Below are 72,089 nucleotides of genomic sequence, written 5' to 3'. Positions count from 1 at the left end.
CATTAAAAATAATAGTGGAGGATGGATTGGTTGACATGATGGGAGATGTTCACTTCCAAAACAATTCTTAGAATATTAATATAGATTTCTCCTATTTGTTTCATGGCAATATGCCTTCTTTTAATGAGATTCAACCTAGGAGAGCTATGACGACCTCTGAAGGTCAATATTTGTTTGATGAGCCAAACTAAGAGTAGGAGACCATAAGTAGTACTTGGATTCTATTTGATGTGTTTGGCATTATATTTTTATTATGTAATGTTTTTGTATTTACTATGTAGTATTGTGTTATGTATGTTTCGATAATGAATTAAAGGAAGTTGAATTTATCATTTGGCTATCTATTTTTGGAGTATAAACTGTGTAATTTGGAGATTAATAGTTTCTTGAGAAATTGTCTATGGGGTATAAATTGAAGAAAAATAATCCAATTTGAAGAAAATTTTAAGTTGGGTAGGAATAATCGTATTGCTCGGTTGAGACCAAACTACAAGTGTAGTTTGGTTTGATTGGGCTATCTAACTAAGCTACATGTTTAGCTTGGTTTGATCAAGGTAATGTTTAACTTAGTCTGACCTGAGCTACTATATATAGCAGTCTGTCTTTCCCAATTTAGAGAATATTTTAATTTGTAGAATAATTATCCCTGGGAAAAATAGTTAGGAGAGATAAACTTTGAATAAAATTACATGGAGATATGAAGATTAATCATAGAGTAAATAATCAAATATTAACTTAGAGGACTTCACTAAGAGAATAAAACCTTAGAGATAGCATGGAGAAAATAATCAAATATTAACTTGGAGAACTTAACCAGGAGAATAAAACCTTGGAGATTGCATGGAGATATGAAGATTAATATGGAGAATTAAAACTTCATTGAAAAATTTTTAGTTTCAAAACCAAGGCAATGAAACATATTTATAGTAATCATATTGGAGATACACAGGAGATATAAAACTCGTTGGAGATACATGGCTAATTAGAGATGTGAGAGATTGAGCAAAAATACATCTTTAAATGGTTTGGCCGTCATGCATAGAAAAGTACTTTTCCTTATTCATCTTATAGATGATACTTATTAGACTTAATGAGTCTACCTTTAAGAGTTATCGATTCGTCCAATTTCCTTAATATCATGTCTCCTACTTTAAATCTTTTGTATTTTACTTTTTCATTATGGTATTGAGAGACTAGGTATCAAAATGCCTCTTTTTTAATTGCTATACTAAGTCTAACTTCCTCAATCAAGTCCAAGTTCACCCTCATCTCTTTATCATTATTGTTGATGAAGAAAAATAATACTATATGATTGAGGCATCCCATCTTAGTAGGGATTACGACCTTTGTGCCATATGTTAGCAAGAATGGTGTTTTCCCCGTGGAAGTCTTTTTCATAGTCTTGCAGGCCTATAAAATCTCATCTAGTGGTTTAGCTCATTCTCCCTTAGCCCATTATATCTTCTTTTTCAATCCATTCAATATTATTTTGTAAGTGAGCTTAACTTGTTCATTTGTCAATGGAAGTGAGGTCGAGGAGAATCAATGCTCAATCTTAAGCCTTTGACATTGACATTGATTCCTCATATTTTTGTTATCAAATTAGGATTTGTTATTAGTGATCAATGTTCAGGGTAACCCAAACAAAAAAGTAATATTCAACTATTACCAAAATGAGTTGGCTTCTTTCAAGGGCTTTTAGGAATGGTCCTAATATATCTATTCCCCACTAGAAAAATAGCCATAAAGAAGCAATGGTGGTTACCTTTGCAAAAGGTTAGTGAGGAACTGAAGCAAACCTTTGGCATTTGTCACATTTATTTACCATATATGTAGCATCTTTTAAAACACTAGGCTAATTAAAGCATGCACAAGTTATTTTGAAAGCTAAGGCTCTCGTCCCTGTGTGGATCCCATATATCGTACATGTACGATGTCGTGGCGATCATCTTTTTGGATCGGGTTTGGGAGTGAAAAGAATAAGGAATTCTTATCCTTTTATAGTTTAAAGGTTTGGAGTCTCAATCTGATGTTTTGGTCACTAGAAACCCTAACTGGTCTACAAAATCTAGATAAAATAACTGGTTATGTATATAGAAAATAATACTACCCTCAATACATCCAACCTAAAGTAAGTTGCATTGTTCATTTGCCTTATTATTACTAAGGCTATGTTGTGTTTTTTTAACCATTATTTCATCTATTGTTTAAAACCGATTCACCTTACTAAGGTTGATCATGACTTTATGGGTCAAACCTAACCATTTTAAATCCAAAATATATTTTATATTTTTTTCTTTAATACTAAGAATAGATCTTACGTATAAGTTTGTAATTCCTTAAATATTAAAATGTAAATAAAAGAAGAAAGAAAATGAGGGTTATTTTATTTATTATGGGTTGAATTTGCATTTTTTTTAATATTAGAAATATGTCTTATATATAAGTTCATAAATCCTGATATTAAAAAAAATATAGTTTTTTGTGTTTATGAAATTTAGGTCAAGTTCTATAAACTTTATCAACTTGTTATAAAGTACAAATATGCAAGAAAATATTTTTATATATTTTTTTATCTTTTGTATAATGCTATGATAGAAAAAGCTAAAATATGGAAAGGTATATTTTTTTTGGCTTTTTTTTCTTTTTATATGGAACAAAAGACATGTTTTATTTTTTCAATGCCAAGATATGCAAAAACCATCTTTTGAAAGAGCTTGGTCATACAAAGGTTAAAAGAGAATGATTGAGATTTTTTTAAAAGTGTATATTTTAAAGTATTTTTTCAAATCCCATGCAATACATTCATATTCCATATTACATGATCACAATGTTAAACGTGAAACCGCTCTAGCAAGCATGTGGTAAAAAAAAAAAAACTAAAGGCTAGTCTATAAACGTCACACCTAACTTAGAGCAAAAACAACAATTACCATGATTTTCATACATGATGCAAGCTAAACATCCACTACCAAATTTTTTCAATTTCCAAACATAATATTCCATTGATATTTATACACTCAATCTATTGGCATGACTTTTACCGATAAGCTCACAGACATAAATACTTCGTTAGAAAACTTATCGTTGGTGATTTATGATTTATCAATGAGTTTGTAAGTAATGAAATTACCAATGGATTTATAAATGGCAAAAGCATGCCAAACAAAAAAAAATATCTGATTTAATCCGTTGGTATTTCCATCGATGAATATGACATATCACCGACAAAAACACTATATGTAATTCCACCAGTGATGTTTTTCATTCCATCGATGAATATGACATGTTACCGATAAAAAAACCGTATGTAATTTCATCGGTGATTTTATTTACTATTACCGACAGAATAAAACTGTTGGTGATTAAACATTGGCATTGTAGTATTTGCAATAATTCTTTTCTAATTTTATAGAATATACCGATGGACTTAATTCATCGATAAAACCATCAGTAATAGTTTAAAAATAATTTTTTTTAAAAAAAATCTATTAAACAGAAGTAGAAAATAATCAAAAGAAATTAACTTAGTATAAAAATAAAATATTTATTACAAATTTAAAATTTTATACGTTGAAATACAAATAATCTAGAATAAAGGGTTTTGGAGGAAGAGGAGGAGACAAGTCTCACCGGGACCGTGGGGCCAATGACTTTACTTGACTTTACGAAAGCATTTGAAATAGAATATAATGCATCTAGAATATGAATAAGTGTTCTTTTGATGCAAGATCGGAGACCTATTGCATATTTTAGTGAAAAGTTAAGTGGAACAACCTTGAATTATACCACTTATGACAAATTATTATATGCACTAGTAAGAACACTTGAGATATGACAACATTACTTGTGTCCAAAAAAGTTCATAATCCATTCAAATTATGGGTCCTTAAAGCATCTGAAAGGACAAGGTAAGTTGAATAGGAGACATGAAAACTGAGTTGAATTCATTGAAACTTTTCCTTACGTAAAGTAAGTTCAATTTCCTTCCATGATGCATGTTCTCAGGTTTGAGGGAAAGGGTGTTAGGCTAGAGAGCTAATTCGCATCTATTGGTGGTTAAGCCTTTGTGGCTAGCTCTAGTTCATTTGATCGAAGAGAAGAAAAAGACTGAAATGGGACCAGGAAGGTGGTTAAGCCTTTGTGGCTAGCTCTGGTTCATTTGACTGAAGAGAAGAAAAAGACTGAAATAGGACCAAGAAAACACCCCACCACTAGAGCTTGCTTTACTCTCGCTCTACTCGCTTCCACCTGTCTTCTTCCCACTAAAGTGAAAGATCTTTCACTTCACCATAACAAAAACCTTGCTAACCATCAACTCCAGCTTTGCCTCCCATCGTAAACGATTACTAAAAAAAGAGTTTTTATGCTTTTCTTTCAACCGGCCCAAAAGCTTGATCATAGAGCGCAAGGCCTCTTTTAGAATTTAATAGTAGTGCAAAAAACTCTTGTTCTCAAGTATAAGCAAGGCAAAGAGAACATAGTGGCTAAATCACTTTCGCGCATGTTTTTCTAAATACCATGAATACTGGATTGCTAGGCTTTGAATATGCGAAGGAATTGTATGTTAATGATTTTGACTTTGCCAAGATTTATAATGCATATGGACATTCAACTTTTGGTGAGTTTTATTTGATAGATGGTTACTTGTTCAAAGAGAATAGATTATATGTTCCTACTAGTTCTTTGTATGAATTGCTAGTTCATGAAGCATATGAAGGTGGTTTAATGAGTCACTTTGGGATTACAAAAACTTTTTTTTTTTTTTATCAAATGTAAGAATATTATAGATCAAAAATACGCTGGAGACCAGCAATACAAGAAAAAGGAAACAAAGTCCCTTGAACAAAACATAAGCAAGACAAGCTTGCTGAACAGAAAGCAGATGGAACATGCTCCCTTGAACAAACCATAAGCAAGACAAGCTTGTTGAAATAGAACAATCAAAGGGAACAAGCTCCCTTGAACAAGTGTCAAAACCTGATGGGAATAAGCATACACATCCATACAGCATCTCCAACAGACTAAACAGTCTGGACATTAGGGAGAGAACCTCACCCTATCAGACAAAGCCCTAACAAAATAGCAGACAGCAAGAGGCAACCTTCATAGTCAACCCATAGCAGCAGCTTCTGCAAGCCCAGAAGGCACAAGTCCTAGAGTAGCACAAAACCAACACAAAGATGCTAGAATACACAATCCATTCCAGCATACCAACAAGCAAACCAAGAGGGAAGGAACCAAACACCCCAGACCAGGTCAGCTAACTAAGGGTGAGATAACAAAAAAAAAAAAAACAACAACAACTGCAAGCAGCACCAAATCCCCAGCGAGAAAAGCTAGGAACAAAACATCCTGCATTGCATGAGCATTTTTATTGGCCAAAGATGAAAATGCTTGTGCAATAAATCTATGAACAGTGCATTGCTTGTAGAAATGAAAAATCTAGAGAGCAACCACATGGACTGTATACGCCATTACCTGTGCCTATATATGCCTATAAAAACCAACAAGGACTATATACACCATTACCTGTTTAACATAAGTTTTTATTCGAGGTCAAATCCTTTTAATAAGAGAGATGATGATGTGGATCAACCAATAAACACCAGCAAGGACCCATTATGTATTTCAAATAGGTCAATGACTCGGTTCAAGAAAAGGCATTGAATGCATCGGTTTTAAAGGTTTCAACTAGTTAGATTTGAAGGTTCCATTAGAGTATCAAGAGGATACCTTAATACCTCTTATCTATGTGTAAGAGAGGTCCAATCCAATATTATTTAGGCCATGAGGTTTCGATACAAGGTTGCCACTTTTCCAAATTTTCAGCTAGCCTTATGTTTATGATGTTTCTATGTGTTTTATGGATTCCTAATTAGTTTTGGACTTCCTATTATGTATGGAAATATTAATTATTTCCTTTAAGTATTATGATTGATTATTTTGTATATTTCCTTTTTAGGTGTGGAGAAAACACAACAAAGAAAACTATAGAATCCAAGCTGACTTAAGAAACAAAGTGGCGACAAACCTTTCTAATTATGCAAGGAGATTATTCCAACAACTTCAATTATGTTTTATAGTTTTAGAGGGATCCTAAAAGACAACAAAAGAAGTGAATTACTACCAATAATTTCTTTCCTTTTAAAAGAAAAAAAAACATAAGTATGAGATCAGAATCCTACTATAACTTGGAAACAACATGGACGACTACCTTTCCTTTAGTTTCTAAGATTAATAGGCTGCATGAAAAGCTATCAATAAGCCTTGAATCAATTTTATAATATTTTCTTTCCTTCACTTCTTCTCACGGCAGAACATGGATTTAATATTATGTGTTTTATTTTATTTTATTAACTACATCTCAAGGTTTATTTGGGCTTAATTAATACTTTATTTTTAGTTACGATCTAAAACTTGTTTGGATCAGGTTATGGGCTTTTTAGTTTAAAGTTTTTGGGTTAATTTTATAAATGAGTCAAATCAGTTCATTAAGGTAAATCCTTTATGGTTAATGTTTTTCAAGAACTATTTAAACACATGTAACCTAAATTTCAGCAGTCATTGATAAATAATACTTCTGAATTTTTCAGTTTTAACAAGTCAGAGTGATTCTTGCATTCTTCAATTCTTGAACAAATTGAATCTGACTTATCAAAGATTAATCATCATCGTGGCGTCATTCAACCACGTGATCATAAGGTTCACATCACCTTTTTTATACATCATATTATCCAAAATTTATTTACTTGCAAATACACATCAATTTAAATTTGATTGCCATAAATAAGTTGATTTTATTCAATTTCTTGAAGTGCTGAATTTGAAGAATATGAAAAATAGAAGATACTATTACAATACATGCATGAATTTTTGGATTATTTTTTTAATTAATATATATATAGTTATTATAGAGTAGACTTAATTACTAAATCTTTATTTTTTAACTAGAATTTTACTATATAAATAGCAAAGCTTATTTTCTTTAATTTTTTTAATATATACAATTATTTTCATAATAACATTCTATTGTATATCCTATAAAAACCAATCTAAATTTATAAATTTAACTTGTAATTGAAATTGAACTTATAATTATAAATATATGATAATTAATTATTATTAACTAAAAATATTTAAAATTTATTCATGTTTAATAGAATATTATTAACTAATAATATTTAAAATCAATCTTATTCCTTATACTCTTCCAACAACAATGTCTTATCCAATTTGCCATTTTTTTTCTTCTTGGTGGATGACACGATCAAAGAGTTAATGTCTTCTCCCAAGTGCAGGAGTGTCGAAGTACTAAATAAGCTGGCAACACCGGGGTCGAACCACAGAGAGGTTAACTATATAATAATAATAATAATAATAATGGTGGTGGTGGCGGCGGCGGCGATGGTGAGTTAAAGAGGACTTTGAGATGTAAGATTAATATGAAGATTAAATAATGATAAAAACAGTTGTCAAGGTTAGAGGATTCATTAATGGTATTTGAAATAAGTATAATATAAACTTTTTTTATTACTTAACTGGAAACCACATAAAAAGAAGATTCCAATAAGATGATTTGTCATTAATAGCTTATTATAAATTATTAACATGATCATATTAATTATCTTATTTAAGTAATACCAAACTTTTAAATATTATCAGGAATTCATGATGCTAACTTATGTTAACAACAAATCAAGTTTCTTTCATAGCACAGGTACAGGTTATGCCATACACATGTGCCAAGCATTTGTTGTACCAAGTGTTATACAACACAAATCTAGATTAACCATTTAACAAGCAAGGTATTACAAATTAGTAAGATAAAAAGATAAGACATGTTAATAACAAACTTTCTTGGATATAAACATTGAAGTCCATGTCGAGTTTATATTATACCTATTCTAACACCATTAGTGAAACCTTTTCACCTTGACATAATAAACTTAGCTAAACATTGTGAAGAAGATAAATATAAATAAACTAGATAAGAACATAAGTATATTAAAGGAAATGAAAAGCATAAACAAGAGATTAAGGAAAATATAACATGAAATAAAACTTGAACATTACAAAATATAAAGAAAGAGAGCAAGAGCATGATCTTGATCTGAATAACCAAGATGCCTAAATGCATGACAAATGCCTAATTTTATAGGTAAAATTCAGAACTATTGATTTGATGACTAATTGTTAAGTGGGTGGCCACCTCTTGACTTGGTAACAATCCTTATTTTCTTGTCTGTAGAAAATGTCATTGCTAATATCAGAATTTGAATAGATAGTCTTCATGAAAATTCTAGGAAATTGTCTCAGCTTTGCAACTAAATAAGAATAAGGTCATTTGGACTTCTAGAACTCGATATATGAGCTGAACACTAAATAGTGTCTGGGCTACAGGACAGATTCAGCCTTATCTTTTAATGCTAAAATTTGGACTTACAAATGGCAGAATTGAGTCTTAGACTCTCATGAATGTTTTAAGCCTACGTCTTAGCTTACTAGCCATATAAACCAAACTAAAATCCAAAATCTATAGCTCCAGATATTACTCAATGATTGAACAGTGTTCAGTTTGAATTGAATAAGCATCTATTTTTCTAAGCTTAGCCCTCTCTTTGTCTTCTTAATTCCAGTAGTTAAACTCATCAATAAATCCTTTGATTTATGTGATAGACCTGCATTTAAAATAAATATTTATCATAAATTAAAGGTATTTTATATTATCAGACTTGTTATTATAAAACATGCTCTAGTTAAAGAGTTATCGATATTTCAAGTGCAAAATGATGATATAAAACCTTGATAAAAATGCACTTTTAAGTACTAATCAGTGGACTCTGAAACTTTAATGGGTAATACTTAATAATAGCATAAATAAAGTAAGAGATTACCTTAGCCCTAGAATCAAAGTTGTAGACCACGTATCACTATAGTAGATAAAAGAGAAAACTTCAAGCTTGTTTTCCTCTTGAGTTCTCAAATCTATCATTAATGGCAAAAGCAATGAAAAAGTGTTCTTTCATTACATTCATAACCCTAATAATAGTTGATGTTTCTTGGTGACAATTTTTTATTTTTTAGTTATGCAGTGGTTACAGGAATAAACAAAGGTTTTCGGTTTGAAATTTATAAGTAGTTGGCTTCTAAATGGATTGTGGTGGTCTTGACCTCTAAAGATGAGTAGAGAAGTCTTGAAGCTATTAAAAAACTCTGATTATGTAGTTTTTCATAAACTATAATCATGATAAACTTTTAAGCAACACCTAAAATTGTTCTACTATGAAAAAAAAAAAAACACTCCAATAACAACATTCGGATAATTATTAAGAACATAAAAATTTTAAAAAAATATATAATGCAAAAAACATTAAAAGAGAGAGAGAGAGAGAAGAGAAAAGAAAAATCTTACTTTAATTTCATTGTGGGTGAAGTTGAGAAGTGAAAAGAAGAAGAGAAGAGAAGGACATACCTGGAACGCATGTAGGAGGATAGATAAAAGGAAAGAAAGAGGAGAAAGAGAGATAGAGACATTTTTGTTTTTTGCAGCAGAAAAAGAAAAATTGCACGTCTATTATGAAATTAGAGATTCTGGTTTTTAATTTAGGGCTTTTTTACAAATAATTTTATAAACGGATAATTATATATTAGTATTTTTAACATTTTTGTTGGTATTTCCATTTGTAATATTTAATTGAAATTTTCAATTTAATCAAGAATTTTCAGAAAACCCCAATATACACCGATGACTTTTCAGTACGTTGGTGATTCTATCTATAATGAACAATATTTAATAGTGCCATTGAGAAATGAATAATTACAAAGCTCTTGGAAAAATACCAACAGACTTAATCCATTGGTGTTGTCGTATGTAATGAACATAGTGAACAATGCCATAAAAAGGTGAATAGTTCCAATGCTCTCGTGAAAATACTGATGGACAATAACCATCAATGATGTTGTGTGTAATGAACACAATGAACAATTCAAATGAGAAGTGAACAGTTTCAAACCTCTCAGGAAAATACCGACGGACATTAACCATTAATGTACTGTATATAATAAATATAGCGAACAGTTCCAATGAAAAGTGAACAATTTCAAACATCTCTATAATATATCGACAAACTTAATCCATCGATGTATATGTAGGCATTTTATATTCCATCGGTAATTAAATTAGTATAAAATAGTTTTCATGACCAGATTGTATCTGTATTTCTTATATATCCATCTTGCAAATACTTAAAATCATAGCAGCACATACAACACAATAACACCAGTTTTGTGTATAATAATAAAATCACAAAAAATAAATATTTCTGTAATGTAATAATAAATTCACATCATTGTCATTAAATTCAAGTTCATTTTCATATAGAAATATTACATTATAGTTAATTTCATTATACATTTGTGTTGTGTACATTAATTAAAATGTCTTCTTCTTCTTCATCTCCATCACAATCTTCTACATTGATTTCATCGCTATCATTATTTTCATCAAATTTTGTATGTCTATTAGTTCTCTAAACATCATTTAACTCTTCAATGTCAACATCAATAAAAGTATTCTTAGCGATGCCAAAATTTGATTTTTCTTCTAAGTCAATAGACAGAGCAATTTGATGTGAATCAATTAACTCATCAAGTTAAAAGGCATCATCTCTCGTAGTTACTTCATCGTTGCCATCCTGGACAACTTAGACATCACCCATGGGTTTGGTTTCACTATGAATAACCAATCAACTCTTGAACGATCATTTCTAAATGAAGGATTGTATGTGTAACAAACTTGCTGGCATTGTTTGGCAAAAGTAAAGACATCATCGATGTTGCATAGTCTAGTCTTTATATTAATTTTAACCAAACCATGATGGGGATCTACTGTGATTCCTCTGTTAATGGTATCATAGTAATATCATTTGAATAGAAAGACTCTATTATGATGGTTATGATATTGTAATTCAATGACCTCTTTTAACTTCTCATAGTGGTCAACTTCAAACTCATTAGAAATCAATCCCTTAACACAAACCCCACTGTTATATGTTTTTCTATCCTGACCATACTCTTCAATATGAAAAACATATCCATTTATGAAATACCTGTTATAACACTTCACCTTTCTTTCAGGATCCAGACGTAGTAAATTCAAAGTAACATAAGCATTCCCACCTAATTGATAAACCTAATACATGAATTCTAACCATTAATAGTTAACAAGAAATGTCTAATGAAATTAAGTATCTTGAGAGATAATAATAATTAGATAGTCCCTACATGTGGTCTGAACCACGTGAAAAATTGTTCATATTGTAATCAAAAGATTTGAGACTTAATTAGTTATGAGTCATGAAACAATAAAAATTAACGATGTTGCCTATGATAAATTTAACAATCTATTAGTTTATGATAATATAATAGACAAATTGTTTGAAAGTAATGACATATTAATTATTATACATATTAATTTCATCCCTCTTAAGTACTTAATTATTTATTTTATTTTATTTTGGCCAGGTTAGATTATAACTGGCTTTTTACAATAATCATCCTCAAAAGTCCATACATACCATTTACTTAAAATATATTCATTCATTCAGTTAAGATATATTCATTCATTCACCTAATAATGCATAGCCAAACATTTAAACACATTGGTCAAGAGTCCGATACCCAAGTTTGACCAATTCCCCACACTTAACATACCTTTTTTTCTTTAGTTACATTTGCCCATTTACCAAACCCTTCTTATACATGTTATATACTATATACTGATGATCATCAACATGATTTGGCATAGTATGGCAACTCATTTCCTTCATTTTCTTTTTATCATGTTGAAAGCCAACATTTATATTCTATGATATTTATTTCAATTTTCTTAACCTTAGACTCATTTAAACAAATTTGAAATCAACTTTCAACAACAATGTGACACAACAGTCCCTTCAATAACTCATTTTCTCATCATTTTCTAATATGGCTGAAAATAGTCAAGCCTTTACCCTTGGATTTTTTTTCATTTTTCTTTCAAACTTCCAACATCAATCAATTAAAACACACCATTATAAATTTTTTTTTAAAAAAAAAAAACAAACTCAAACCCTCTTCAATACCCCTTTAATTGAAACCCGATTTAAGAGGGCCATGGGTTTCCCTTTTTAGTTTCTTTTTTTTGAACTTCATCTAACATGTTCAATTAAGTAATTTATGATCCATTTCAAATAAGCATGCGTCCCTAAATCAATGTCCTCTCTTAATTTCTACTTATGGTTGAAAAATTTCTTTGATTAATCAAGGTTTCCTCTTAAATTTTCTTGTAATTTTAACTAAATACATTCATAAAATACCCTCAACAACACAATCCATAACAAACTCAACATTAACAACACACTAATCATTAAAACCCCAAGCTCAAACAATTCATAAACATATATATATATATATCAAAATCCATCAAGAACTTGACAAAACTTGAAAAGAGGTTATCTTACCTCTTAATCACCAAAAATCATTAAAGATTTGTCAAGGTTTTTAAGTCTTTCTTTTTTCCCTTTAGGATTTCCTACTTTATCTCTCCTTCCATCACTTTCTCTCTCATGTCTCTCACAAACCCTAGCTCACAAAACCTTTATTGCCTTCCTTTCTTCCATTATTTCCCTACATCTCCATTTTAGGGGTATTCCTGAAGAAATTTAGAGAATAAATGAAAAAGAGAAGCTTTTAACCATTTTACATTGTTGTTTCTTGTCAGTCAAACTACTATATAAGGGGAAGAATTTTTCTTCGTAACCATTTTGCCCCTTATAATGATTTTTTGTATTTGTTTTTAAAACATACCTAGCTCCTGACCTAATCTTAAGGCCTTAATGAATTCTGATTAACCTTAAATTTCAATTCAATATAGAAAAAAGTGTTAGGAGACTCTTTATAAAATTTAATACTGATCTAATGGTTGGATTTAAAGTTACGTGCGATAGCAGAAAACTGGTTGGTAGATGATTTTACATCAAAATCCAAAATTTTTTGTTTAATCCCTGTTAGAATCATATCAGTTATTTCACTAAGTTCTCAAGATCATTTTCTAATTCTAAAATATATTTATTTTATCTTTTTATCATTTATTTTATTTATGGACTTAGTACAGTTTTATGATAACGTTACCTGTTTTTAACTAATGCTTAGACTATCGCTTTTTTTTTCTTTGCTTTTGTATCATATTTTCTTATCGTTTATTTCTTATTACCATATTAATTTCTTGAGATCATTTTTCTCATTTTTTCAATATTTTTATCTATTGAAACCCATTACCGGTTTGCCAATGTTACAAATTTTAACTTAAGATTCGTAATCCTTATTTCAAATTCAAAAACACCTTTTTAAATTTATTTGAGGTTATCCTCTCCATTACAGGTTATATTTATATTTATTATTATTATTATTATTATTATTTATGTCATTTATTCATTTCTTTTCATTTTAAGTTTTCATTACTAGTCGAGAACTTTTTATTTTCGGTCCTATATTTATATAGGATTTTACATACACACTCTCTTCCTCGTTTTTATTTTTTAGTGTTTTTTTTTTTAGGCTTTGTATTTTCTTCTAAATCTAGAGTTTAGATTCACTCTATTGAAAAAAAAATTGAGTTATTTTACTTTAGTTCAATGACTTTGTTTAGAAATGAATCTAAACTAAATTAGTATTGTTGAATCTTGGAAGATATTATAAATATCCTAGTTGTAAACTGAGTAGCAATAAAATTTTAAGAATAAATAATTCATTATTGATAATAACAAAAGTTTAATTACTTTAAAATGTTTTGATAAATAAACATTATTTTTTGTTTTAATTTAAATATATATTTTTATTATTAGTATGCATGATAAGGATTTAATTTAATATTAATTGTAAATTTAAATATATATATATTATATATATATATATATATATATGTTGTAATTTTATTATTATATTTGTGTTGAAAAGATGTTAAATGAATTTTTGTTTTATTATGTTTATAAATTTAAATTAGTATTAACTTAAGACTTTCGCTGAATATATTTTATGTTTTGAATACTATTTTCTTGATAAAATAAAATAATACATTTCTTCCGAGAATTAAAATCCATCCATCCCAGAAAAAGGGAGAGAAAAAAGCGATTGCTTCTTATTAGGCTTTTGTCTGTCTCTTCTGGACTCACGAAATCAATTTCTAAAATTTTGTGATTCTCCAAATTAGGGTTAGGGTTTTGACGATGTATGCTGATCGCGTAGACTCCGCAGCGAAGACTTCAATAAAGGATCGTCTTAATGGCAATTCCGTTGCCGACTCCTCTCGCCGCCGTCAAATTACCGGCAAAAGGTTTTGTTTTCTTTTTAATCTAGTAGAAATCAATTCCATTTTATCGTTTTCTCTCTCTCTCTCTCTCTCTCTACTGCTTTACTTTTCTTCCATTTTACTTTATGTTAGGTTCTCATTGTTAATCTTTTTTTCAAAGGGAATTCTATTAATTAAACAAGGAGAATTTGGGGTGGGTCGTCCAATTTAATATTTCTAGTGAGAATCTACATTTCACTATTGGAAAAAAGAAATAGTTGAGCTAAGGATTTAGTATCTTCCACGTTGTAAGAAACGAGGATTGGCGCTTTGCTATGCAAGTATATTAGGAATTGCATTGCAAACTCAAGTTTATGTTTAGAAGCTTGTAGAGATTAGAGAGTAAGGAGTTTGATGTCCCGTTCTCACCCCGTGATTTGATCATCTTATTTAACCGTTTAATTTGGTTTTTCTATTTCCTTATGAAAAGACTGAATGTTTGAGAATGCTGCCACACCTGGTTCTTTTGATGCTCAGATTATGAATAAGCTTCTTGGGATTTTCATTTTTATTCAGGGAAAGTGTGGGAGGTTTTGGACATGAAGTTTCATTTGCCTTAGCGTGTGTGAGAGATCGAGATCCTTTAGCACAGAGTAGATCAGCAGTTGGTTATATCAACTATAGGCTCTGTATAGGTGAAAAGGTTTTGCAGTTGTTGCTTGAAACTTGCTTACTTGAGGTGCTTGAAGTTGCATATCTTCTTGTACTTATACCGAAAACTGCAACAAAAGGACCTGTGAGAATCTGCTTTCTATATTTGGGTTCTGTTTGGTTTGAATTTTGCAAATTGATTTAAGTTGTTTTGTAGGTTCTGACTCAATGTATAGTCATAAACATGTTTGGTTAGAAATAACTTCTGACTTAAATAAAAAAAAAAAAAAATTGTTACAAAATTCAGTCAAAACATTGCTTTATTGGCAAGTTAAATTTTTTTACTTTTAACTTATTGATTCCACTTGTATTAACTGGTTCTCAAAAAAACGTTGCTTCATGTCATTTTTGCCAAGTATACTTTTAACTGAACTCTTTTTGGCTGTATGTTATTTCTTGAAATGATGACTCAAAGTCAAAAGTTACATTTCATTAGCCATGCCCAACAAACTTTTGGTCATAGAAAAATTTTTAGTTTCAAGTGAAGGCATTGGCTGTTTGTGCTGTGACTTACAAGAGTACAGGTTTTTTTGTTCATCTAATGAAAATGGATTGAATCTCTTCCATAATAATGCTCTTGTATAATTGTTATCCTGGTTGGTTTTTTGCTGTTCTTGAGTGACCTAATATCCCGAAAAGTATCACTGAGCTCATATCACATCTTTTGCAGGCAGAGGCTAGATGATAAATGGGAACATGATCTCTATGAGGACAATGGACCACGTGTTTCAAGTATGGATTGAGTATGACAGAATTACTGGCATCAAAAAATTGCTGATATTGTTGGATGCAACTAAATCAACTATGTTTCTTTTTGACTTTTTGTTAATGACTTGTGAAGATCGCAAAATCGATGCTCAAGATCTTCGATTAAAGCTCCAAAGGAGAAGCCTCCTGCAAGCATCTCCAGGTTCAGGTGTGCGGGATCTGCGTGAAAAACTATATGGGACAATGAATTCACAGCCAGTGAATGCTGATCTGCCCAAAATAGCTGTAGCTAAACCATCCAGGAAAAGTGTTGCTGTTGAAGCTCCTGAACCAGAGATTAAAAAAATCACCAGTGTGGCTTCTAGAAAAAGATCTCATCAGAAGGCATAAATCCTATCTTCTTCTTGTCAAGTGTTTATCTTGTTTCTGTTTTCTTGAAGTTTTCCATTAATGCTGAGGCATAAATCTTCTGATTTATTGATGTTTGGAAATAACTGTTTCAGGTTGTCTGCCTTGTTTGAGTTTATGTCATGTGGTCATATGCATGCTTCACTGTCACTTGTTTCAAAGAATTTTCTCAATTTTGGATGAAGTTTTGTAGAGTTGTGTACTTGTAATATTGTGCCTGAATAATTATGAACCTGAAGTATTAAGCTTGCTGTGAATTTGAAAAGACACAAACGGAAAAAGTTTGCACTGGCCTTAAAGTTTATTAGTTTCATCAGTCACCATATCACTTTAAAGACAAAATTTAAGAAGCTCTGCTATGTGTAGTTAGAGGTTTTGACATTGCTTAGGTGCCTTGATGCACTTTGGTAGAGGCAACTTTTTTTATTTATTTCAATTTATCTCTGACCTTTTGTGTTTTGTCAATTAATTGAAAACTTGACCAGTTGATGCCATGGTGAAAATTAGAGACTCCTGCAACACGACAAATGATTTTAACTAACAGGATGTTGCTGCTTGAAGTCTAATTTGTGCTAAGTTTCAGCATTAGTTAATGGTTTTAGGTATGTATTCCATGACAAATTGACAAGAGGAAGTTCTCATAGACATGCAATTATAGGATCACTTGGTGTGCATTCATGTGAGCATGTGTTTCCATTTCTTTTGTGTGTGTGTGTGTGTGTGTGTGTGTTCTGCAATGTGTATTTACTTCAAAACAGTTCATTAATTGGCAGTTAATCATGATGCTTTCTATTGTTTATTGATCCTTTAGGTTGATAAGGTTTTGCCTAAAATTCCAACTCAAGTTATAACATGTCAACTGAAGTTGTGAAACCGTTTTTTCCATGTAAAATCATTACCGCAGACTCTTTTTGTGTATCTCTAACTATTGGATCTTTGTTGCAGTTGGATTCGTCAGTTGATGTTTTTTTGCAGTCTTTGGGTCTTGAGAAATACCTCATTACTTTTCAAGCTGAGGAAGTATGAAAATTTCTTTCTTTTTTTTGTTTTTATACTATAGATATTTGTACTTGCATATCATCTTCGGGAGTTTTCATTTGATTATTAACATGCTCCTATCTGTACAGGTTGATATGACAGCTCTTGTGCACATGACTGATGAAGACCTGAAGGCTCTAGGGATACCAATGGTAAACTCAAGCTGATCTCTTGGCCAAGATATGCATATATTTTGTGGTTGATTTTTTCTATTGAAATCTCTTGTAGTTCTTGATCATTAAGAGATCAATAATTTGGGCAGCTGTCTGAACCCTCATTCTTGACAACTTATTTTAAGAATTACCCCCCCCCCCAATACACAAAAAAAAAACAGGTAAAAGAATACTGGTACCTGTGCTGTTCTCAACTATTGGAATGGTGTCCTTGTTTTTTAAACTATTTGCATAATACACTGTGCCATTAGACTAGGACTCTTTGTGTTTTTTAGGGTTGACAACATAATATATTGTGATGTTTTTTCATTAATTCATTTAAAAATACATGGAAAACTGATTTCTGATCTCAACTCGAAGGTGTTCGCATCTGGGATGAGGCATTTGCTTGTCATAACATTTTGATTTTCCTTCTCCCGGTTTTGCTCTTTAAAAATCGTACAGGTCTAATATATATTTGATGGTCAGCTGTTTAACAGTCAATTGTCATTTCATGTGAAGATGTTGTGCTAAGTTTTGTTCCCCCTCACATTGTTACTTGTTAGTGCTACCTTTCCATTTCTACATGCACATTTACAAATTGATAAAAAGTAAAAATTGTTTTATAAGGTCAACTGGGTATGAACTCTATGTGATTGTTCTGGGTATGTCTGTCTTGAATGATAAAAACATGAACGCTCACAATTCGAAGGCACTCATGTTCATCATGATAGTTCACACCGACTGGGTACTACCTAGCCTTTTAGTTTTTATTTCCCCCTTACCCTGTATGTAATTTAGATATCAAAATTCATGGCTGAGATTCTTGGTTTTCATGGTCTCCTTCCACTTTTCTATATTCCTGATCAGATATTTGGTTCAATCTTGTGGTTTCAGGGGCCAAGGAAGAAAATAATTTTAGCGTTAGAATCCAGGGGCTGAGATTCAGGAGACGAGTATTATTGGTCTGACACCCTGGTTGGTATAAAAGCCTTCGTGTACATCTTCGTTTTGTTTTCCTTTGTATTGCCACTGTGGCTTTACCTTTAGCTGGTTAATTATTGTGAAGCCGGTACGAGTTGCTACCTGTCAACAAAGGTGGAAACTTTTTTTCGTCTTTGTGGTTCCTATGGATTTTATGGGGTATTGGATGGTGGGTCGAAACCTTAAATAGATGTAATTTTTGTTTTTATCTTATTTATTTTTGCTGTTTTTGGTTATGTTCTAGTATGGCTTCTATTGTTTTTACATTTTAAAAATTAACGTTGTAAATGTAAAGCTTGAGGTTCAAGATTCTACGTTATATTTTACTGTGTTATGAATTGCTAGTTGCTTGTCAGAGTATAATTGCAGTTATTTTTTAAAATACTTTTAATGTTATAATGTATAAAAATTATATTTTTTTTATTTTTTAAAAATTATTTTTGAGATCAACACATAAAAAAATTCAATATATATAAAAAAATAATAAAAAATAAATAAATAAATTTTTTATACTTGTATTTCCACAAATAACATGGGGAAATTTTTTCTGTATCCTTGGTATAATAATGATTATTATATTATTTTATTTATTGTTAAGGGTTTTAGTTTTCATGGAGTTTAAAAAAAGTTTAATATATAGTTTGGTAAACTAAGTATAATTTTTAATTTGACTATTAAAATAAACTGAAATTTTAATGGAGGAAGGTGTTTAAATAAGGCTTCGAAGTTAATGTGTAAGATTTTTTATTTTTTTTATATCTTGTTCTATTTGGATTGTTTTATCCTATTTAGCTTTGAAATTGAATTTAATCAGTATTTTATTATTTAAGATTCCTAATGCTAGATGAATTCTATTTGTTAGGTAAGTTTTGATTAGGAATATTTTTCTAAAAATATTTTAGTTTTAATTAAGAGTTTTTTTTTTTTAAAGAAGATTTAAGATTTAAAATCAATATAAATAAAAATGATTAGTTTATTTTAAGATGCAAGGTCCTTATCGGTAGGTAGTTGTAATGTGAAAACAACTAATCTGGCATGCATACAAAATTTAACCGTAGGACCGTGCAAGACGACGTGGATTTATGAAGTACCAAATTCTAATGAAAAAAGAACGCTCCTTCCCTAAATAAGCTTGTATTGAACACAGCTCCAAGAAATCTTTCATGCGATTCCTCCATTTTGGCAGAAATAGAAGATCGGTCCCAGATTGTTCTCACGAACACTCCCATGGTGGCAATAAATGGATAGAGAATTTACTTACCGCCATTGCCATAGTTTCTCTATTCATGGTGGTAGCTTTTGCCGTAATGAACAGCTCTGCTTCCCCGTTTTCTCCCCGCAGTGTCTTTCTGGTATCTGGGATGGATGGGTTAAAAAACCTGCATGGCCTTTGGACCGAGTTTGGATGCACACAAAAGGAAAGAGGAAATGACGTATACAAGCTACCAAACTGAAAAGAATTGTCTCTGTAGTGTCATCTGGTGCAGCAAATGGAAGTTGTGAAGACTCAAAAGTTCAACTAGCATGGGAATAGGGCTCCCGAGTTAGATAATCGGTTAATCAATTGATCTAAAAATCTCTTTTATTTTTTTTAGTCAAGGTAGTTGATAGCTTATATTTGATTGTTAGTAGGTCAAAGCTGCTCATGGCTAGTACCTGCAAAAAGTCATCTTCATTAGAGGTAGGAACTCTCTAATACTTAAATAAATATCTTTTTAGATAGAGAAAATACAAAAATATTTTAAAGAGAGATGCTCTTAATATATATATATATATATATATATATATGCAGTCAAGAATGAAGATTGTCAACTTTTTCCCTAAAAATCTTATGGTTTATTTATAGCTCATTAGTCTTGTTCTTTTGTGAAAATAAGGGTCTATAATATAATTACCCTGATAGCATTTAATAATGGATAAATATCTCTTACATTTGTATTAATGTTAAATAGGTATATGATGGGTCTTTAGAGGACTTTTATATATCTAAAAAGGTGTAGGGAGATTATAGTTCAAGACGTCAAATGTAGCCAAGTTATAGAGGTTAAGTTTTTCCTCGAGGTTAGACCTAAGAGAGGTTGGTCATTTCCCTGGACATGCCAAGAGAGGATGGTCGTTACATTGAACTTGGCTAACAATGAAGTCCAAGCGTCTTGGGTCTAACATGTTTACCAGACCCTTGTGACCTTGGATTTGATGGATTTCCAAGTCTAAGCACCTTGGATCTGGCACACATGCCAGAACCATATTATGTTGGACTTGGTTGAAGTCCAACTATCTTGGGTCTGGCATGTTTGCGAGACCCACGTTACCTTGAACTGGGTAGATTGCCAAGTCCAAGTACTTTGAATTCGGCTAACTGCCAAGTCTAAGCATCTTGGGTATGGCTAGCACCAAACCCAACATGCTCGGGGCTTGGCACTTTACTAAGCACTTGCATGGCGGAGCTCAACACACTAACAAGCCCTTACTTAAGCCATGTTCATTTCCTTAAGCGTATCTAAAGGGAGAAGGGTCATAAGGGTTTTTTAAGACCAATAAAAATAGGTTTATCAATAGCTTCTCAAGTTTTTATGATATTGATACGTGAAGACTTGTAAAAGTACTCTTCTATTGAGTTCGTTAAATTTTCATCATGTGAAAAAAGGGTGGAAATATTAGATAATATACTGGGTGTCCCATGTGGAGGGGCTGGAAATCATACTTCAAAAATTTCCTTGAAGGGTAAGAGAAAAACATAGGGAAAGAGCCTATACTTAGAAATATTTCTAAGTGGCCAGGGGAACCCATCGGAGGAAATCAACTCGCTTTGGAGGAATTCCTATCTCCAAACAATTTAAGCTCATACTTAGAGAATTTCTAAGTGGCTAGTGGGAACCCAAAAGGAGTGAATCTAGGCTTAGAAATTTCTAAGTGATTATAGGTTCTTTAGAGAGCAGGAACTAGGAGCTTTCCCATCATTGTCATGGGGCTTAAGAGCCTCATCCCTTGGAGAGTAGTGTATATAGCACTGAAAAGATCACATTTATTCCTTGGAGAGTGGTGTATATAACACTAGGGAGATCACATCTATCTATTAAAGAGTGGTGCATATATCATTGGGGAGATCACATGCATCCCTTGGAGATTGATACATATATCCACTAACGAGATCATATGGTGCTTAATTATGCGTCTATATAATGAAAAATAAGAAAAAGGCTATTTTTTATTCCTTCACTCTCTAAGAATATATCCATTGTGATCCTTTTTTAAGTCTTAATAAGTTTTTCTTCATAAAAACCCTAATTAGGATCACACTCCACACTAGAGGGCAAAGAATAAAAAGAAAATATGAGCAAACTATTGAAATGCACACGTGGATCTATGAAAATCAGAACCCAACACTAGGGGGCATCGTCATAAAAAAAGGGAAGGACAAGAAATAGAAAACAAAAAATAAAAAGAAGAAAAGGAAGAAGTAAAAGAAAGGAAAAGAAAAGGAAAATTATAGTTTGATGACGCTTTAAGACTGAGGCATTAAGACTGAGGCAAATATCCCGAAGCAAGACTCTTTATTAAAAAAGAGAGTCTATCCGAACAAAGATCATGAGATGACTTCACAAGATAAAAAGAGGTAGAAGAAAAGTAATCCTAAGTCTTTAAACTCTCAAACATTTTTTAAGCCTTATAAGTATCCATTTATTTTCATAGTCTATAGTCATAGCCTGCATGTCTTTAAAAATCCTTTATAATCAAGCGCACACAACATGAGTTGATAAACAACGATCTTACTATTCTTACGACATGATAAATGAGCAGCCACACACATTTATCCATGCAAGAAAAATGTCAATTCTAACATTAGGCAAAAAATTTATACAGTTTTTTTTTTCAACTAAATACTTAAAATCTTTTTGAAAAATTGAAACAGAAAGTCACCTCCAGTAAAAGCTTGACCTAAAGATGACCTACATTTTAAAATCCGATAAAACCCCTGAGGGGATTGCTTAAAGAATTGTTTTGATGCATATAGTAAAAGTTCCAGTTTTCATAAGCAAAACCAAGTCTTTTAAAGTTTTTTTCTTTTTGAAAAATATTTATGTGCTAAAATAAAACCGATAAAAAGCCTTTAAAATGAAAAGGACAATTAAAGCATTGATAAGAGCATGATACAAAGCAATGTCAAATCATCAGGAAATACCAAGAAATTCAACTACAATCAAGAAGCATTAAGTTTTCAAACCACGAAATCAAGAGGTATCATAGATCAAGGTTCTGGTTAAAGGGAATCGTCACATTGAGATTTCAGGTCAACCGAGTTGTAAACAGTTTGATCATAGTTCTGGTTAAAAGGGACTGCTGTAAAGACAAAGTTTCAGGTCACCCGAACAGAGACCAGGGGTAGGTTACTTGATCACAAATCATGAGCAAGTTACTCGATCACGAACCACATGCAGATCACTCGAACAGTGATCACGGACAAGCCACCCAATCACGAACCATGAGAGGTCACCCAAACAAAAACCATAAGTGGGTTACTCAAATAAAGACCACTCATAAAAAAAACTTGAACCACGGGTAGGTTACCTGATCATGAACCACGGGCAAGTCACTCGAACAATGACCACGGGCAAGTCACCCAATCACAAACCACAGAACAAAATCCATAGGCAAGTTACCTGAATAGAGACCTCTAAAAAAATCTTAGATGTTTTCCACACAACGAGCAAAAGTCCTAGATATTGTTTTTCAAAATGACAGCGTTCCTCTACCCAAAACCTTTTTTTCCTTTTTGTAAACTTACTTTCTAAAGTCTTTCAAAAGATTTTATATTGTAAGTATTGTAAAGAGAAAGAAAACTGTCATAATTCAATTTTGGACCCTCAAAATTGTTATATATATAAAGCATCGTCGTGTTGGACAAAACTGTTGATTATCTTCCACCTCCCAAAATAGATATCTCTGCAACTAAAGCCACAAACCATGGCCCCTTTTTTTTCAAGGAAAAAAAATTGACTTCCTTTGCTTTTAAGATTTCAAAAAATGTAAAAAAAAGAAAAAAAATACAGCTTTCATTGTATACTCCAAGAATCACGCTGAAGTAATACTAGATTTTGTTGCAACAGGTTCTGATCAGTAACAAGTTTGAGTTTTTTGTCCTCTCCCCTACCACTCTACAAGACAAAAAGGTAATGTTTTTAGTGAAGATCAAGAGTGGAGAGAAGATGGAGAAATTTCAATTATTGAGATTCTTTTAAGGACCATTGAAGACTCTCTCATATTTTATAAAAAAATGAGAATGATAAAAGGAAAAAAGGGTGACCATTGAAGATTCTTTGGCCAACAAATACTAAGCTGGGCTGGGCTGGGCTGGGCTTAGGTCTCATGCCCAACCAGCTCAACCCTTAGACTAAGAGCGTATTTGCCAAACACATCCTAATGTTTTTCCCTTAATTATTAACTTGTCTTTATTTTAATACCTAGCCAAACAAAGCTTAAAAAATAAATAAAAATCTAAAAATTTCAAGGATCATTTTGAAATTATTTTTGGGTTCCTTGCATATTTTCTTGACATTTTAGCTTAATATGAGGCTGTAGACTTATACTGTAAAATATAGATTTGATATTAAAAATACTTGGTTTTCTCCAAATTTTCAAAAAAAATTAAAAAAATTCCTCATTTTTAAAATAAAATATTTTTTTTTTTTGCATTTCATATAACCAAGTATATCAAAAAATAAAAATAAAAATCATATTTTGCTTGAAGAAAAAATATTAAGATACATGATGTTTTTCAGCATTTTTATACAAAATTCAAAAATATATCTTTATATACAATTTAGATTTAATAATTAGTTTATTGAATACATGAGAGCTTGACTAATATTTCAATAAGCCCTGAAATTTTTAATTCATGAGAATTAATGGTTAATACTTTGGTATAAATATTAAACCTACAAGTAGGTTGATATTTAAATATAAGAAGTTGACCAGAAAATTTTAAGAATTATTCTAAATATTCATCAATTTTAATTATGGGATATCTTTCACCACAATATATGAGTTGTGAAAAACACTTTCGTCTTCTAGGATAGTTGAACACTATTAGGGCACTTACATGAATTCTTTCCACAAGAATTCATTTGGGCATACAAGCCCATAATAAATTTAAAATATCAGATTTTTTATAAGAGTAAATCTTTTTTTTTCCGAGTCGTAGAGCGACCACTAGTTAGGAACCAATCTATACTTTTAAATCATATATGTATCACACAATGCAATCTACCTCAAATAAGATGCACTTGGAGTATTAATACATTTCTTAGACAAAATCAATTTAATACATCATCGGCCGAGTCTTCTAGCAACCCTAAAAAACAACTAAGTCAAGATTCCCTGACCTTGACTCCTAACGCCCTACATCCTAACACCTACATGTAACAAACATATAATATCAAATAATAATATAGTTATTTTAACATCATAATTTATGTGAATTGTCTTTTTTTATTTTTGTTCTAAAACTACTAGTAAATTTGTGTTTTATAAAGTGATGCAAGGTATTTTATAAAAAATATTTTTTAATTAAAAATATATTAAAATAAAATTTTAAGGTGTAATTTATTAAAAAAATTTAATAATATAATTTAATAAAATTTTTTTTAAAAAATATTTTAAAAAACAGGTTATTCCCGAGATGTAGCGATAGTTAGTTGCGGTTTGCTAAATTGAGGACACTTCACTCCCTCACATCTCTCCCAATCAAGGTTGTCAATTTCGTTCTGGTAAGTGTTTTGTTTTTTCAATTGGAATGGAATGTTTCAGTTTCGGAGTGTTTCGGCATGCCGTTTCAGGGTTGTACTGTTCATATATATATATATATATATATATATATATATTCAACAAACATAATTCAAATTCAAGATAAATTAATTATAAATTATGCAATATAAACACAATACCAAACAAATATAATTTCAAAATTTAAAATATTTCTAAATAGTCAAGATTAAATAGATCTCTAACTTAAAGTAATTCAACCTAAACAAAATATCAAAATATTATGAAAGTAAAATGTTTTAATAAAAATATTTTAAATATAAAGTTAGGTTAATATTATCAAGTGGCTAATGGAATCTGAAGCATCCCTTGTTTTGCTCAAATTCCTACAAAGTATAAACATGAAGAAAAAAAAAAACATAAATATATACCATATATATTAGTGATAAATCTAATTTTAAAAAATTAATATTATTGTTAATAAAAATAGTAAAAATAATTTTCAACATTATTATTAATATCATTACTATTAAAAATAGTAATGAAAAATAGCTTTTTTATAATCGGGTGGTTTAATTAATGAAATTGAGTAAAGTTCAATTTGATTCAATAGCTTTTCAAGAACGGAACAATATATGTGGAATGAAACCAGAACGTTTCGGGCGGAATTTAATCGAAAAATCCGGAACGGACTGACATTTAAAATGAAATGAAATTTATTTTGTTTTATTTTATTTTTTGAATTGATATGAAATCTTTTGGCTATTACAAACAAAATAAAATAAAATTGACAAGCTTGCTCCCAATCACACATACATAGGCACATTATTTTCCAACAAAAGTAACAACCGACTCGCTCAGTGAGACCTCTCAACAAAAATAATAAAAAAAAAACTTTACCTTTCTATCTGAGTAGTCGAGCTCAAAACTACGAGTTCCAAGAATGGTGGAACAAACAACGCGAGTTTCTCGACAAACCGGAAAATACAGCCTTCTTAACCGTCGAGATCCACAGCCCTACCGTCGATAGAGGTCACACGCGTAGTGCGCGCCTGCTGTCCTTGCTCTGGCTCCTAAAATTCCATCAACTCGCTACCTCCCTCGCGTGGCTCACAGACGGCTTCATTGACCTCCTCCGCACAGCCAATCGCAGGATCGCTGCTAGCAAAACAGACTCGCCTTCCGATTCGTCAATCTCATCACGGCTTTACAGGATCATAAAATATTTTTTATTTCTGGTGATTATGTTGTTGTGTGTCGAGTTAATCGCGTATTTGAAGGGATGGCATTTCAGTCCCCCGTCGGTGGAGTTGGCGGAGGCCGCGGTGGAGAGAGCCTATGCCAAGTGGTTGGAAATAAGGGCGAATTACTTGGCGCCGCCGCTGCAGAGCTTGACGAATCTGTGTATTATCTTGTTTTTAATACAGTCGGTAGATCGTATTGTGTTGATAGTAGGGTGTTTTTGGATCAAGTTTAGGAAATTGAGGCCGGCGGCGGCGGCGGAATATGTTGGTAGGGAGAATGTGGAGGATTACCCGATGGTTTTGGTGCAGATTCCAATGTGCAATGAGAGGGAGGTAAGCAAATGTAGGTTTCTTATCCTCAAAACTTTTTTCAGTTTCGTCACTCTGTTTCTTGGTGGATTAATTAGTTATTAGTACAAGTTTATTTCGCTTCAAATATTGGAAATGTTTAATTTGTTGAATTCTTCAGTGTGTTGTGTATTGATAATTAGGGATGGTAGTAGCTCTTTTTTTTTTTTTTTTTAATTTTTAGGATTAAATGTGATTGCAGATTTGATTTTGCTTCAACAAGTGATAAATTGTGTTAGTTTTAATGAACATTTGAAGTTTAGCATTGTGGTATGTGACTAGCTACCTCTTAACAGGATTAAGTCTTAAAGATGCCAACTTGAGTGCACTTCAGAGATTAACATTTCTCGACAATTAGTGCTAATTTTTGGTAGTTTATATGGTAAGCTGTGTAAGTAATGCTGCATTATGGTTTCATTTATCTTCTTGTTTTGTCAATGAATTTCAACACAAATGGTGGGAGTAGTGACTGGTGAGCTCCGCTTCGCTTCCAAGGATGTTCTAATTTGTTTAATCATTATGCTGTATTTGTGAACCACATATCCAAACATAGCAGAAATGAGATATAACAAATTAGAGAGAAGAAAAACACGAAACATTTTGTTAGAAAACCTCTCAAGTCTTTCCTTGGTTTGATTTTGTACTCTCCACAAAGTAGTTTGTTTTAGTTTCACTTCACAAGGATTGTTTTTGCCTTGTTTTTATCCTGTCATTTTCTCCTATCAACCAGAAATTTCGAAATAATCATAATTTAGCATGCAGGTTTACCAACAATCTATTGCAGCCTGCTGTATCCAGGACTGGCAAAAGGAGAGAATGCTTATACAGGTTTTGGATGATTCTGATGAGTTAGATGCTCAACTCCTTATCAAGGCTGAAGTACAGAAATGGCAACAAAGGGGTGTGCATATATTGTATAGGCACCGTCTTATACACACAGGCTACAAGGCTGGGAACCTGAAATCTGCAATGAGCTGTGATTATGTAAAAGATTATGAGTTTGTAGCAATATTTGATGCTGATTTTCAGCCAGGACCTGATTTCTTGAAGAAAACTATTCCTCACTTCAAGGTAAATTTATGATCCAGGTGTGATTAGTTTGTCAGAAACTGTATATCAGTTCAAGTTCTCTTATATCCTTGATTTGGTATATCTGCAATTATTCCACTTGGCACAAAGTTACATAATTAGTTTTGATGTTTGCACTGTGGAGATTCCAATTGGTTGATTCTGGTAACCTTCTGAAGTTGGCGCCTTTCTAATTTCGCTGCTGTGCTTTATATCAAAGAATGATTTGCATTGTTACAACGATTTAGTAAAATTTTAAAAGAAAGCAATTCAAAACCTTTTCTAACTGAACACATAGGAGGTCCAACTTGGGTGGTTTACAGTGTTTTTATACAATCTGGCCAATCTGATTGGCACCCCTTGAAAGTTACATGATTTTATCAATGACCTTGAATAACATCATTGCATGTTGCAACAAATTTAACTTTGACATCATTTAGTTGCATGGGAAACTCCCTATCTCTCTTTCACTAGTTAATTTAATCTGCCTGAAGGAAACGTATCATTAAAAAAATACTGAGTGCTAAAATTTTTAGTGTATTCCAAACAGGAATTTGTTTGTTAAATTACAGACCTCAGTTTATAAATAAAGTTCCCTTCCCTGGATCTTGTAAAATAGTTTTAATGCAGTGCTATGCCTCATAATTATGGGTGTCAATACTCCATTTTTACATTCACGTATAATTTATACATATCAATTTGCAACAGGCAACACATGATCAGTTGGCTGGTTTCTCATTTCATTTCCTTAAAGTTACATTTACTCAGATGGATTGCATGTAAGAGGATCAATGAAAACTTAGCTTTACTTTCTGTTCTGATGAGAAATTCTTTGTCCTTGTTCTTTGCTTTTCTGAATTTGAAGGGGAAGGATGACCTAGCATTGGTCCAAGCAAGGTGGGCATTTGTAAACAAGGATGAAAACTTGCTTACAAGACTACAGAACATAAACTTATCATTCCACTTTGAGGTTGAGCAACAGGTGAATGGTGTTTTCATCAACTTTTTTGGTTTTAATGGAACAGCTGGTGTATGGAGGATTAAAGCCCTTGAAGACTGTGGTGGTTGGTTGGAACGGACAACAGTTGAAGACATGGATATTGCTGTTCGTGCTCATCTTTGTGGATGGAAGTTCATATATTTGAATGATGTTAAGGTTTGTCATGGAATTAAAGTTTTTAGTGTCACTTTATACATTTGGGGGTGGATAATCAATCTAATAAAATTATTTATCATTTTGCAGTGCCTTTGTGAACTTCCAGAGTCCTATGAGGCATACAAAAAACAGCAACATCGCTGGCATTCAGGTCCAATGCAGTTGTTCTGTTTTTGCTTTGTTGACATACTTTGTGCAAAGGTACTGAAGCTTTCCCCTCCTCTTGCTATCATTTATATTTGATAGATATTGAAGTCCTTTTTTTTTTTTTCTAGAAAAGATGTCTTTATATCTTTTGAAACCAGAAAGTTCTTGGATGTCATTTCTGGTGCACATAATATACTCTTCCTAGCAGAAAAGTAGGGTGTTTTGTACACAGACAAAAGTATTTATCTTGACATGGAAAAATTTAAAGGGAAATAATGAATTGTCTAGAGCTGGACTAGGCTTGCAAGATACTGTGACTAAAACATAGTTGTTTGACTTCCAGTTTCACAGTTTTTTATGCATGTATTTGTTTATATATTTCGGCTTCCAAGGATTTCAAATGCTATTAATACCATGAAAAAGTGGACCAGAGACCATGGCATTCCCTGGTGGATGCAGAACCATAGATACTGACCTTATAGCAGTCAATCAAACTACTTATAGTGGCTGGTTGTTGAGCATATCATTTATGTCTAAATATCTTGATGGATTTAAGAAAATTCGTGTTCATATGAAGGTTACGTTGAGCTTCATGTTTCTTCATGGTCTAAACGGCTCTTGTTCCATGAGATTAATCAGGAGGTTTTTCTACCTAAAATAAAACACCATGTCAGTGCTCTAATGTCTTTTTGGTGATCGGCTATTGGTTCCTTTAATGTTGCTTCTTAAGCAGATATAGAGAAAGCATTGTATTTTTAGTTTTGTTATGCTTATTCTGTGGTTTTTATTGTCATGGAGGATGTCTCAATGTCCCTCATTCTGGTGCATGTCCTTATCTTCTCTCGAAAAAATCTTCTTTTTTATCAAAAAAAAAATCCCCAAGTTGTTATTTATTAGGGAGAGAATCTATGTAACAACACTTCTATAACCTTGTAGGCCATAATGCATGTGCTCCTATGCTAATTTATACTCTCGACTGATCAATTGGGAACTTGGCAATACATAAACTCCTAAAATTAGAAAAATTAGTCCTGGTCCTGCAACTTCAGGATTGTGGAGAGGAAGATTGGACTTGCAAAACTTGACCATAGAATTTAGCTTCTTTGTTTACTACATTGACATGCCAAGTCTTTTTCCCAATCATTAGAGAGACAAAATTCAGAAATATTCAGCTATCTAGGTTCCTCATCCCAGTGAAATAAAAAATGACAAAAAACAAAAATTATCTGCCGAATAAGCTCTCTTGTAATGATCATTTCCATCAAATCATATTTTTGGGTGTTGACTTTTGAAAGTGAATCTTTTCAACTCTATTAACAACCTGATGCAACCATATTATTTGATAGTTTCACTCACATTTAACTAGTGTTTTGCATATGTTTTATATATAAAATGCCTTAATATTTTTTATTTTATGTTTTGAAGGCACTTTTGGATGAAAGATGCAAAGGGGAGTAAATTAGATGTATTTGACATATTTGACCTTCAATCGATGTTTTGTACATAACGTGAGCTTTAAAGATCAAAATGAAGTGATTCCAGTGGCATTAAAAAGCTAGCATCCATACCTTTCTGGACATCTAAGGCAAGACAATAAAATAAGGAAGACAATGGAAATCGCAGCTTTCAAAGTCAAATCTCGCAATCTGCCAATGTTGACGTTTGGTCATTCCGACTTGAATATCTGGAGCTACAGAAGTCCAATTGATGCAAACTCAATTTTGTTGGATTCTTGACTCAAAGGCCTATAAACGCTCTGAATTTCTGCAAAAAACGATGTCATATGAGGGAGATATGATTTTTCAAAGATGACAACTGAATTCTGCCAGCAAACAGGTTTCTTGAAGAAACGAGTCCAAATTACGTTCCGAAGCATGTAAACCGATATCCAAGTTTTTATTTCAGCAATTTAGCTCCTCTAAGTCAAAGCTTGAAGATTTCATGCAAGACTATTTCTTCTTTTATAGGAAAATGGTTATTGAAGTATTTAAATGTAAACAATCTACTTAAGAGAAGACTATTTTGTAAAATAGAGACTAGGGTTTCATAGGATATAAAAAGAATGAGAGAAAAGAAGGGGGGCAGCCAGCCAAGAGGAGAAAAACGCCCTCTACTCTAAGAAACCTGAAATCATGCATTCCTCCATCTTTTTTATTAGTCATTCAACAAACATGCAAAGTTAAACTCGTTTTCTTGGTTGCAAGGACACGAAAACCTTCGGATTTTAAGAACTGTGAGATTTATTTTTCCTTTTCTTTTCAGTTTATATGATGAATATGTTTGTTCTCCTATGCTTATTTTTCCTATGATTGTTTATTTTAATTGCTAGAGCGGATTCTAAGTTTTTATTGTAGACAATCTATTACTAAGTTTGATATTAAAACCAAAGTTATGGTATATGAACTTGTGAAGCAATTGAGTTTAATAATTGTGGTGGATCTACGTTATTAATCTTAGGGAGAACATTCAATCAAATCAAACATAGACTGCGGACAATTATGTTTTATTGATTAATAAACTTATCTAGTTCTTAAGGCTGTCATTGAATTAAATTACTAGTACGGATACTGTGGTTGTTTGATGGTTAGGGTTAGTTATATGGCGGATCCGTTAACTAACCAATGTTAAGAAGATATAAATATTCAAAATATAAATTGATGTTTCGTTTCCATGATCAGTTCTGATTTCTATAGGTAGATGTGTGCTTGCGATCAAGATTTGTTCTCTTGATAATTTTTTAATTTTATTAAATTTCGTTTGATAGTTTTATGTTTTCTTTTGTTTTAGCCTAGATAACATCCAAACCCCTTTCAAATTGCATATCATCTAGTATAAAAATCTTACTTGAACCTTCCTCGTGGGATCGATCCCTTGCTTGTTATATACTATCTTATGTGTTGTGTTTGAAGTTAGGATAATTAATTTGTACAGTCGCAACATCGCAACACAACCTAAAATACTTCATTTCCAATACAAGTGTCTTTTGGCAAGAAAGCGAACATGATATTTCTTTTCTTCTTACTACGGAAGCTCATCCTGCCTTCCTATTCATTCACTCTCTTCTGCATCATTCTCCCACTTACCATGTTCCTGCCAGAAGCGCAGCTACCAGCTTGGGTTGTTTGTTATGTCCTGAGAATTATGTCTATATTGAATATCCTCCCAGGACCACGATCATTCCTCTTTATAGTCCCATACCTTTTGTTTGAGAACACCATATTCGTGACCAAATTCAATGCCATGATATTAGGATTGTTTCGGTTAGGAAGTTCTTGCGAGTGGGTAGTTACAAAGAAATTAGGAAGATCATCAGAGACAGACTTAGAGGGTGTTTGGCATTGAGGTTGAACCTGCTTTTTGGAAATTTTCAAATTTTTTTTTTTTGCTAAAATTGAGTGCGGTTTGTACTTTTTAGATCGTTTTGATGTGCTGATATCAAAAATGATTTTTAAAAAATGAAAAAACATTATTTGCATGTTTTTCGACACGAAAAGCTATTTGAAAAGCAACAGCTACCACACTGCCAAACACCCTCTTAGTTGCATTATCTGAAAAGGAATTTGACCCTTTGGTGGTAGAAACTACTAGTCTCCACAGGTTATCCTCAGAATCAGGCCTGGATGAGCTGAACAAGATAGGAACAACCAAGAAAACTGGGAAAAAGAAAAGGAACCGTTTGTATAGGAAGGAACTTGCTCTGGCATTGATACTGCTAACCGCCTCGTTGAGAAGCTTGTTATCTGCCCAAGGAATTCACTTCTACTTCTTATTATTTCAAGGGATCAGTTTTCTAGTTGTTGGGCTTGATTTGATTGGCGAACAGGTGAGTTAACCATGGCAGGATGACTCTCTCTTTCCCCCGTGATAGCTTGTGATGTAATTGCCACCTTATAGCCATCACAAGAAATGCGAATGCTTGGCTCTTCCGCTATTGATTGAAGCAATTTGCTCATCCGTTCTCGGCAAGGGTTTGTAATCTATCTATTTGCTTGTCACAGTATCATTTATAGTTATATTAAAGTTAAGAAAAAATAATTTATATTATTTTATCATGAAAAACAAAGCTTATCTACATAAAAAAGATTTTAAAATTAAATTACAATAATCTCTTTGAAGTATTCTAATATTGAGAAAAAAAATTATTTTTTTTTAAAATAAACTAAACAATTTAAAAAGGAAAGAGGGTATTAATTAAAATTAAAATTAAACAAAGAGTAAAAAAAAAAACAAGGAGGTGCTAAGCTTGATAAGGTAGGTCTATTTGTTGCTTAGCTTGGAAAGTCAAGCTTGGTTTATTAATTTTTTTTAAAAAAAGTCATCTACTTTAGCTTCTTTTTCTTCTTTTTTTTAATAAGTGACATGTTGCCTGCTAAACAATTTTTTGATCATATCTAGTGACTAGTCCGAGTTTTTGGATCACAAAAACCTTTTTTTCAACTTTTTTTCACTTCAAAAAAATTCTAGAAACTTCAATAAATCTATTTTCAACCACAAAACATCCTCTAATCACTCTAAAAACATAATAAATGAATAAAAAATTCTATGGACCCCTATCTACTTTTCCAGTATGATTAAATGATAACACCATCTTCATTAAACTTCATTTTCAAAGATGAAATCATTTAACTCAAAGATTAGCTTATTTTATTATCGACCAAACAATTTCACTCTCATCAAATTTTTTTTATTGACTTTCTCTTTCTTTTCTTAACATCTAGGGATTGAAATATAAAGAAAATGAAGTTTGAGATCAAAATATAAGAAGCTAAAACAAAAGAGACCAAATAATACATTAATTAAAACTTAAAGTATCAAATTGAAGCTTTCACTCTAAAAAATGAAAATGGGTTTTTTTTTTTTAAAAAAAAAATCTGTCTCTTTATTTTTAATTTTTTGAAACAATAATCTACAAATTTATTTTGTAACATCAATTTTTAATTTAATATTCAAAATGTTCTTCGATACTTCACACTGAAGTCAAAGTATTGAAAGCAAAAAACAATTAACAAAAAAAACCATCTTTATATAACTCTGAAAATGTTAAAAAGAAAAAAAGTTGGGTAAGAAAATATCATTGTAAACATATCAACTCCTAACAAGTTTGAGTTTTGATTATTTACAATTGTAATATAGTCAACAAGTAATAAGAAAAGGTGCGACATTCTTTTTTCTGAACCTTTAGAAGGTTAATTTTGAGAAGACATTCTTTAAGGTTTGATGAACCCAAATTTAATGGATTCAAAACCTGTAATAACCCCAAACAAATGGGTTCAGACTGTAAATCTTAGGAAATAAATATTTACATCAATTGCAAAATAAATAAATGGAAAATAAAAGTGAAGAAATTTATGTATAGATTTAAATAAAACGGGAATTTAAAATTTTTTGGATATAAATTTCTGGACGAAATATTTCAAGATATTATAAATTTAATCTGGAAATATTATGGGTTGGATTAAATTAAAGAAAATAAACTAAATTAAAAAGTTGAGGGGTGAAATTATAAGAAATGAAAAGAGGTATAGCTTAATTATAAGAAGAAAAGATATGGGGGCAAAAATGATACAATTAAAGGAAATTGGGTCCAAGTGCAAATAATTAAAATTATGGGGTATAATTACCCATTTCCATTGCCCATCAAAACCGGTAGCAGCTATTAAGAAAGAGGGAGGGAGTTTTTGATTTTTTTTTCTTACGAAATCAAGAGAGAAACACCAAAAATTCAAAGAACCCATCCAAGATTAAGGGTTTATGGGTAGAAGAAACACTTATGGGCAAGGGATTAACAAGAAATTTTAAAGGTCGGAATGCGACCTCTGCTAATAAATTCAGAAAGTCGCTAAAGTGAATGTCTAGACGTGTTAAGGGTGAAAATCAGGTTCTTTCCTTAAAGGGAACATGTTATATTACATCTTAGGTTCCAAAAGAAACGAGCCATGTTTAAAATGGAACTTTGTAATGATAACTATGGTCGGACAAAGAATGACGATATTAATGGGTGAAATAAGAAAAACATAAAATATAACGAAAGGAATAATTAAAAGAAAAACCTATATTGGCTGTTAATATAGTTATTATGAAATGTATCCTTGAATGAGGATAATTTATGAGATATACTTGTAATTACAGGAGGGACCATAAACGTGGTGTAGCAGCAGCAGCAGCAGGGGAGCATGAGTAGAACTTCTACTGCAAGTAGGTGATCCGTACATATGCTTTGTAGTTAAATTCATTAAGAAAATATCATTGTTAACGTATCAGCTCCCAACAAGTTTTAGTTTTGTTTATCATGTAATTGTAATTGCAATTCTAATATAGTCAACAAGTAATAAGAAAAGGTGCGACATATTTTTTTCTGAACCTCTAAAAGGTTAATTTTGAGAATATATTCTTTTAGGTTTGATAAACTCAAATTTAACAAACTCGAAAGCACTAGCAACCCTAAACAAATGGTTCAAGTGCTGTCTAGATCCACTAACCAAAGACCTTGATCGACACTTCTAGTAATTTTTCAGGACCTCCACGTGGTCCCCTCAATATTTTATACCGATTCAATATATATTATTTTGAGTGGAATACAACTCAAAATATCATAAGGATAAAATGACTCTTTAGCCTCTCCTCTCCATAAAATGACAAGACTCATAGGCTATAGATACCTCATGATTCCTTCAAACTCCAGGTTTACAATCTCTTTGTTATGTCATGCATAGCGTTGGATGGCGAGTCATGCTTCCTAGATCGAAGGGGTTTTTTATATATTAGGATAAATCATAAAAATTATGATTTGAAAGAGTTCAGTCGTCGCCACCTAGTATTATGGGGACTAGAAAATCTAATGGTCTACGAGAGTCTAGGTAAGAGGACTAGTTATGCAAGAAAAAGATGTATCAATCATAATGCACTCTACCTATGAGAAGATGCATTATTGATTGTTCAAAGTTATGTTTCTATTCGTTAGTTAGTCTAAGGCTTAAGAAAAGTCCTCCCTAATAAAGAGATTATTATCTCACTGAGTTAAAACCTAACCATTCTAAATTTTAAAATAAAAATTTATCTAAAGTTTAGTTATTTATATAAAATATTGTTAAAGGTTGGACAATTAGATGATTTATGAGTTGCAACAACTTAGCCTTTAAAAATTAATCAAACACTAGAAGAAAGAATTGATCTTCAAGTAATCTTTGATCAAAACTTTAACAACCTTAAACTACTTAATAGGGTCCATGGTACTCTTGATAAATTTTAAATTATTACTTTCGCTATGTTCATGTTATTTTTAAAAATCCAATGTTGATAACAAAGCCAACATTAAACAATTAAGGTTGTTGATTGCATGATTTGATTGTTATTGGTGTTATATGTAAATTAATTTTATGTGAAGAATTAATTTTCCCTAAATTATTCTCCTTTCTTGAAATTTTTTCAAAAAATATATATTAAGGAGGACAAGGTTGTTGTCTCCACCAGTAGTAGTACTAGCCATGCTACTTCTTCTTCAACAAAAAAGGTTTTAAACATTAGGAAGGTCATACTAAAGAAGATGACTTCTATAAATCTTCTAACCATTAACAATGTGCTTTATATTGCTGATATTAGAAAGATTTGGTGTCTGGCTCATTATTGAGCAAAAATGGGTTCAAAATAGTCTTTGAGAGATAAGTTTCTACTAACAAAATTAATATGTTTGTTGGGAAAAGGTATCTATGTGATGACCTCTTGAAAATAAATATAATGACCATTGTAATCAATGATGATAATAATAATAATAAGAATAAGAATAAGAATAAGAATAAGAATAAGAATAAGAATGCATTTCTTTTTACTTGCTTGTGATTATCATCTAATATTGAAGAAAACAATGACAATCTGAGATCAAATTGAAGAAAGTTGTTGAAGATTAGGGCAGGCATGTAAATTAATTAAGTTCAATGATACTAAGTTTTATTTTTGTTCCTTCCATAATTTTGCATTCATTACCATCTATTCTAACCCAATTCATCCAAATAACATTTAATTTGTATTTTCCCTAAATTTTCTCAAGAAATCTAACTCAAAAATCATGAATTTTAGCATCAATTATGTTCGCCTTCATCCAAGCTTTATATTTAGGTTTAGAGCTCCTTACTTAACAATAAAATGAGCTTCAAATGCTAACCAATCAAAATCTTTCCACTCCTCTTCCTTCTCTCTCTAATTTTCCATACCTCTCTCTCAAAGATAATTTTTTTTCTCTCTGTTGATTTTCTCTTGATTCTTGTGATTGATAGGTTTGAGCACTCTCTTATTCTAGCCTGAAACCTTGAATTCTCTCAAGTTTTTAGTGTAAAAATTGCAAGGAAGCAATAAACTCTCTTCTTTGTTTTCTTTCCAGCAGAATCGATTGTTATAAGGAGCTAAAATTTCCAGTTTATCAACTTATTTATGAAAATGCAATGAATAAGACTATATTCTGTTTTTTGGTCTGACTGTCGATATTCTTGGTGACCATTATGAACTCTGATTACTCTATAATGTTATCCTAAGATATGAAAATGTATCAGTAAACTCCTTATAAAATTCCAGCTCAATCTAACAATCAGATTGAGAGTTATGCATGATAGTATAAAATTGGGCAGTTGATGATTTTACGCCAAAAAATTCAAATGTTCTTGTTCAATACTTGCATGGAAAGCATTGATCATTCCACTAAATTCACACCATTTTCTTATTTTAAGACATATTTATTTTGAATTTTCTTTATTCTTTTATCTATTAAAACATGTTGTTGGTTTTGCCAACGTTATAAATTTTGAACCCGAAATTCATAAAATCTCTTTTCAATTTCAACAATACCTTTAAATCTATTTATAGAGGTCATCCTTTCCATTTCTCATCACATTTTTTGTTACTTCCATCATTTTTCATATTTATTTTTAAACTATACCCATAAACATTTTATTTCAAACTCCCTACATTTAAAGTCATCTTTTTAATTCAAATATTCAATTTGCTATCTTCTTATAGTATTTCTACCATTTATTCATTTCCTTTCATATTGAGTTTCCATTACTCATCGATGTCTCATTACTTCGATCCTATGTTTATGTGAGGGTTTACAACTACCAACATAAAACTTTCTTTGTAAATGAGGTAAAAAAAACTACTTTTAGTAATATGCCTACCAAATTAGTGTTATAATAATTATTATTAGGGTTTTGGATATATACAGATTATCATTATGTAAGGGTCAATCACAAGTCTGAAATTAGCTTTCTTAGAAATGATTGATTTAACTGTGAGTTTTTGAATCTTTATATATGTAACATCCCCAATTTCTAAATCAATTTCTTACATCATACTAAGTCATGGTTAATGAAAACTATGATAATTTTTTATATTATCTACCGAAATTCCGATAGAGTTTCCTCTAAATTTGACAATCCTAAATGTTGACATCAAATATTATATTACTTAATTTAAGCTCAATCATTGAACCAATTCATATGGATTCCATCTCAACAACATCACCATAACATTTCACATTATCGTTTAGGCCTCTACAATCACTGCTGATACCTGAAAGAAAATGGAAAAATATTACTATGGACTTCATGTTGGGTTTTCCTAAGGGAAAGAAGGGTGATGATGCAATTTGGGTTATTGTGGATTGTTTAATGAAGTCTATACTTTTTTTACTCATGAAAATAACATATTCAGTTGATAAATTTGCTAAGATATCGATTGTTTCTGATCGAGACCCTAAACTCACTTCATGATTATGGCCAAGCATCCAATGTACTCTAGGGAAAAAAGTAAATTTAAGCACAACACTTCATCCTCAATCAAATAGGAAATTAAAAAAGACAATCTAGACTTTAGGGGATTTATTGAAAGGGTGCATATTGAAGGTTGGAAGAGATCAGGAGGAACACCTGCCACTTGTAGAATTCACCTACAACAACAATTATTAGTTTATGATAAGGATGGCACCCTATGAGGCTTTATATGATAGGAAATATAGGACCCCTGTTTATTGGGAGGAAGTTAATGAGAGGAAGTTGATTGGGCTAGAATTAGTGTAGATTACTTCAGAGAAGGTGAAAATCATAAAAGACAAAATGAAAGCTGCTCAGGATAAGCAGGACAGTTATGTAGATGCTAGAAGAAGACCTCTGGATTTGATATTGGAGATATGGTGTATCTTAAGGTTTCTATTTGGAAGCATATGTTTTGGTTTGGTATGAAAGAAAAGTTGGCGTCGAGGTACATTTGATACTTTAAAGTGGTGAAAAGAATTGGATCGGTAGCATACAAATTGGTCTTGCCCCTATATTTGGCCAAGATACATGATGTATTTAATGTTTTGTTATTGCAAATAGTTGACTTGAGCCCTTCTTAAGTGCTACCACAAGTTTCATTAGAGGTTTAAAAAGATTTGACCCTGAAAGTGAAGCCAATAAAGATTCTAGACCAGAGTGAAAAAGAGTTGAGAAGTAAAAGGATTCCTATGAAAAATATATTATGGAGGAGTTCTCAAATTGAAGAAGAAACTTGGAAAGAGAAACAGAGATGAAGAGAAAGTATCTGGAGTTATTCTTAGGTCTAGGTAAGAAAATCTAAATTTCAAGGATGAAAATATTTTTTAAAAGGGAAGAATGTAAACTTTCAGCTAAAATTTTTCCAGAAATGTAAAATAAATGGGATAAATGATTACTATAATATGTCCAGATGGATGTGAATAAAAGATGAAGAGATTAAGGGCGTTTAATATAAATTTACAAAATGATTTCGGTTGATAGAAAATTATGGTACAATAAAATAAATATAATAAATTAGGAAAAAAGTTAAGAAGATAAAAGAAGAAAGATTTATGGTTGAAGTGATACATTGGTCCAAAATTAGAAATAGTCTAGTCATTTTAAGAAACAGCAAGATCAACGTAAAATAAAACAGACGGACTATTTGGTAAATACCCAGATTATTTATAAGGGGGCAAGCAGTAAGAGGACCATGGTTTCCTCTTTTGTTTTTGTTTTTTTGTTTTCTCCTTAGGAAAATCTCATGAAAATCAAGTGTCAATAGAGTGTAGAGAAGCTTAACAAGAGAGAAAACACTTAAGCTAAAGATTTAAGAGAATGGTTTTAGAGAGAGAATAATAAAAATCCAATGAAGGAAGAGGGAGGGTGCTAGAAATATCAATTGGTAGCATTTTGAAACTTAAATTATCTTCAAATAAGGGGCACTAAACTTGAAAATGCAAACCTCAATACATTCAATTAAGAATTGATGCTAAAATCATAAATTTTGTATTGGGGTTCATGATAGAAGTTCCCGGTAAATTCAAATTGATGATGAATTAAATAAATTGGGTTAGAATAACTTGTAATAGGTGCTAAATTAGAAAGAAATAATGAAGAAAACATGGGCCAAAAGGGAACCAATTAAAGTGTAATAGAAATGTGCTTGCTTAAATGAGTTGTGATTTATCAATCTATAATTTTGTGTGGGAGATGATTTTAGATAAGTTTAGTTATATTATATAATATGAGTGAATTAGTTATGATGTTATGAATTGAAAATTTGAGGATGGTTATTGAACTTAGAGGTGAAAATTATTGCGATGTGTTGATTTTTCATGTAAGGGAGGAATAAATTGAAAAGCATTTTGAATAAATAATGATATAAGAAAGTTATGGTGTCGGCCATATTATGCTTGAAAAAGAAAGTTTATCTAATTCAATGAGGTTGTTGGTCTTTGAGATGATTGATGGGTGTTAATGTATAGATGAAGGCTTATAATGGAAAATATACATTTTAACTCATTTATGTTATTGTTCGTGTGAAGTGTGATAAGTGTTTATGATGAATTGGAAGTGTATACAATTATGCTAATGTTTGTGAAATATAGTTATGTGTGAGTTCCTACAAGTAGCATGTTTTCCTTTAAATATTTTTGACTGTTTTGAAATAAATTTGAGTTGGGTTGATTGATTTTAGAAGGCTGTATATATTATGTTATAATGTAAATAACATAACTATGGTTGTTTTGAATGGGGAGAAGTTGAATAAGAATGATGATTTACCATAAAGTTGTGGACAAAAAATTAAATAGTAATATTGTGGTATACATGTTGATCGATGAGAGGCATCAAGAGCTATGCGGCAACAAAAAGGTACAGCGAGAGCTTCAACAACAAGTAGGTGTTTAACACCTCAATCCTTTTATTTATTAAGTTTTAAAGAGTAAATCAATGGTCAAGGTTGAAAAGTTTTTTTTTTATTTCATGCAAAAAAAATTGAAAATGAACTAGCTTCCTGGTAATGCGATTAGTGCTTGATAATGGGTGAAGGAACTAGCTTTCCTATAATAAAACTAGTGCCCGGTAATGGGCAGAGGAATTAGTTATCCAATGAAGAAACTAGTTACCAAGAAATGGGTAGGGAGAGGCCTCAGGAGTTGTACAGCATCAAGGAGGTACAATGAGAGCTTCGACAACAGGTAGGTGTTAAACACCTCGATCCTTTTATTTATCAAGTTTTAAAGACTAAATCAATGGTCAAGGTTGAAAAGTGTTTTAAAGAGTAACCAATGGTAATAGGACTAGTGCCTGGTAATGGGTGAAGAAACTAGCTTCCTCGTAATGGGACTATTGTCTAGTAATGAGTGAAGGAACTAGCTTCTCGGTATTGGGACTAGTGTCCAGTAATTGGTGGAGGGATTAGTTATCTAATGAAAAAGGAAATGGGAAAGGAGACTTAATTGTCCAATGATAGGTTATTTCCTAGAAATGGGAAATGAAAGTGAACACCCGGAAAGGGTGAGAGTATACCTGAAAATGGGTTAGTAACATTGGGTCAAGGATGACTCAAATTCATAATGTGTTAGTTGGGATCAATTGGTTTGTAAGAGAAAATTATGGACAGTGACATAATAAAATTGAATTTGATATTAAGATTATTTCTCTTGTTTGGTTTATTTATTACGTAACTTTATCTTATTATGTAATGAATTCAATTACAAGTACCTCATAGTCATGAGCAAAATGATAGATGTTAGGAACTTTTTTCTTAAATTAAATGAATATGTAAATTGTATTTATTTTGTAATGTAATTCTTGCATATAAATAATGAGAATCCTTAAACTTACTAAGCTATTTAAATTAGAATATGTTAATAAACTTTTGCAATATTACAACTCTTTTGTTATTATAGAATTATGTATGAATGTAATGTATGATGCTTTAATATAAATTTTATATTTGTACACTTGTAATAAACAAATTATGATGGTGGAAATGTTGGAGGATGGGATTAGAGGTTATTATAATCCGTTGATGTGATAATGTCTAAGATGATTAGACAATGTTTGAGTTGTTTTTTGATGAATATTGAAGTGAAACAAGTTCTAATTGATAACATGGGATCTCCTGATTTGGAGGAACTCTGCCAAAATTTCAACAGATTTTTGTAATTGAAAATATTTAATACTTGAATATTAAAAAAATCACCTAATAAATAGTATAATCATAAGTAAATTATGTGGTAAATGCATGTATGTATTGAGGTTGTTACGTGTGGGATGTTAGGTGAGGCACATGAATCACTTTGTAAGTTATGCTACTGTAAACCCCTGTGTAAGTGCAAGATCAAAAGTAATAGGACCTCGATGTATATAGGAAACTTATGATGAAAATAAATTAATAAATAAGAAATATAAGAAAATATAAGGCATGTAAGAGGGGATGACCTTTATAAATAAATTTAGAAATATTGATGAAGTTGAAAAGAGAATAATGAATTTTGGATTCAAAATTTGTAACGTCGGCGAAATTGATAATGAGTTTTGGTGGATAAAAGAATAAGAAAAATAATCTCAAGAAATTAATATGGTAATAAATAAAAAATGATAACAAAGGATCATACAAAAAAAAGTCAAGAGTGATGGTGCAAATACTAGTTAAAAATCAATAACATTACCGTAAAATGATAATAAGTTTGTAAATGAAATATATTATGGGAAGGAAAAATAAATATATTTTGGAATGAGAAATTAGTTCCAAGGATTTAGTGGAATGATCTATATATCTATATAAGGATGAAATAAGAAATTTTGAAATTTTAACAAACAATCACAAACCAACTAGTTTTACACTATTACGCATAACTTTTAATCTTACTATCGAATTGAGCTAAAATTTGTCATGGAGTTTCCTAACATGTTTTTTCACCTTTTTTTCAAGTTTCACATCAATCAGAGGTTAGGAAGTCATATAATGAACCGTAGTAAAACCGAGCAATTTACGCGAAAAATACATAAAGGCATAAATAAGTTGTATTTTTTTAAATAAATGAAAACTTCACCTTCTTCCCCTTATATAGCAAACAATTCTATAAGCTTATAAGGACCATATTTTTTATTCTTTTTTTCTTGATAAAACCTTATAGAAAAGCCAGCAAAGTGTGAGATTAAGAGAGAAACAAGTGACTTAAAGAGAAAATACATCATGTTAGTGATCCTTCAAGTAGAAAATCAAGTTAAAGTGTTGAAGTTCTAATGAGAGAAGCTTGGAAAACCTAGAGGGAGAAAGAGGAGATTGGAGGATATGGAAATTGGAACCACCTCAAAATCATTATGGAAATAATGGGTAAGTGTTTTTAACTATGATTAACTAGTACTTATGGATGAATTTAGAGAAATTGAAAGAATTATCAAATGGGTTTTGTGTGGGTGATTATGGAAAGTAGAGAATGAAGCTTCCATTGATTTTTATTGGAATATATCATGCTAGCTTGTGTTTAAAACCTTTATAAAGTGTTGATAAGGTGAAATTAAGGTTGGGAAATGAAGAAGAACATATGGGTAGGTAAAGGGTGAGGTTCAGCCATGCTTGGGTTATGAATATGGTGAATTTGCTTGGGTTCATGTATATGGAATTATTAATTTGATGATTAAAACATGTGAAATTAAATACAATTAAAAAAAAGGTGGAGTTGAAATTGCTAGATTGAGTTTTCTTGCTATTTTTATGTGTTGATGGATGATTAAGAACTAGGAAATCCATGGCTTGGTTGTTCTTTAGGGTTTGATGATTTTGAGAGGAACTTGGCAGGAATTTTGTGAATAAATTTATATACATGTAATAAGTGTTGTGTTTTTTATGTGTTCAAAAATACATGTGGAAATTGAAGTACTTAATAAATGGATCTAGTTGGTGTTACAAAGGAAAAATAAAAAGGGAACTCATGAAACTATTCCCCGTAGGTTTAGCTAAGTTGGTCAAAAAAAAAAAAGGCCTTTGTCAAATTGATTTGTTAATAGTTAAAGGCATGATAATATCTCCTATTTTTAAATGTAATGAGTTTCATACATAACATTGAAAAAGAATTGTGGGACTTTCATGAGGGCTATTCGGTCAAGTTAAGAAAATGAATTATCGAGTAGGTCATTGTTTCAAATTGATGTTGAAACTTGAATTAAAGTATGTTAAAATGTTTCTAGGGAAAAGAAAATAGAAATAAATGCAACAATGTATAAAAGTTGATTTTCAACCAAAACAAAGAATGAGGTTGAAAAGGGATACATGACTTAAGAATAATGTGGTTGAAATGTGTGGTCAAACGTAATAGGGTGAAAGAATAAATACACTTGAACGTAGAATAGATTGGAATTCTGGAAATGAATATGACTTTGGAAAGTATAAATGTGTACGAAATTGTAAGAGTTTTCCTGTTATTGATTTGTAAATTTAGATTAAATGAGAATCGGAATAGGGTTTCTATGAAGGTTTAATATGTTAAGATAGTTGAAAGCCATGTTGGCATAGGGGAGTTGTTGGAGTAGGACAATTATTAGGAGCAACAAGATGCTCTCAAGTTTCAGATAGGTATCAAACACCTTAACTCCTAGAAATTTTAAATATCATTTGAATAGTTGTTATTTCTTGTAATATTGTTTCTGAATAATGAAATAATCGTGTTGTGAAAAGAATAAGTTAGTGAATATTAGAAAATGCAGAGCGTGCATTGATTGTGAAATGAGATATTGGAAGGCAATACTTGCATAGATGTTTAATGTGAAAAGTCAAAACATGATGATAAAGGCTGTAACTGAAAAGGTATAAATAAGGCATGTTAGTGGAAAAGGAAAAGGTATCGATTTATAAAATAAAATATTTATGCATACATGATAAAGTGAAATTGTGTATTCGCAATATGAACATTGGATTTTAAGATTGAAATGTCACACGTGGTACAAAAATTAGGCATTTTGAATGGGCAATATTGCACATGGTTATAGAAATGGGTATACAAAGAAGAATTGTTGTGCAGGATATTACAAATGGGTAATAAAAATGCAATATCTTGATTTATGTCATAATTCAAGACAAAGGAAATGTATAGGTGTAAATACAAGGAGGCATTGGGTGAATGAGATGATTATGTTGGGTTTCGGGTTAGGGTAACTCAGTGAAATATGTAAGATGTTATGATGAATAAAACTTTGATTGAAGTGAAATATTGTCTCTCGTAGGGTGATCATTTTCGGTTCGGTTCAATTTTTACCTATAAAAAGTAACCAAATTGATTTTTTATTATTAAAAAAAGACAACCGATTTCGATTGGGTTCAGTTCGGTTATTTTTCAAAAAAAAACTGGCAAAAACCTGTATTGTGTTTTGGGCTTAATGTCATGTGATATTTCATTACAAGGATTGCATAATCTTCTGTAGAATGGTTTAGAATGCTTAATGTCTTTTCACTCTCATTAACAACAAAAATGGAGTTTTAAAAGCAAATAGTATTTGGCATCAAGAGTGAAAGAAGAAGAAGAAGAAGAAGCAGCAGCAGCAGCAACTTGTAAATATTAGAGCATTTGATTGAACTGTTTTTAGAGAAAAGATGAACGTTAAAAGATTGGTCCATAATCAATAAAGGCTTATCTACGAGGAGCCCAACACTTATCTAAGCCTTGTTGAAGATCTACCAATCTGCAAGATGAAGATTGAAAACTTGTTAGACAACTAGATATGTGAAGCTTTGTACAATGATGGGGAAATTATTTTTTATCAGGCTGAGAGTGTGAGAGATTGAGATCTGAATTCTGAGAGTGAGAGATTGAGATCTGAGAGTTTTGAGATTTATGAGGGCTGGGGGCGGCTTGTGAGGACCAAGGGGTAAGAAGTAAAGAGATGCTAAGGTTAAAAATTATAAAGCATTTTTATAGTATTTTTTTAACTGAACCGGTTCGATTTAGTTTGGTTTTTTCTGTTTCAAGCTTATTAAACCGAAACCGAACTAAACCGAAAATTTTAAAAAACATTCTAATCGGTTTTTTTTTTTACGGTTCAGTTTGTTCGATTAATTTTTTTTTTCTCGGTTTTTCAACTTTTTTACACACCCCTAGTCTCTAGTATGTTACCAAGAACATGTGGAGAATTTAGTATAAGAAGTTTAGGAGGAAAATTTTAGTAGTCTATCACTGTGTAGAGACTAATGGCATCAATGGTTACTAATAACCAACATTCTTTGATTAGTATGTCATGGTGTGGAGACTAATGACATCCTTGGTCATTGATGACCAACATTGTTTGATTAGTCAGTCACAATGTGAAGACTAATGGCATTAATGGTTACTAATGACTGACATTGTTTGATTGGTCTACCACTATGTAGAGACTAATGTCATCAGTGGTTATTGATGACCGTAACTTTTTTATTAGTCTGTCATGGTGTGGAGACTAATGGCATTAAGGGTAACTGATGACCGACATTGTTTGATCTAATTAACCATGTGAATGAAGGCTTAGGATATTAAGGACCCCGTTATATAGATAAATGGTAGATAGTAAAAGTGTAAATAGGCTAACAGATGATAGGTTAACCCAAAGGTAATATGATGGAAGTCATTATGGATAGCTTACATGGAAGGAAAAACTAGATAGTAATGATAGCACATGATGTGAAAGTAAGCAATAAAGGAGAGATCTGATATCTTTAAGGTCAATTGGTTAGGGTTCTCACTGATGTCTCAATCTTCTATCTCTTGCTACTCACACAAAAGTTAATTGGTTATAAGAATTGTATGGTTGTGTAGTAATCATCAAAGAGAGAACAATGGTGGTGGTCTCCTCTTGCTTGGAGGTCAGGGGAGAGAGAAATGGATGAGCGAAATTCAAGGGATGCTTTCTCTCCCTCCTTAATTGACTATGGTGCAAGGGTTGTTGGCTTTAAATGAATGAGAGCTTTTGTAAAGGGTTTTGATACGAAGAAAATAATGGTTGTCTCATCAAAAATTGAGATCGAAGGTGAGAGAAATTAGAGGAAGTTGTAATTTTAGAGAGATAAAGACAAGGTTAGGGTTTTATGTGAGAAAGGTAGAAAAGATGAATAATGTTCTTATAAGGTTTATTTCTCCACATATTAGCTCATATTCTCTCCAAAAAAAAAGTTATAGTGACTAAGGTTTTTGTTTTAAGTTTTTTTTTTTTTTGTAGGATTTTGGTGGAGGAGATGATGAATAGTATTTTTGTGTTGTAGCCCCCTACAATTCACTCTTCTGAACCTATAAATTTTGTCATCTTCTCTTTAGGTACTTGAACCCCAAGTAATTCAATTTTGTTTAAGTTCCTTTTTTTTTAATTTGCATTGCATCTTTTTTTTCTTTTTTGCATCGCACTTTAGCTCATTGTCCATTTTACTTTTTATTTTCATTTTTCATTTTTATTTTTTGGTTTTTTTAAAAAAGCAATTTCAACGTCAAATGGACCAGAAAAGCAAAAAGAAATATGAAATGGACATGTTAGTATTAAAAATATATTTCTTTGAATTTGATTTTCAAAAGGATATCAATTAGGAAAAATTAGTTGAAAATTATAAAATTAGTATGTGAATAGCTGAAATGCATCAAACAGTTTTTTTACAAAATTTAGGATTAAAATTAAACTAATTATTTAACCCAATCAATTCATCAAGTAAATATTTCAAACGAAGTCTCTATCACTTCGATGCCATTTGAAATTACATTTCAAACAGTATTTCTAAAACATTTGAAATTTTTTTCCTTCAATTTTTTTTTATATATTTTCAAATTATTTTTATGTAACGTTATTAAAAATAACTTTTAAAAATTAAAAAATATCATTTTAATATATTACTATTTTCATTAACAATGATATTAATTTTTTTAAATTAGATTTATCACTAATATATATGGTTTATATTCATGTTGTTTTTTTCATGTTTATACTTTGTAAGAATTTAAACAAAACAAGAAATGCCTTAGATATCATTAGTCTTAATAACATTAACCTAACTTTATATTTAAAATATTTGTGTTAAAACATTTTAGTTTCATAATATTTTAATATTTTATTTAAGTTGAATTACTTTAAGTTAAAAATCTATTTAATCTTAATTATTTAGAAATATTTTAAATTTTAAAATTATATTTATTTATCATTGTATTTGTATTGCATAATTTATAATTAATTTATCTTGAATTTAAATTATATTTATTGAATATATATATATAAACAGTACAACCCGAAACAACACATCAAAACACCCCAAAACTGAAACATTTCATTCCTATTGAAAATAAAACACCTATCCAAATAGATTAACAATCTTGGTATTAAATAACTCAAAAATAAACCTTTATTTGCATGTTTTAAAAAAAACCCTTTTTCGAGAAGGATCATCACGGAACGCAAAACCGCATTCTTTGGTCGGGTGATTCTGTTTCTCAAAGCAATTTCTCTTGTAAAACATGCGAGTACGAACAAAATGCCCATCATACGAGTCCTAACAGTAGGTTTACCATGCATGGTGCCCAAGTTACCTTTAGTTCACATACGTACAAAGCATTCGTCATCGAAGTAAATAGCAAACTGATTTTGATTCAAAATTAAAACCATCCAGTCAAAACACAAACAATAATTATAAAAAACAGCCACCTCAAGGTACTGAAACTGCCTGCCTAATGCAACAAGTATCATAACAAAAGCAAAACAGAACCACTTTTTACTCGTCCTCCTGGCTGCGCAACCTAGCAAGCTTGTTGGTGACAACAACATCCAACTGCGCTGCTCGCTCGACAATCTCCTTCCTCTTCCGGGTGGATACATTGTGGGCAATCTCAGCACAGTAAGTTCTAGAATTATCAAAGTTGTTAGCAGCCATAAAAACATAATCAGGTCTACAAACAAGGATGAAAGTGATTGTGAAAGCAGCAAAACTTTGGAGGCAAAGAGGGTCATGTACCTGTTGTGCATCATCAAAACTTCAAGCTCCTTGACGTTGTGCACAACAAACTTTTTAAATCCATTAGGGAGATAGTGGCGAGTCTTCTTGTCAGAGCCATAACCAATGTTGGGCATCAAAGTGCATCCTTTGAACTTCCTCCTGACCCTTGAATCAATACCCTTGGGCCTCCTCCAGTTTGTCTGCCAACAACAATAGTAAGCATTTAACATGGCATGTAAGAGACATCAAGAAGAAATGAAAAGATTCTTGCAGGACTTGGATAAAAAAAAAAATCAACATTGATAAAACATGACCTAGACATTAAAATACCATTCAACATGTAAATCCAACTTTCAATAGCAGTACAATGTTAAACATGAATTTCATTTTTTAGCCGACCATTCAAATTTAAATCACTAAACATAGATAAAGTTCGTGCAGACCAGCATGCTAAATACTAATAAAACTACTGTTCTTGAGCTCCAAATTCTTAGAATGGGCATTGGTTTGTGAACAAGCAAAACTAGAAAAAAGTGGGTCTAAACCAGGCCACCAAATCAAGACCTCCATGAGAGAAATCAGAGGGAGAAGACAAGCTGACCCAAAAAAGCATTTTCCGTGTACCTTACCATGCTACCTTCATCAAAGTCAATCCAGAGCATCGGCTTATTGCACACCTATAACTAGCTTTAAATTTTACCTAACTCATACATCTACAAAACAAAATAAACTGGGAAGAAAACATAAAATTACATGAATTCCATGCTTAGCTTAAATACAAGTGACTGCCAAAAAAGTTCATAAAAATACTGGAAAGCAAAATACAAATGACTGCCAAAAAAAGCTCATAATAAAACTTTAATCGTAATTCCAAATTGTAAGCACAGCAAAATACTGGACAATTCCTATGCCCACCCAGAACAGAACAGAACAAAACAAAGCCTTAAACAGTCACCTACCTAACCATGGTAATTTTAAAAGACAATCCTAAGCATATATCCAGCTTATTACTATATGTACCTTCACAGAAATCTTGCGGTCACTTTGGGGCCTCTTAAACTTCTTGACCCGCTTCTTCACTATCTTCTTCGTCAGCAAAGGAACAGCCATTTTTTCTGCAAATACAAAAGCACACAAAAAAATGAACAGGCCAGGTGAGGTGAACTTTTCAAATAAGAGATCTGAGAGGGAATTATTGTCAAAACATGAAAAGCAAATGGAGGAGTAAGAGAGATTAGGGTTTGGGACCTGCTTGGATAGCTGCGCCTGCCAATCCTGTTTGAAAACCCTAGATGAGTGAAGAGGGATAAAGATGAGTGCTAGGGTTTTAAGCGATATATATGTGTGTGTTAATATTTGGTGTTTCTTAGTATTCGAACTTTGCCGTGGATCTATCTTCACTGGCCCAAACAATTTAGGTTTACTAATGGGCTGGAATAGTATTCCGCACCTGGATGTACTCTTATCCTTCTTTACGCGTTGTGTGGCTATGTAATCCGTGTTTTGTCATGGTCAAATATTTTTATTTGTTATAAAATATTATTTATATAGATTGTTTTAAAACATTTTGATAGTTCAAAAAATATGTTTTCATGATAACTATAGTTATCAAACCTGGAATGGGGGTTGACTCGATCAAAAACCCGAGACCTTGGTTACTCAGATTGACTTAGGTCAAACCGGAAAAATTAAAAAAAATATTGAAATTTTAATATTTTATATGAAAAAATTGATAACTAATCCATATAGATATAAGCTATGCATGTTGTAAACAATTAAGTTTAAAAAATTATCTCAAAATATTTTTTTTATCCTACATTGAAAAGATATTATCTTATTCTTCTAAGTTGAAGTATTTAAATCAAAAAGGTTTTTATCCCACATTTAAAAAACATAATTTTTTTATTGTGAACATAGAGTATATATACTAAAAAGTTTCAAATCCCACATTTAAAAATTAAAATATTATTTTAGTATTTATATAATGAACTTTGAAATGAGTTGGTAACCAACTAAAAATATTAAAAATGAGGGGTCTCTAGGTAGGAGAAAAAAAATTAAAAAGGACTTTAATGAGATTTTGTCAGGTCACTCGAGTTCCGAGTTGACCCAACGGGTTGACCGGTTTCTTTTGGGACAATTGTAGGCCGGGATTCCAAATGAAACAAACCCAGCCTATACTATTGGGTCTTGGTGGTAGCAGGGCCCACCACTACTAGTTCTTGGTGACAGCATGGCCTAACACTGCTGGTAGGAGGGTCCAACTTTAGTAGGTCCTTTTGGTAGTTGAGCTCAACGTTGTTGTTAGGACTTGATGGGCAACAAGACCCAACAACATTGAGTCTTGCTGGGCAGCAAGACTAACTAACGAATGAAACAAACTTGTCCAACGATATTGGGTCTTGCTAACACATGACCCAGTAGCAGTGGGTCCTACTGGCAGCAAAACTCAACATTGTTGGGTTCTATTAACAGCAAGGTTCAACTGCTGTGGGTCTTGCTGGTAGCATTAGGTTATACTAAACAACAAAACCCATTATGATGGGGTTTGGCAATAAAGTCAGACCCAACAAACTTGGGTTTGACTACAAAGTTAAACCCTGCTGGGTGGTAGGGCCCAACATCATTAAGTTATGCTTGACAACAAGACCCACTATCCTTATAATATTACCCAAAATAATATTATATTATAATATTTATGAATTGTTTTTTAAGGGATTTTATTGTTAAAAAATTCTCTTATATAATACATGTATATAAGAATAAAAAAATTATTTAGAGCTCCATCAACTTTAATATGATAATATTAGAATTATAAATTTTTTGAATGCTTTTATTTTAAAGAGTTCATTGTGATTATATGTGAAGCATGTATTAGGAATATGCACATATAAAATTTTTATGCCACTATCTAACTAATTTTTGAATATTCATAGAGTTTGTTAAAATATATAAATCATTTAGTCAAATCTAAAAGAATCAAAGATAACACGCTACAATTACCAAGTATTTTTTTTTTAAAAAAATAATATTACTAAATGAATTCCCCTTTTATTTCCATTAAAGATAACATAATCCTTAGACAACTTTCCTCTTTTATTTTTTTCTTTTATTTCTTTAGTTTTTTATGGAAATATATTATGCATAAACTACATTCATCACCATTGTTAATATGCTGGTATTTTTGAAATGCAAAAACAAATATATTTTAATAAGAAAATTCAACGCAACCTCAAATAAAAAAAAATATATCATCACCCAATTTTTGTACAACATAAAAAAAGTCTTATCAATTTATTTTCTTTGTATTGTATGAAAAAAAATACATAAGAGAAAAGGAAAATAAATTCAAGAGGAAAAAAAAATAAAAATCTTAATATGAAGTAAGGAAAAAAAATAAAATTCAAATTCAAATTTTTTTAAAAGCATTTTTGAAAGGCAAAAAGCAAACATGTTTTAATAAAAATATTCAACTCAACCTCAAATAAAAAAAATTATCACCATCCAACTTTTGTATAATATAAAAAAAAACTCTCATTAATTTATTTCTTTTTTACCGTATCAAAAAATAAGAGAAAAGAAAAAAAATTAAAGTCTTGAGTCCTCCTGGGAGCAGGACCCAAAACCGTCTTAGGGGTCCTGCAGCACACCATTAGGTCTTGGTGGCAGCAAGACCTAACATTATTGGGTCTTGCTGCAACAACCTAACAACCCCTTTTGACTTACAAACAAAAAAGACAATGCCCCTCACAGGCGCTACAGTGTCATTTACAGTGTAAACACTCTATGTCCATAATACAATGAACTTGTGTCTACAGTAAATGCACAATGTTTTTCCCACGTGTTATATATATATATATATATATATATATATATATATATATATATATATATATATATATAATGGCAGAAAAAGTAGAGTAGCTCTCCAATCGTGAAAATCAACCATGTAAGTCCACAGTTAACTATCTCTTGATACACAATGCAAGCACAATAAAAATCTCATGTGTTTTAGAGTTTCTAAATTATAATTATATTCAAGTTGTTGATTTTCTTATTTTATTTCAAAAAATAAAATAAATTAAGATAGATTTTATCATGTTCAGAATCTCGATTCGTTCTATAAATTCTATTTAAATTCAAATTATTTTGTTTTGGTCAAATAATTTAAAAAAAAAATAAAAAGAACAATCATTTAAGAAAAGAAATTAAAAAAAATCAAAATAATGATGACCAAATTGAAAAAAAATAAAATATCATAAATTGGGATTGAAGGATGAAATTGAAAACATATCAAAGTTTTACAGAAAAGCCAAGAACAAAAACAAAAAAAATAAAGATTGAAGTAAAGATCCCTATAAATAAGAGGAAAACTCTAAATGTTTTCATGGTTGACACAAATTTTGAGGGGAGAATAGAAAAAATAATGAAAAGAAAAGAGAAAACGACCGTGACGACAAACCATGCCACTATCAACAACACGCGCCACCACAAAAAGAAAATGATGATTCGATACTTCCAATGACATGGTGTAAGGTGGATTTCGCCTATCGAGAAGTGCCAAATACATTGACAACTTTTTCTATTTAAATAATATTTAATATTTACTGAAAGACTAAAGTGTCCTCATTCTAATTGGTAATAACAAAAAAAAACCATAGTGAAAAAGACTAAAAAAACCCTAAAAATAAGCTTTTAAATTTTTGTTTATTAAGGTAAAGTCGTCATTTTTATGTATTTCAAAAAGGTAAAGGACAAAAGGGCCCTTATACGCTAGCTTTAAACATTTTATCTTCAAAGGCATTATAATCATTTTAATTGTGCTTAAAAAAAATCATAAAAGACATATTTACCCTTAACAAATCTTTTAATGACTAATAAGTCATGTGAAAAACAATATATATTAAAGGTTATAAACATATTAGACTAGTAAGTAAAGATGTTCAGTTTATCATAACAAGAGCGTACAAAATATAAAAATTGTTTAAGGAAAACCTATAATGCATACAATTTTAAATCTATAAAAATTAAAAATTAAAACTCAACACAAACACGTTTTCAACATACATATAAAAAAAGAATATTAGCATATATAAGAAGTGTCGGGAGGGCCGCGACGTCATCTGGCGATGGCGAAGGCTCTTTGTCGTGCCTCCTATGTGAGGTGTGGTGTGTTGGGAAGTTTTTTTTTTTATTTAACCATAAAATTATGATTAATGTTTAGAAGTCGCCACCTAGTATTATGGTTACTAGGAACCTATGGTCTGCGAAAGTCTGAGTAAGAGACTGGTTGTGCAAGGGGAAGACGCATCACCCCAAGTGCACCCTACCTAAGGTAAGTTGCATTGTTGTTTGATTGTTTTTTTGTTGGTCTTTCTAAGGCTCAAGGCAGATCTCTCTTCATAAGAGAGTCTCTACCTTATCGAGCTACATCCTAAATGTTCTAAAGTCTGACTTTTAGCATCATATTTACACCATGTATCTTTAATACAAAAGGGTGTAATTTATCATGTAATTTTACACCCCACAAATATTAAAGTCTACATCTGGATCCTAAAAAAGGATTGGAAAAACATTTTTGACATGTTGGCCAAATCCTAATGGATAATCATAAACTGGTTACAATATCCATTTTTGGATTTTTTTTTTTAATCATGAAAAAGATGCAATTTTTATTTATTTATTATTATTTTTAATGAAAAATATGCTTGGAAAAATTTTAGGATTTGGTTGTATGCAACAAAATATTTTTTTCTTTTTGAAATTTTTTTTTAATTTTATTTTTTAAAAAATATTTCGGAGAAAACCGGGTATTTTAATGCCGGATTTGTATTTTACAGTGTAAATATACAACCCGATATTATGCAAAATATTTGAGAAAATCATGATTTTTTTAATGATTTTTGAATTCTTTTTTGGATTTTTTTCAAAAAAAAAAAATGGGGGTCGGGCCAGACCCAAGCACTTAGGCGGGCCAAAACTAGCCTAGCCCAATGGCTGCTTAATTATTCAGCCGCTGCATGTAGAATTTATTCTGCATGCAGCGACTGCAGCAATGAGCAACGACGATGATCGATGCAAGGCAGGGATGGAGAGCCACCTGAGGTGCCGAGGGTCTGTGGTCGTGCTGGTGGAGAGGACGGTGTTTGCGTTGGAGGCTGCAACAGTGGAGGTCAGTGTTGGTCACAATTGAAAAAGAAACATTGTAGGGGATAGAAAGACGTTCACGGTGGCTGCTCCAGCACTGGTAAACCATCTGTTGGTGCAGGAGGAATGATTCTATGGTGAAGCTGATGGTGGAGAAGTTGGTGGTGGCTCCGGTTGATGCCTGGAACAGTGGGGGGGGGAGACTGTTGAAACGGGGCAGTGGGAGGCTGGTTTTTTTTGTCAACTTTGGACTCGGTTTTCTCCTCCCTCAAGCCATCAACTCCGCCTCTATTTATAAGCAGTGGAAGAGGGTAATCTCGTCTTCACCGGGGTAAAATTTGAGCCATTGATTCAGTTGGGAAGGATCCTAACCGTTGACTCAAAGTTTGCCTCATAAGTTGTTCAATCTGCAGAAAAAAAGCTACCCGAGTCGGACTGTTTAGGCTGGTGCTGGCGCTGTCACATTGCCATTCAAACCGAACTATACAATTAAACCCCTTATGAACTTCAATTGGAACCCCGAAGTTACGTGTCTTTTACAATATGGTCCTTGGTCTCGAAAATTGCCAATTTAACCCCTAATTGACCATTAAACTTTCAATTTCTTCATTTTCACCCCCGGTTTTTGTCAATTGAACCCTCATAGTTTGCTGCCTGTTGCAGATTGGTCCCTGGTCTCGGATTTCTTCAATTTAACCCCTAATTGACCCCAAAACTTCAATTTTCTTGCAATTTGGCCCCCAATTTCAATCAATTAACTTGGTAAAAATTAAATTTGGTCTTTTAAAATTTCAATCTTCTCAATTAAGCCCAAATTAAGCTCCCAAACTTAATTTTTCACCAATTAAGCCCCAAATAAAATTAATTTGACCAATTTAAAGTATAATTAAGTCCTTGCACTTAGTTAAATCCTTTAATTGGACCCAAATTAATTCTTAAATATAATTAAAAAAAATCAATTTGGCCCATGATTAAATCAAATTGGCCTATTAAAAATTTAATTATGTCCTTGGACTTAATTTTTCACCATTTAAGCCCCAAATAAAATTAATTTGACCCATTTAAAGTATAATTAAGTCCTTGAACTTAATTAAATCCTCTAATTGGACCCAAATTAATTCTTAAACATAATTAAAAATTCAATTTGGCCCATGATTAAATCAAATTGACCTATTAAAAATTTAATTATGTCATTGGACTTAATTTTTATGCAAATTCGTCCAATAATCATTTAATTTGACCTTGAATTTGCATTGTTTTCTCATTTTTTTGGGTATAATGGGGTACAATTAGGCCTTGAATTTCCTTCAAAAAATTGCAACTAAATTCCCCGACCTACTTTCTCCATTTTGCCAGCCTTTATTTTATTTTTTTATTTTTATTTTGAAAAAGAAGTTATTTTGGGGGAATAACCCAGAATTGGGTTATGACAGTTACCCCTCTCTTTACAATGCTTACGATAGAAAGTCTCGTAAGAGATTTTAGATAGTAGGTGTTGTAAAGAAGAAAAAAGAAGAATGATAGATGATGGAATGATGAATCCTTTTGAGGGTTAGAAAGCGCACTTAGAGTGAAAATTGGAAGATTTATCTTTTGAAAATTCAGAGATTTTGAAGTGGTCGAATTGTCATGGGTGACCTACCTAAAGGAAATTGAAAAAAAGTTTTTTGAGGTGGTCTTATTGTAATGAGTGACCTGCCCAGGTGAATTTCAAAGTGTTGAAAATTGCAGAGATTTTTCAAAGTGATCTTGTTGTAATGGGCGACCTGCCGAGGTGAAAGTTTTGAAAAATACAAAGATTTTTCAAAGTGGTCTTGTTGTAATGGGGGACCTGCCCAAGTGAAAAACACGAAGATTTTTCAAAGTGGTGAAAAATAAAGAGATTTTTCAATCTGGTGAAAAATACGATGATTTTTCAAAGTGGTGAAAAATGCAAAGATTTTTCAAAGTGGTCTTGTTGTAATGGGTGACCTGCCTAGGTGAAAAACATGAAGATTTTTTGAAACGGTGAAAAATACAAAGATTTTTCAAAGTGGTCTTGTTGTAATGGGAGACCTGCCCAGATGAAAATTTTGGAGGAGGTGAGAAATGAGATAATTTCTCAAAATGGTCTCCTTGTAATGGGCAACCAGCCCAAAATGCAAGGATTTCTCAAAGAATGGTTTCATTATAATGAGCAACCGACCCAAATGGAAGATGAAAAGAGTTTTCAAAGAGGTCTGATTATGATGGGTGACCTACCCGGGTGAAATGTCTTGAAGAGACGACATGATAGGGCTTGAAGGCGCACTATTCAAGAGACGGGAGCTTAAATGAGCGTTCAAGAAGTGATAGGACTTGAAAGGGAATGAGGGTTGAAAAGTGCTCTAAAAAAGAGAGAGGGTTAGAAAATGCACTGCCTGAGAGGTGACGACTCAAAGGCGCACTTGAAAGGAGGCAGGGTTGGAAAATGCACTGCCTAAGAGGTGATGACTCAAAGGCACACTTGAAAGGAGGCAGAGTTGGAAAACGCACAACCTATAAGGTGAGGGCTCGAAGGCGCATAAAAAAAAAGAGGTAGGGTTGAAAAATAAACTACCCATGATATGAAGGCTTGAAAGCCCACTCAAAAAGAGGTAAGGTTGGAAAACGCACTATCTAAAGTGGTTGAGAGCTCTAAGACACACTCAAAAGGAGGTAGGGTTAGAAAACACACTACCTAAAGTGGTCGAGGGCTCAAAGGCGCACTCGAAAGGAAGTAGGGTTAGTAAACACACTACCCATAAGGTGAGGGCTCGAAGGCGCACTAAAAAAAAAAGAGGTAGGGTTAGAAAACACACTACCCAATAGGTGAGGGCTTGAAGGCCCACTCAAAAAGAGATAGGGTTGGAAAATGCACTATCTAAAGTGGTTGAGAGCTCTAAGGCACACTTAAAAGGAGGTAGGGTTGGAAACACGCTACCTAAAGTGGTCGAGGGCTCAAAGACGCACTCGAAAGGAGGTAGGGTTAGAAAACACACTACCTAAGAGGTGAGGGCTCGAAGGCGCACTCAAAAAGAGGTATGGTTAGAAAAGACAATACCCGAGAGATAATGGCTCAAAGGCACATTCAAAAGGGATGGTCAAAGAAAAGGAAGATAGAGCTAGAAAGCATACTATCTATATGATGAGGGCTCAACAGCCTGCTCAAAAAGAGGTGACGATGAGACACCAATATGTACAAGGATAAAATTAATGCATCATGATCAATATGCATGTGTACTTACCTGAGAAATATAGGTCCCCTTTTTTTCATGAAGTTTTCTTCTTCTCAACAGTTTGAGTCTCTAATAATAAGCTTTGATGGCTCTTTCCACACTTGCTTACTCGAGCCATATCTTGTGATATTGACCTCTGGAGGGTATAATATCAGCGACCCTTGATCTCTAGGTTACCAACTTTGCCTTGCTTTTTTTCATGGAATCATGGAGCCAACCCTATTATGTGTTTGTCGGATTGCCCCCCAGTTTGATCATGTCTCCAAGTGTTCAATTTTGGTTATTTACAAGGAGTTGTTTTCACAAAGAACTTTTGGAATTTCAAAGCTATTCCAAAAAATCATTTTGATGTTTGTTCAAAACAAACTTGTTCTGAGCGATTCTCATGGATATGTTTGCATAAGTGTTGAAATTTTTTTGCTTTGCTTTTGGTGAAGTGAAGTGATGTTTGATTGGTCAAAAGGGTTCAAGCTTCAATTTGTGGGTTTCAAAGAACCAATTTTCAAAACATTCATTTTGCTTCCATGAATAATGACTTGTTTCATACGGGAAAACAAAGTCTATCGATCTAGATTGTTTGCCTTTGATCAGAAAGGGCTTGATTGGGCACGTAACGTAGGCTTTGGCTCTTGGCTCTGAAGAAAAAGGATATTTATAGGCTCAAAAGGTGTGTAAGGGATTTCAAGACTAAGGATCACTAGTGCTTATATCCCAAACTCTTTTTTTTTTTTTTGCATGAATTTCTGAACCTTGGAATTGATTTGCAAAATGGTCCACGGTGCCCCCAATGCTAGGTTTTTTTTCTTTTAGTTTTGAGCATCATTATATTAGTGATTCTTGTGGCATGCTCAAATATTTTGAGAACTTTTTCATGCCCCCAGCTTTGTTTGGGCACTTTTGATTATTAAGGATTTTCTTTCATGCCCCCCAGTGTTGTTTGGGCACTTTTATCATTGAGGATTTCGTTTCATGCCCCGCAGTGTTGATTGGGTGCTTTTATCGTTTGAAGACTTTTTATGCCCCCTAGGGTTGTTTGGGTACTTTTAGTCATTATGAATTTTTCGCACTTGCCCCCTAGCATAAGGTGTGATCCTAGCCAAAGTTATTTTTCAAAAAATATGTATTAGGCTCAAAAAAGGACTGCAAAAGGAGTTTTTTAGCATTGTGACAGGATGGTCAAAGATGGCCTTTCTTCATTTCAAATGCATGCAATTAGAATCGACATGCTTTGCATTCTCACATGCGAATATGCAAAATGGTTTCACATTATTCATGCAGTCAAAACTTAGCTTTGAAGTTATCTCATGGCGCTTGAGTTGTCTTTCAGGTTTTTTAAGTGATGGATATCACTTAAATTTTCAGAACCTGTTTATTAGAACAAACACCAATTTGATTTTTGTTTTTGTATTAAAACTTTAATTTCCCAAAAATCCTTGTGAAAACATGGGGTCCCTTTTTTTTTTAGGGGAAAAAGAAAACACCAAAAAATTAGTGGTTTTGTGAGTGAAGGGCATGCTCAGTGTGTTATTTGCAACAAAAATGAAGGCAGATCATGAACACAGAAAAACACATGATCTTATTAACAAGAAAGACTCATTTGACAAAGAAAGTCTTATGGCATTATAAGCCAAATTGCCAATAAGACTAAAATGGGTTAAAACAAACATGATCAAGCAAAAGGCAATAATTAGGTAGGCTCCATCTTCCCATTCTATAGCAGAACTTTGTCATCTATCCTCGAGAGTGCACATTGCCTTCTTCACACCTTGCTCCTGCCATCAGTGATTTGATGTTTTCGAAACATTCCACCTCCAATGCATTCACCGATCCACTACCTAAAACATGATTGGGTAGAGAGTTCGAACTCACATTTGGAGTTCCTTCGAGGGTGATCCATCCAGCTTTAATCAGATGCATAAGCCTCTTCTTAAAGGCACTGCAAGTATGAATGTTGTGTCCTGCGGCGCCAGCATGGTATTTGCAAGTGAGTTCAGGCTTGTACCAATTAGGGTAAGGTGGTTGTAAGGGTGTCAAGGGTTCAGGAGCTATACGTCCAATGCTCAGTAGCTTTTGATACATCTCATTTAAGGGCAATGGTAATGGAGGTAGCTGTTCTTGGACTCTTTAATTTTTAGTTTGAGGCTCAGGTTTTCTGGCAAGAAAAGAAGAGTTGAAATTGATGTTGGCGATTTGGGCTGAAGATGATGGAGTGTGATAGTTTTAGAATGGGTTCTTCCTACCCCTAACATGGCCAACCTCTTTCTTTTTACCTTCGAAGCCCCTTTTCTCCACAGGTGCAGAGATTATACCACTCTTTATTCCTTGTTCTATGCGTTCAACTACTACCACAACATCAATAAATTGCTGGGCCGAACTACCCATCACATGCTCGTAGTATGGGTCATTGAGCGTATTGGCAAACAAAGTGACCATCTCTTTATCTAGGAGCGGAGGATGTACTTGAACAGCTAGGTCTCTCCACTTTTGAGCATATTCCCTTATGCTTTCCTTGTCCCTTGTATTGCTTAACAAAAGCATCCACAAAGTCTTTTCATTTTTGGATCTTTGTGTTGTCCAACCTCATATACCAACTTAATGCCGCCCCACTTAAGCTATCTTGAAAAAAGTGCATAAGTAGTTTTTTATCATGTACTACTTCTGCCATCTTATTGCAGTAAGATTTGAGATGAGTCATAGAGCATTGCGTTCCGATATATTTGATGAATTCAGGTACACAGAACTTTTTCGGGACCACCACATTTGGGACCAGACACATTTCTGATGCTCGTACTGGATTGTACAAGTCTACCCCTTCAATGGCTTTAATTCGAGTTTCTAACGCCACCATTTTATCTTAACCAATGTCATTAGACGACTTGGTCCTGTGGGACTCAATGACTGCAGGGGCAGGTGCTGATGGCATTGAATGCATAAATACTGGATTGTATGAAGGTTCTTGACCATGTTCACTCATTGTTTCTTCAGGTTGAGCTGTTGCTGGAGGCTGAACAAAAATCGCTGGCTGATTGGAAGGACCTTCACCAGAGGCATTTCTAAGTGTTTGCTCGAGTAAGCTAGTGAGGTGAGCCACGCTTGCTTTCAAAGACTCTAACTCTTTTGGAAATGGGCGTCACGGTGAACACGCTCTTCATCTTCCATGTTTCATGCTCAGAGTCGGGTGTTGTAGGCTCTTTAAGGACCTATATTTCAACATGTATGCATGTTATTTATAATGGATGGATGTGTGTGTGTGGATGCACATTTGGTGTGGATGGCAAAAACCCATGCAGAATGAATAGTAAGGGAGTTAATGCTCTAAAGGAAGGTTCTAGGTCATTACATGATGGGTAGACTTTCTACCTAGTCTTAAAAAGGTCTTTGAACTGCCTAGTGACCACCTCACGTGAAGGCAGTATAGGGGTTTACAAGGAATGGTTGGGGCACAGTGTGATTGCCATTACCAAGTAAACACTCAGCTCATAATTGGATGTTTCACTAATCTGAACCCCAACTGAAAGTCATGAGGCAGACCGCTACTCCCCTCCTAACCTAAAATTGGATTTTATTTGCAAAATGCATGCTAAAGCAATAAAAATGCAAGCTAAAATTAAAGACCAACAAAAGAAGAACAATCAAAGCTTAGTCCAACCAGACATGACTTTCCCCAATGGAGTCGCCATCCTGTCGCGGGGGCCGCAACATCGTCTGGCGACGGCGGAAGCTCTTTACCATGCCTCCTGTGTGAGGTGTGGTGTGTTGGAAAGTTTTTTTTATTTAATCATAAAATTATAATTAACGTTTAGGAGTTGCCACCTAGTATTATGGTTACTAGGAACCTATGGTCCTGGAAAGTCTGAGTAAGGGACTGGTTGTACAAGGGGAAGACGCATCACCCCAAGTGCACCCTACCTAAGGTAAGCAGCATTGTTGTTTGATTGTTTTTTTGTTGGTCTTTCTAAGGCTCAAGGTAGATCTCTCTTCATGAAAGAGTCTCTACCTTATCGAGTTACATCCTAACCGTTCTAAAATCTGAATTTTAGCATTGCATTTACACCATGTATCTTTAATACCCAATGGTGTGATTTATCATGTAATTTTACACCCCAAATATATTAAAGTCTACATCTGGATCCTAAAAAAGGATTGGAAAAATATTTTTGACATGTTGGCCAAATCCTAATAGATAATCATAAACTGGTTACGATATCCATTTTTGGATTTTTTTTAATCATGAAAAAGATGCAATTTTTTTTATTATTTTATTTTTTTTTTGAAAAATATGCTTGGAAAAATTTTAGGATTTGGCTATATGCAACAAAATATTTTTTTTCTTTTTGAAAATGTTTTTAATTTTATTTTTTAAAAATATTTCGAAGAAAACCGGGTATTTTAATACCGGATTTGTATTTTACAGTGTAAATATACAACCCGATATTATGCAAAATATTTGAGAAAATAATGATTTTTTTTATGATTTTTGAATTCTTTTTTGGATTTTTTCAAAAAAAAAAAAATGGGGGCCGGGCCAGACCCAGCCACTTGGGTTAGGCCAAAATTGGCCCAGCCCAATGGCTGCTTAATTATTCAGCCACTGCATGCAATGACTGCAGCAATGAGCAACGACGACGATCGATGCAAGGCAGGGATGGAGAGCCACCTGAGGTGCTGAGGGTCTATGGTCCTGCTGGTGGAGAGGATGGTATTTGCGCTGGAGGCTGCAACAGTGGAGGTCGGCGTTGGTCATAGCTGAAGAAGAAATGTTGTAGGGGAGAGAAAGACATTCACGGTGGCTACTCCACCACTGGTAAACCGTCTGTTGGTGCAAAAGGAATGATTCTTGGTGAAGCTGATGGTGGAGAAGCTGGTGGTGGTTTTGGTTGATGGCTGGAACGGCGGGGAGAGAGAGGGAGAGAGAGACTGCTGAAACGGGGCAGTGGGAGGCTGGTTTTTTTGTCAACTTTGGACTCGTTTTTCTCCTCCCTCAAGCCATCAACTCCGCCTCTATTTATAGGCGATGGAAGAGGGTAATCTTGTCTTCACCAGGGTAAAATTTGAGCCATTGATTCAGTTGGGAAGGATCCCAACCGTTGGCTCAAAGTGTGCCTCATGAGTTGTTCAATCTATAGAAAAAAAGCTTCCCGAGTCGGACTGTTTAGGCCGGCGCCGGCACTGTCATGTTGCCATTGAGACCGGACTTTTTAGTTGGCGTTGTAAAGAAACTGCAGGGGATCATTTGCGTGCAAATTTGGTTAAATTTAGTTGACGTTTGGTGCATTAAATGCACCTGCAAAGTAGCAGCCTCGGCAGCATTCACGGGCAAAATCGGGAAAGATAATGAACAGTTCCAGATGACGCGTCGTCTGTTTTTTTTTTTTTTTAATACACAAAATGCCGTTTCAGGTTAAATTAGGATTTAAACTTATTTTCAATTTAGTCCTCCAGCTTCCAATAGCTTTCAATTGAATCCCTAATTGACCCTATACTTCTGATTTAATGCAATTAAGCCCCTGATGAACTTCAATTGGAACCCCGAAGTTACACGCCTTTTACAATATGGTCCTTGGTCTCAAAAATTGCCAATTTAACCCGTAATTGATCATTAAACTTTCAATTTCTTCAATTTCACCCTCAGTTTTTGTCAATTGAACCCTCATAGTTTGCTGCCTGTTGCAGATTGGTCCCTGGTCTCGGATTTATTCAATTTAACCCCTAATTGACCCAAAATTTCAATTTTCTTGCAATTTGGCCCCCAATTTCAATCAATTAACTTGGTAAAATTTCAATTTGGTCTTTTAAAATTCCAATATTCTCAATTAAGCTCAAATTAAGCTCTCAAACTTAATTTTTTACCAATTAAGCCCCAAATAAAATTAATTTGACCAATTTAAAGTATAATTAAGTCCTTGCACTTAGTTAAATCCTTTAATTGGACCCAAATTAATTCTTAAACATAATTAAAAAATCAATTTGGCCCATGATTAAATCAAATTGGTCTATTAAAAATTTAATTATGTCCTTGGACTTAATTTTTCACCAATTAAGCCCCAAATAAAATTAATTTGACTCATTTAAAGTATAATTAAGTCCTTGCTCTTAATTAAATCATCTAATTGGACCCAAATTAATTCTTAAACATAATTAAAAATTCAATTTGGCCCATGATTAAATCAAATTGGCCTATTAAAATTTTAATTATGTCATTGGACTTAAGTTTTATGCAAATTTGTCCAATAATCATTTAATTTGACCTTGAATTTGCATTGTTTTCTCATTTTTTGGGCATAATGGGGTACAATTAGGTCTTGAATTTCCTTCAAAAAATTGCAACTAAATTCCCCGGCCTACTTTCTCCATATTGCCAGCCTTTATTTTATTTTTTGATTTTTATTTTGAAAAATAAGTTATTTTTTGGGAATAACCCAGAATTGAGTTATGACATTAAGCATATTTTCAAACTTGCAATTGATATAAAATCAAAGTCCTAACATGCATACTAATAATTAAAATAACTATGCTTAAATGAAAATAATGAATGATACTTACTTGTTAAAGTACTTTAAAATAATGAAACTTTTGTTATTGTCAATGATGAGTCATTTGTCTTTAAGGCTTTATGGCTCCTCGCTTGTGCAATTAGAATATTTGCAAAATAACAACATTAATAGTTGTTAGTGAGGTAGCATTCTCTTTGTTAGTAGCAACAATAACGTTGATTACAATTGTAGCATATAGTGAATGAGATGTAATTAGTTATAGAGAATGAGACAATATATGTAACGCCTGACAATTTCGTAATCATTTATAATTAATTCCTATGATTTGGTACTTTAAAAAATTGGGCATTTTTTTTTTAATTTTGACTTTCCAAGTGTCGACATTAATCATCGCATATGTATTAACCCTTTAGAAACATCTTTTCATACAACACCCGTCATAGCAATTTCTGATCCAGTCATCCTGAATCGTTAATTCATCACAATAATTATTCTTTCTATTGTATCTTGTCAACCATCACACACAATCAATTACTCACATTTGCAAGATTAATAATATGGATAAGAAGCACATTAAAGATTAATTGCGGAAAGGTTTCTCTCGATGAATACATATACAAATTAAATTAAGTATATTGTCTTTATAAAACAAGTATAATATACATGACATGCATTGTAAATTCCATTTATTTTTACAAGTTTCTACATATAATGAATTTTTGCTATAACTACCATTAATTAGCTTATATTACATAATTTTAGTAAAAGTAATGTCCTTGAAGATTATTAGGTATCTTGGGTGGGAGAAGGTCCTGTTACAACATTAATTTATATGAGCATACGAAACATAAGAAATAAAATCTAAATATTTAAAGACATGCATATAATTAACATATATCCTAAACCTCATATTTTATAGGAATTCATTAATTTTCTAAAACCAATTTCTAGCAATCATCGTGAATCATTTTAGACATTCTTAATTTTTGTAATTGAATGCTCATTTATATTAGTTAAACTCTTTGCCTGGAGTTGACTCCTTAATTTAGACCCATTCATTTCAATGTGGGTATTATTATTAGTCAAACTAATCTCATCAATTATTCCCAATCATCCCAACATGAATGCAAAGTTACTCTTATGAATCATTCCTAGACATCCTAACACGAATGTAAAGCTACTTCTTATGAATCATTCATGGTTATCCTAACACAAATATAATTAGCCGAAGCTAATCTTATCAATCATTTCTGGTTGTTGCTACCTAATTTTTTACCCATGTTTTGATAAATTTTTTTAAAAAATCCAAAAATAGAGAAAAACATCGAAAATCCAAAAAAAATATACTTTTTAATATATTTGCGTCGTTTTAGCATTTTCAACGTCGTCTAAAAAAAAAGAATTTAAATTTTTAACGGTCTTTCGAATGCGTTCAACTTTTCACGCGTCAATTTTAAAACCATTGATTTTCCTCATCGAGTCGACGTTGATATTGCTCGTTTTCAAAAAAATACAAAAAAATTAAGAAAAATCAAATCTACAAAAAGAAAGAAATTGAGGGACCAATTTTGAGGCATAAGCAACATTTTGCCTATAAATAGCAGCCTTCAACACACACTTAAGGGGGGAAATTTTGATATTTGAAGGGAGAGACAACACAAAAACAAAACCCTAAATTTTTTCTTCTCCCCCGGTTTGATTTTTTTTGCTCCCACAGCCCCCTGATTTTCAGCTCTCCATCGTCTCCCTTGCACCACAAGCAGCCCCATTCCCACATAACCCCGACCAGCTCAATCTCAGTCGGCCCCTGCCTCTCCTGGCCGCCTACAGACTCTCCCTTCCCCAGCCAAAACCGAAGAAACAAAGCCATCTACCCCTGCTCAGCCACACGTTAGACCGAAACCGGAGTTGTTCCCCTTCGCTCTCCCCTCTCGCCGGCCGCCTCCTTATCTTCCCCGATCTCTTCCTCTCCATCAACACCGAAGATTCCTCTAGTAGCAGTCAACACTTGGCAGCCCCACAGAGCCAACAGTCTCTCCCCGCTGTCTGCCTCTCAATCTCTAAAATCAGAGCCAACAACGTCGTTCGTAGCAGCGCCGTCACCCTCTGCACATCGCAGATCTGCCTGTCAACAACAACCCAGCAACAGTCACCACAGCTATATCTGTCATCGGCAAAAGCAGAACGATCTGGGAGGAACAGAGGACAGAAGGTTTGGAGCAGATCTAAAAATAACAAACTAAAATCGACTGGTGTGCGTTGCTTTTCTTGTTCTGTAGGTCGCCGACGGTTTAGGAAGACAGAAGGGAAGAAGACATTCCAGATCCCCTGGTTTTTTGGGAGTTTCCAACGACGGCGCGTGGGAAGACATGTCGCCACTGTTCATACGGTTTCAGAAGGACTCCCCTACAATTCATGGAGTTTTTAGGGGCTGTTTTATAATTTTTAAAGTGTTTAATGTAATTTTTTTTGTTTAGTTTTTTTGAATTTTTTTATATTGTAAACATGGAACCAAAAAAAAGAAGAAGACAAGGAAAAGAAACAAAAAAGAAAAAAAACAAAAAAAATATAGTGAAAGTGTATGTGTGCTTGTATTTGTTTTATGGGTGTTTTATTTTATTTTATTATGTATGATAAAATTGCAAAGATTAAAGAAGAATTTAATATTTTGATTGGATCACGGTCAAGAATTATTAACTTATACGTAAGTTGTATTTCTAATATTCGATGAAAAGACAATTATTAAAACTTCTTTAACACATTAAATTCGCGAAGTAGCTTACCTTAGGTAGGGTGCGTTAGGGTTGCTAATACCTTCTCTAACCACAATCAGTCTCTTACTCGGGAATCTCTGACAAGACCAGTACATCCGGTTTCCTAGTAGCCCGCAATCAATTACTAGGTGGCGACTCCAACGAACCGATTCAGGCAAACGCATAACGAGAAAAAAATCGTTAGCCGATGCCGCGCGGATTTTCTGACGTGCGACAGAATTGCGGCTCCGCTGGGGACAGTATTGTTTCTGACATTATTGGACTAAGCTCTGTGCATTTGATGTGTTTAAGTTTTTGCAATTTTATCCTTTTAATGTTTTTGTTTCATGCATTTTATAGAATTGTTTCATGCATCACTTGTTTTATTTTTGAAAGCACACACAAGCTTCTAGGTTAGGTGGGGAACTAGCGATCTGCCCTAAGACTATTGGTCAGGGTTCAGATGCGTGAAAGACCCAACTCATATCTGAGTGCCTGCTTGGTAATGGTGGGTATACGTGCCTTAACTATTCCTTGCAACGCCCCCATACTGTCTTTATGAAGAACGTCATTGGGCAAATATGAGATCCTTTTAAGACCAGATAGAAAACCTACCAATGTTCATATAATGAATAGAGCATGTCCTTAGGATGTATGTGCTATCGTTATTTGCATAAGGGCAAACCCTTCTTGAAGCATCTTGAACTCAAGACTTGTGGGTGACACATTGGTCGTCACTCCAAAAATTTTCATTGTAGAGTTTTGGCAAAAATCACGATTCTTGTTCCATCATACAAGAGTTACGACCATATTGTCACCCCTTGAAGGGCGAGTTCATCATATAGATTACATGTTCACACATTTGCCATGCATGCACTGGGATGAAAAGTAGGTCCCCTATGAGTCTACAACACCCGACTTTGAGCAGAAAGCACGAAAGATGAAGAGTGTGTTCGATGAAAGGTCCATTTTTAAGAAGAGTTGGAGTTTCTGAAGACAAGTTTGACTCGCCGCTACTACTCGAGCAAATACTGAAATATAACTCTAGGGAAGTTCCTTCCAACCAACCTATCATCTTTATTCAAAACCCAACAATGACTCGGCCCGAAGAAATTGGGGGCAAACATGGTCAAGCTCAACACAATCCAACATTTCTGCAAAAGCTTTTATGGGAAGGTTGACCGAAGGTGAATTGCACTACTGGTGCATAATGGAGCCTATTCTTGTTCTGCAAAAAAAAAAAAAAATGCCTCTGTTTGATCATGCCTGCAGAACTTCTTGATTTTGTTTCAACCTGTTCCAGTTTTTTTTTGATAACTTTGCTCAAAATTCCACAACACTTTCCTTGTCAAATGAGCCTTTCTTATTAATAAGATCATGTGTTTATAACATACCTTCATTTTTTGTTGTTGTTTCATGCAAATAACACATTGAGCATAACTGTTAAGCTTGAAACCATCACACCAAGAATCTTTGGGTGTGTTTTCTTTTTTTCCAAAACTATGCATGATCGCACATGTTCACAAGGATTTTTGGGAATTCAAAGTTTAGTACAAAAACAGAAATCATGTTGATGTTTGTCCAAAACAAACGAGTTCTAGAAATTCAGGTGATTTCTTAGAAAGGTAACCATACACCAAGAAAACTTAAAACAAAAACAAAAACAAAAAGAACCCATAAAGTGACTCCAAAAGCTGAGTTTTATTTGAATGAATAATGAGAAATCACATTGTATACTCGCATGAAAGCAAGGCTTATCGATCCTAAATACATGAGTTTGAAATGAAGAAAAGTCATCTTTGATAATCTTTTCACGAGGCTAAATATATCATTTGCAGTCCCTTTTTTAGCCTAATGTTTTTCTTGAGATAAATAACATTGGCTAGGATCTCATCCCCACACTAGGGGACAAGTGCAAGAGACATAGAAAAAACCTCAACGTTTGAAAATGCCCAAACAATACTAGGGGGCATGAAAGAAAATTCTCAATCATTAAAGCTGCATGATAAAGAAAATCCAAAAGATCCAAAAGATTTGAGTTTCTCATAAAAACAACTAAGGTGATTATGCTTGACACGACCAAAAGCTTGATGTCTTCTCCCAAGTGCAGGAGTGTCGAAGTAATAAATAACCTGGCAAGACCGGGGTCAAACCACAGAGAGGTTAATTGTATAAATTATAAATAACAAGACAACAACAACAACAACAACAACAACAATAATAATAATAATAATACTCAGTACCGTTGTTACGCCTGAGAATGATATAAAAGATCGGGTCACAGGTTTCCAGCCTATACACTGAGTTTATGAAAAGATCAAAGAGATATATTATATAATATAAACAGAATGTAAATAATAATAATAATAATAATAATAATAGTGGTAGTAGTAGTAGTAGTAGTAGTAGTGGTGGTAGTAGTAGTAGTGGTGGTAGTAGTAGTAGTGGTAGTAGTAGTTAGTGGTAGTGGTAGTAGTGGTAGTCGTAGTAGTGGTAGTCGTAGTAGTGGTAGTGGTAGTAGTAGTAGTAGTAGTAGTCGTGGTAGTAGTGGTGGTGGTCGTAGTGGTGGTGTGGTGGTGGTGGTGGTGGTGGTCATAGTAGTAGTCAGCAGTAGTAGTGGTGGTGGTGGTGGTGGTGGTGATGGTGGTGGTGGTGGAAGAAGATGAAGAAGATGAAGAAATTAATGAGAACTTTGGGATGAAAGATTAATATAAGGATTAAACAATGATAAAAACAAATGTCAAGGTTAGAGGATCCACTAATGGTACTTCAAACAAGTATAGTATAAACTCTTATTACTCAATTGAAAACCACATATAAAGGAGGTTCCAATCAGATTATAAATTGTTAACATGATTACATTAGTTATCTTATTCGAATAAAGCTAATACTTGTAAATGTTGGCAGGCATTCATGATTATAACTTATGTTAACAACAAATCAAGTTCCTTTCATAGCTTAGGTGTCGGTTATACCATACAGTATGGGCTATGAAAGTACCAAGTATTTGTTGTACCAAGTGTTATACAACATAAATCTATATTAACCATTTAGCAAGCAAAGTATTAAAAGTGAACAAGATAACAAATATAAAACACGTTAGTATCCAACATTAAAGTCCATGTTAAGTTTATATTATACTTATTCTTACACCATTAGTGTACCCTTTTCACCTTGACATAATTCACTTAGCTAAACATAATGAAAGAAAGAAACATAAATGAATAATATAAAAACATAAATGAGAAAGAAGTTAACTAAGTAAAGGAAAGGAAATGAAGTGCATAAACTTGATATTAATGAAAGCAAAACATAAGCAATACAAAGAGAGAAAGCAAGAGCATGATCTTGATCTGGAAACCAAGATGCCTTAATACATGGTAAGTGCCTCCTTTTATAGGCTAAAATTTGGAACTATTGATTTGTTGACTAATTGATGAGTGGGTGGCCACATCTTGACTTGATGACAATCCTTATCTTCTTGTCTGAACAAGACGTCATTGCTAACATCATAATTTGCCCAGAATCCTCAGGAATGTTCTAGGAGATTGTCTCATATTTCCAACAAAAAAAAGATGAGGTCATTTGGACTTCTAGAACTCAAGATATGGGCTGAACACTAAATAGTGTCTAGGTTGCAGGACAGCTTCGGACTTCTTCATTGCTCCTTCAATTTGGACTTCAAAACGGCCTTTTTAAATCTGGGGCTCCTCATGAAAGTTGTAGGCATTTGTCTTACCTTTCCATCCATATAAAATGGACCTAAATCAGAGATCTAGAGCTCTAGATATGATCCAATTACCGAGAAATATTCCGATTTGGACTGCACCAGCATCTCTTTTCTAAGTTTGGCCATCTCTTTGTCCTTTCACTTTCAATACTTAAACTCATCATTCAATCCTTTTATTTATGTGATAGGCCTGCATTTAAGATGAACATTTACTATAAATTAAGGTATCTTATAGCATCAAACTTGTTATTATAAAACATGTTTTAGTTAAGGAGTTATTGATACTTCAAGTGCAAAATGATGATATAAAACCTTGATAAACATGCACTTTTAAGTACTAATCAATGCTTAACCAAACAAAATGAAGAAAAAAAAGAGAGAGCCAAAACCCAACACTGGGGGGCATGGAAAATCATTTTGGAAAGAAATTCAAAAGAAAAAGGTCAGG

The 72,089-nt window shown here is 32.6% G+C and overlaps 3 protein-coding genes and 1 non-coding gene across 4 annotated transcripts; 2 read left to right on the top strand and 2 right to left on the bottom strand.

The window, feature by feature from the left end:
* Nucleotides 1-14,096: 14,096 nt before the first annotated feature.
* LOC118039426 (uncharacterized) lies at nt 14,097-18,693 on the top strand. Its single transcript, XM_035046128.2, has 6 exons — nt 14,097-14,374; nt 15,711-15,772; nt 15,882-16,132; nt 17,102-17,176; nt 17,284-17,346; nt 18,244-18,693. Exons 1-6 carry the CDS (start codon nt 14,268-14,270, stop codon nt 18,286-18,288), a joined length of 603 nt encoding a protein of 200 aa, XP_034902019.1. The 5' UTR covers nt 14,097-14,267; the 3' UTR covers nt 18,289-18,693.
* A 7,498-nt stretch (nt 18,694-26,191) lies between these two features.
* On the top strand, nt 26,192-31,346 carry LOC118039425 (probable xyloglucan glycosyltransferase 6). The gene is made up of 5 exons (XM_035046127.2): nt 26,192-26,669; nt 27,447-27,755; nt 28,618-28,908; nt 28,996-29,109; nt 30,481-31,346. Exons 1-5 carry the CDS (start codon nt 26,337-26,339, stop codon nt 30,511-30,513), a joined length of 1,080 nt encoding a protein of 359 aa, XP_034902018.1. The 5' UTR covers nt 26,192-26,336; the 3' UTR covers nt 30,514-31,346.
* Nucleotides 31,347-48,909: 17,563 nt separating this feature from the next.
* LOC118039424 (large ribosomal subunit protein eL32z) lies at nt 48,910-50,688 on the bottom strand. The gene is made up of 4 exons (XM_035046126.2): nt 50,530-50,688; nt 50,302-50,396; nt 49,300-49,481; nt 48,910-49,189 (listed from the first exon to the last, which is right to left on the bottom strand). The coding sequence occupies exons 2-4, from the start codon at nt 50,389-50,391 to the stop codon at nt 49,060-49,062; spliced, it is 402 nt and encodes a 133-aa protein (XP_034902017.1). The 5' UTR covers nt 50,392-50,396; nt 50,530-50,688; the 3' UTR covers nt 48,910-49,059.
* Nucleotides 49,811-49,926, bottom strand: LOC118039427 (small nucleolar RNA snoR100). Its single transcript, XR_004685921.1, has one exon. It is a non-coding gene; the product is annotated as a small nucleolar RNA snoR100 (small nucleolar RNA).
* Nucleotides 50,689-72,089: the final 21,401 nt, after the last annotated feature.

This window comes from Populus alba, chromosome 14 (genome assembly GCF_005239225.2).
Source record: "Populus alba chromosome 14, ASM523922v2, whole genome shotgun sequence".
In the NCBI taxonomy this organism is placed as follows: Eukaryota; Viridiplantae; Streptophyta; class Magnoliopsida; order Malpighiales; family Salicaceae; genus Populus; species Populus alba.
Note: the sequence above shows the minus strand (reverse complement) of the source record. Positions and strands in the feature narration are given on the sequence as shown.

Coding starts and splice junctions, on each gene's coding strand:
- LOC118039426 (XM_035046128.2), top strand. CDS start 14,268: ATGTATGCTGATCGCGTAGACTCCGCAGCGAAGACTTCAATAAAGGAT. Junction 16,133..17,101: donor GAAAAAGATCTCATCAGAAG/GCATAAATCCTA, acceptor TCTTTGTTGCAG/TTGGATTCGTCAGTTGATGT. Junction 17,177..17,283: donor TTACTTTTCAAGCTGAGGAA/GTATGAAAATTT, acceptor CTATCTGTACAG/GTTGATATGACAGCTCTTGT.
- LOC118039425 (XM_035046127.2), top strand. CDS start 26,337: ATGTTGTTGTGTGTCGAGTTAATCGCGTATTTGAAGGGATGGCATTTC. Junction 27,756..28,617: donor AAACTATTCCTCACTTCAAG/GTAAATTTATGA, acceptor CTGAATTTGAAG/GGGAAGGATGACCTAGCATT. Junction 28,909..28,995: donor TATATTTGAATGATGTTAAG/GTTTGTCATGGA, acceptor ATCATTTTGCAG/TGCCTTTGTGAACTTCCAGA.
- LOC118039424 (XM_035046126.2), bottom strand. CDS start 50,391: ATGGCTGTTCCTTTGCTGACGAAGAAGATAGTGAAGAAGCGGGTCAAG. Junction 49,482..50,301: donor ACCGCAAGATTTCTGTGAAG/GTACATATAGTA, acceptor TGTTGTTGGCAG/ACAAACTGGAGGAGGCCCAA. Junction 49,190..49,299: donor GTTTTGATGATGCACAACAG/GTACATGACCCT, acceptor TGATAATTCTAG/AACTTACTGTGCTGAGATTG.